Source organism: Notolepis coatsorum (assembly GCF_963971535.1).
Source record: "Notolepis coatsorum genome assembly, chromosome: 16".
Taxonomy (NCBI): Eukaryota; Metazoa; Chordata; class Actinopteri; order Aulopiformes; family Paralepididae; genus Notolepis; species Notolepis coatsorum.
The window spans coordinates 57722589-57794677 of NC_140180.1; the positions used below are offsets into that span (position 1 = coordinate 57722589).

A 72089-nucleotide genomic window follows, 5' to 3' on the forward strand; every position below is an offset into this window, starting at 1 on the left:
CGCTGCGCTACCCAGCCGCCTATTTCTATTCTATTCTAAAGGGTTAACCTTCTGTAGTGTGGCAGTGAAAGGGTTAACCTTCTGTGGTGTGGTAGTGAAAGGGTTATTTTTGTTAACCCTTTCCCTACCACACTAGAAAGGGTTAACAAAAAAATAACAAATAAGCAAAAACATGAGAAGAAATACTGACCTATGGTAAACATGAAAAAAAAACTAAACATTGATGTAACTTGATGCAAAATAAGCAACAAAAACAACAACAACAACAACAACAACAACAACAACAACAACAGCAACAAAAGAACAGTATGAGCACATTAGCATTACACCATCTCTTTAAATTAAGTGTTGAAATGTCAGTTGGAAATGTTTGCTCTGAAACCTAAGAGAACAGAGTCTCTCGCCAGGCATGCTTATGTTGTTCCACCAAAACGCTGTTTCTTTTTTTATTCTGAGACAATGTTTCTCTGTCCCTCCATAAATATTCAACAGTGAGTAAAATTAGAAGCATGCTCTTTGTGAGCATGTGTGGGTATGGTTGTGAAAGCTAATGTGAGTGTGTGCGCATGAGGCTGTGTGTGTGTGTATGTGTGCATGCGCTTACTGCATGCGTAATGCAGTAATGCACAAGTCTGTGCGTGTGGTTGATGTCTGCTTCAAGCCCACTTATATCTATGGGAGTGTGCGTGTGCACATCTGTATGTGTGTGTTCGCAAGCCTCCATTGGAATTAATTATTTAAGGAAGTCTCCTTTACTTAGGCACGGTCGACTGGCCCCAAGGCACGTACCCTTCTGCTCCACCAACACTAGAGAGACTACCCTAGTTCACTGTCCTACTGCCTACCCTGCTCTTCCACCAACACTGGAGAGACTACCCTAGTCCTACCGCCTACCCTGCTGCCGTATGCCCCCCTACACCCAGCACTAGACTGCAGATGTCCCACCCCAGCACTAGACTGCAGATGTCCCACCCCAGAACTGGACTGCAGATGTCCCACCCCAGCACTAGACTGCAGATGTCCCCTTACCACATCCTCGTTGTCTGAAAACAGGACAGACTGCCCAGAGCAGAAGCTCTGAAGGAAGAGTGAGCAACGGCGTGGGGGTGGATTAGAGAGAGAGAGAGAGAGAGAAAGATGGATGGATGGGGCAGAGAGAGGGAAAAAGAGAGACTGGACAGAGAGCAGATGTCACAAGTGGCAGCCTTTGTGTGTTAGGGATGAGGGAATGAGGACAACATTCTATTATTTACTTGATGAAACTATGAAAGAGTATTTTCTGCAACAGTGTTTATAGAGATGCAATTACAGTATCTGCAATACAAGCCACATTCAACAACAAGGAGAAACATTACAAAAACATACTTTCACCAGCAATTCTTGAATTAAGACCTCTCTCAGAGACCAAGAGCATCACGTTTAACATCTCTGAGCAGGAGAGGAGAGGGGTCCGGAGGGCAGGAGGTAGAGCTAATGGAGAAGGTACAAAGGAGGTTATGATGAATACAAAAGGGGGAACCCAGAGGAGGAGAGGAGCAGGAGTGCACAGGAGGCTGCATGTCTTATGGCATGACTGTTGTGTATGTGGATCACAACGGTGTTCACCGGGCCTTTAAGATGGCACGGTAATGTTGCGACAGTGCTGTGAAATACCGTAAAGCATTGTGGTAACGGGAGTTGATGTGTGTGTTGTTGTGCACTGGTGGAGCAAGCAAATAAACGGTAAAACGTTACGTCGCAGTCCGGTGCGTTATTTGAATACATAATAATGACGTCAGGCTCTAGGAATTTCTGAAAGATTGATCATGAAAGACGAGCTTATGATTGAATGTGGACGAGCCACTGGCCATCTCTCTCTCCCTCACACACACACCCTTGCCAACATGTCTGCTATGCTGTCCAGGAGCTACAGTAGTTGTGAGCAGTTAGTGTCGACAGTGAAGGGTCGTGTAAAATATTCATCCATGGGCCTAGATTAATAATGTATTATCCCTCCATTTAGAGACAAATGTTGTGCCTATGCTGTGCTACACTGTGCTGTACTATGCTGTGTTGTGCTGTGCTATGCTGTTGTAGCACTTGTGTCACTAACAGTAACAGCTGTTCGCCACGGGCACAGTTCTAGGTTCAAATGAGGAGAGGAGTAATATGCACAATTAAAAGAATAATAGACCAGAGACAGAGTTATAACAATGACCGGTGTTTTAATTAAAAGCGCGCTAGCTAGACAGTAATAATACATACAGACAGTAAAGTACAAGTAGTGGTTTGAAGTATCCCTTTTTGGTTCTTTCAGTAACCTCTCCTTTCGGGAGGGTTAGTTCGATATCAAGTCCTAGGTTGATTGGATCAACACATTAGGGTTGGTTCAGACGTCTCTGAGGTTATCTCTAGCTAAAAGCTAGGTTCAAGGTTGGATATTGGATGTATCCTTTTATCATCAGTAAACTCTATATCAGTTTATCATTAGTAAACACTATATCAGTTTATCATTTGAATATGTAAATGTTTAAACATATTAATTTAAACCTTTAAGTGTGCAGGGAATGCAAATACCTTATTAGGTGAAATGCTCCTTTAAACTCTTCCTTTGAAGGTGTAACACAAAGAAAGTACCAATCAAAATATTCCAGGTTATTAGGTGAATTTACCCTTTAAACCATCTTTCTTTACAGGAGAACCATCAGTGATTCAACTATAATCAATATGTCATCAATGGGATTCAAGTATCTTATTGGGTACATTGACCCTTTAACTCGTCCTCTTTACAAGAGAACATCAGTAGTTCAGGTATCTCACTGGGCGTATTTACCCTTTAATTCTCCCTTCTTATAGGAGAAATATCAATGGTTCAAGTATCTTACTGGGTGTATTTACCCTTTAATTCTTCCTTCTTATAGGAGAAGTATCAATACCCATATATCAAATTAAATCAAATCAAATACAAAATACAATATCAAAATAACAAAAGGTGAACAGGGTCGAAGCCCTTGGAAGTCCTTGTATTCTCGTTCAATCAGTTCGTGTATCAGAAAAGGATATAGGTCAGTTCAATCCTTGGAAGTTCTTATGATTCAAGTTCAATCAGTTCATCCTACCGAACTGTTGGTGTAACAGGAGTTGAGCAACAGGGGTATTCACATCAGGCTGGCATTAGCCTTGAGCTATATCAGAGGTTCAGTGGGTTGGCTCGCCATCTTGTATCGGTCCGGCACACTGCCTCGTCCCGCGTGGGCACACGTGGTGATGGGTGGTCGGCCGGGACTCCTGGAACTGCTCCCAGGGTGGAACGGGGTGCTAGAAAAACCTGGCCTGCGTCAAGCAGGCATTCAGAAAATAAAAGCTATTTACCATCTTTTATCGCTTCATCATCCTTTCATTGCTTTCAGAATGAATAATCAATCAGGCTACTTTTAGCTATGCTAAGCTAAAGTAGGCTACCTTATGGGTGACCAGACGTCACGCATTGCGTGTGATTGTACAGCATTTCTGTCTCTTTTCACTCGTCATGCAAATTGAGACCATGTCCCGCATGATTGGTTGTCATCCTCGCTAACGCCCCCCCCCCAGCCAATGTTAAGAACCTCTATGCATCGCGTAACGTTACTAGTATCTGACCGCGAGTGACACCGCATCCTGGGCATCCAGGCGACATGACAACAAGTCTCAACGCTGTTGCGCGCGGAGGATCCGTTTCACAAGCCTGGCACAACGAACCCAGGCAAGGGATACACACGCGCTACGGATCAGATCAGTTCCACGCGCTGCTGTTACAGTATCTCCGCTGCTCAGCACGAGAGAATAGCGCTTGATCCAAGTTTGAAAATGGGAACGCAATCCCAAAGGATTTAGATTGAAAACTAATGATAAGTAAGGGATAATGTATAGCTACGAGGTCATTGTCGCAAAATAATTGACCGACACTGAGTTTAAAATACCGAGCCGCCTCGGCGAGGTGTTTTAAACGTCAGTGAAGGTCAATTATTTTGCGACAATGATCGAGTATAGCTATACATTATCCCGCTTATTACATGGCTAACTTACTAACAATATACCTAATTCATTTTACATCGACTCGCAACACTGGTTCTGGCTCCGCTCGTTGCTCCGCCCTGTCATCGCTGGCAGCTTCCCCAGCAGCCGGCAGTGTCTGATTGCACTGATGTCAGTGGGCTTGATTGCGAACAGCTGCACACAGCGGTCATTATTGCTCGGCAGAGGTCCGTTATCGGGTAATATCGGACCTCTGACGCGCGCTATTGACCAATCACAAGCAAGCATTTCGGCGAATGTGAAAACGCCATGTAATAACAATAAATAAGATGCGAGTAGCCGTTCATGTAACCGGTAACCACCCCCCGCACAAATCAGTGCAGGTGGAAGATAATTGTATTCTGTACTTTATTATTGTGCCATTACTGTTCCTGCTCTCATCACTGCAGTGCCAGTGTGAATCCCTGGACTTGTGAGTTGTTTTGGTGAGTTACTTTTGTTAGTCAAAAGTCAAAGTCAGCTTTATTGTCACCTCTCGTAATGTGCAAGATATACAGAGAAATTAAATTGCATTTCCCCCTTCCCACAGTCAGTGTATATAAAGAACAAGATCTAATATAAACATAAAGTAACATATATAGTACACTATAAACATAAAGTAACATAGTACACTATAAACATAAAGTAATATATGGACAGTATACAGGACTATAAACAATGTAGACAGTAGCTAAAAAAAAGATAATGTATGAGTGAATGTAAATAGAGGTAAACGAGAACTTAGTGTAACACTTTTAGCAGCAGTGGTACATAGTAAGTATGAATAATAAATAATGGCAGTAAAATACAATAATACAATAATGGCAGTAAAGTGGCAGTGAGATGATGGATATAGCAGTAAACTAATATGATGTACACTAAATAAATAAACTAATTAATGGCAGTAAAGTAAAGTGGCAGTGTGTGTCTCACACACACAGACTGCCACTTTACTTTGTGTGTCAGTGGGGACTGGGGGTTAGTCCAGAGTCTGTGGGGCGCAGAGTAAGAGAGAGAGGGGAGAGCTGGGTGTGTGTGTGTGCGCGTGCGTGTGTGTGTGATAAGACTGGGGGTCCAGACCTATAATCCTATAATAATAAGTGATTGTAAGTCTGGGTGGTAATTTTATTTATTTTGAGTACTTAACACATATTAGAGACAAAAGGAAATGAATAAGGGCAAAACATATTAGACTTGTGGTCATTTTAATGAGGACAGTGGCGGATGAGCCTTGAAGGAGGCGACATGGACAGTCCACCAATTCCCAGTCCCACATTGTCCCACATTTGGTTTATTGGGATCTGGTCACCCTACTTATCACAGCACGTGGGAATGTCCGTCTGTCCCATGCTAAGTTAGGCTAAAGTGTGCTAGCATATGGGACATTCCTCACGTTCCATATTAAACTCTCAAAACAGTCAAAATGTATATAGACCATGTTCTTATCATACAGCATATCAATACAATAGACCTATCTCAAACCCTGCCCCTTTTCTTGATCCTCCAATCACAGCTGTCGCTTACCCGAGGAAGTCCGAGGTAAGCGACAGCTGTGATTGGAGGATCAAGAAAAGAGGGCAGGGTTTGAGATAGGTCCATTATAAGTACTTCTGAAATGGTTTCTTTCTAGTTTTTATTTAACCAAATTGGGCTTGGAGCTTCGCTAGCATGACTCAGAATGAGGCTACATTAATTAGCTTAACGTTATTAGCTTGTAGCATGGAGCTAACCATTTTGCACATTCGACAAATGAACAGCACAATATTGATGAAACTCACCAAAACCGCAGGCTACTTTAACTGCAACGCTTCTTCGGTTTTGCAACTGGGGGAATCTTTTATAACTGTTTGATAACTGTTTTTATCATGCTATTTCGTCTCGTTATCCAGCAACATTTAGCTGCGGCTATCTCCGTCAATCTGGAATCTAATCCGGCGTAGTGCAAGACTCACCTGCCGTAAAGCAAGGCGTGGCTGTCGTGACATCTATCTACGTCATGAAGTAATTTAAAGGGCAGTGCTGTAATTCAAAGGATTTGGTCAAGGTTGCTAATCTCATACGAATATACATATGACCCAATAATATTAACTACTTATGTTCTTACATAATAGCATTAACTATTTATGTTCTTATTCAATGGCATTAACTATTTATGTCCCTATGACTAAATAGTTATTAATCTGAAACCTGGGTTACACTGTACTGTGTTGTGCTTTGCTGTGCTGCGTCGTGTTGTGCTGCGCTGCACTGTTGGGTTGGGTAGTGCTATGCTGTGCTGCTCTTGTCTCCCTGCTGGCCTGGAATCTAATCCCTCCAGAGCCGCATGTCTCCCTGTTTTGTTTATATATGGTATAATATATATATATATTACATATAAACTGTTTAATTCACAAGCATATTCTGGCAAGGATTGTGGAAGTCTGGGGTATGAATTTAATAAAAATAAACACCAATATTACACAACATTTCAAAGAGAATGTAACTTTTTACTCCACTACATTTATCTGAACCCTGCAGTTAATAGTTACTTTAAAAGAAAAGGGTTTGAGGTGACTTCATGAACATTATGCACTTTCAAACTGTAATAAGATGACCCTTTGAGCATCGCAATAGAAGAACCTTTTACTTTATAGGACATCCAATATAAAATATGTTTATACTTTTGTATAATTTTAAATACATTAACACTTTGATTGCCTAAGGCTAAATTAATGATATACCATAGGTTGCCAGCTCTATTTGTCTATGTAGAAGTTCCCCTTCTTTGCAGGGCTATAACTTTTTAAATTCTATTGCTAAATTGCCATTATTAGGGCCCATTCAATGTCCTATATGTATTGTTCAGGGTGTATGAACGTTAAACTTTTTCATTCACATATTCATACTAAAATATGATCTAAAGTATAAGTATGTTTTCATCTCTTTCTGCAGCTTTCTCCAGAACGTGATTTATAGCCCCAAATGCATTATATTGATGATCAAATACAGTTTGATAGCAATCGGCGCGATATAAAAAAATCCAACTGGACGGACTTCTGGAAGTTACTAGACGTAATCTGATGTTGACCGGATGGCCGAGGGGGCGTTTATAATTCCGTGGGCAGCGTTATACCATTCATCTAATGTGGGTCAAATGTTCATCATAGCAGTTAGTATCGTACACATTGAAAAATAATGCTGAATCTTACCGTATCTTCCTCGCGCCGTTGGGCGATGAGCGTGGAACAGACATTTTCCTATTATGGGATATAGAAATATCCGGTCCATTTCCAGGTTGTATAATAATATATACGTCCAAATCATGTTGTTTTTTTTAGTTATTTGCAGCGATCGATGTTCACTGTGTGAAGACTGAGTCTCTCTAACACTAGCGAGTGCCCGGACCCCATATGGAGTGAGTCCTACCGGGTTAAAGGTAACATCCGTTTTTTCGATCTGCCGATCGGCCACCAGATGGCGGTCTTGAACCGCTAGAGGATTGAGAGGAGATCACACTTGTGTCTCAGGGCCCCGGAAAGGAAATATGATTCCGATCACAGATTTTTGAAATATTGATATCAAAGACGAGTTACGGCGTCTTCGGCTACTTGAGCATGGCGGGGAAGGACGCCTAAAAGCGTCTTCCGGCAGTTAAAGTGTTAAGGACTTCATTTTGCCCCTAGTATACAGTATCTAGTTTTTTACCCTTTAAAGGTCCTGTGTCTTATAAATGGCCTTTTCCAGTGTTTAGCATTGTTTCCTAGCAATGGGGGTTTATATCAATGGGGTCTCTAATTCTCATTTTGACTCATCAGTCTAGTCTCGAGTTCACGAGATCCTCCCTCACTCAACTAAGCCATTCTGATTTGACTGTTTTGCTGACGTGAGTAAGGCACTGGTTGTAGTCACTGGCCACAATCAACAATTCGCTCAACAACAGAGCGAGTGGAATTACTTCCTCAAACGGGTTGACGTGCGCGGGTGCCGACAGAGACAGCAGAGAACGAGCGAGCGAGAGAGGGAGAGAGATAGAGGGAGAGAGAGGGAGAGAGAGAGAGAGGGACATGAGCATTTACACACAACCTTGAGCCCCGCGCGCGGGAGTGTGTGTAAATGTGTGTGCGCGCGGGGATGGAGCTTCTCCACTCGCATATCACTGTCAAAATGTATTGCGATCCGTGCAATAATATTCACAGGGGTATATATTGTCATTTGAAACAAGTTACCAATGCATTGTCCCGTGGGATTATGCCCCCCCACGGCGAAATTAATTAGTATCCCCCTCCTCTATCTCTCTCAGTCTGCCAGTGCAGACTGTCGCTCAAAGCGCTTATGGGCGGAGCCCAGCCCAAAACAGCTTGAAATCTTGAAGTGGAAAAATGCTGCTTTAGAGTACTTGATTAGAAATACAAAACAATGAATTAAAAAAAAAAAAAAATTACAGATGTGTTCCATAGACTCACAGGAATTGTGTAAAGTTGTCCAAATAGTGAAAGGAATAGCAATGCATGTCCCCTTTAAAAAGTACAGTGGAACCTAATCTATCCAAACCTCAATGTGCTGAACTAACTGCTTCACCGAACCGGCCAGATGTTATGTATTTCCCCAGCTGCTTCACCTGACCAGTCGACTATCGGCAAATTGTGGCCAATCAAAGTCGACTATCCAAATCCTTAGTCGGACACAGCCCTATTATATACAGTGGTACAAGTATGATATTTGTCTACACTATGGTAATAACTAATAAACCATACTAGCCAGTGGTCTTTTTCAACTTTTAAAACAACCTTTTATTCCAGAATCTCCAGCTTGGGGCAGTGGGTTCCACCCCCCCTCTCTATATACGTGTGTGTGTGTGTGTGTGTGTGTGTGTGTGTGTGTGTGTGTGTGTGTGTGTGTGTGTGTGTGTGTGTGTGTGTAGGTGTGTGTGTGTGTGTGTGTGTGTGTGTGTGTGTGTGTGTGTGTGTAAGTGACACTAGCTTAGGGATTTATCTTTTACACAACTGCTGTGCTCTAGTCTGCTTCATCCTCATCAACATGACTCATATCAGGAGCCTCGCGACATTAGCGACCCCTCTGGTGTTTCCTCAACAGCTGGAGTCAGCTTCACTGGCACTATTCCCATCATGCCCTCCTCCTCCGGACACACACACACACACAGAAATATGAATTAGCAGTGAGTTGTTGAGTTGCTAGGAGCCACTGGGGCCCATTTTAAGTGCCACTTGGACTCCATTCTGACTGTTGGAGAATAATGTATGTTTTGCTTTTGCCACCCAGACCAAGGCCCCCCCCCCCCCCGATATCTTCCGCCTCTTTGCGCCCTTCCTCCCATCTCATCACCCTCTATTGAACCTGTTTGCAGAGGACTTTTTCAGCAATGCACTGCAATTCTGTGTAGTCTGCATGTTCTCCACATGTTAGAGGGTTTCCTCCCACACCATGAAAGACATGCATTCTAGATACAGACTGCTGCCATTGCCCTTGAATTGCCCTTCTATCTATGTAGTATCTAGATACAGACTGATGCCATTGCCCTTGATTCTAATTCCAACATATCCCAGAACACCGTATTCAAAATAGATTTTTCTAAATCAAAATACCAATTTGTTTGCCTCAACACCATCCACCTACAGCTGGCCTCAGCTGGCCTTCCATCAGGGGACCTGTCTAAACACAATTTAATACATGTTCAAAAAGTGAGTAACAAATCATTTAAGGGGCACTTCACCAAAAAAAACAATGCTGATTTATTTTTTCACATAATCTCACACTAACCTTTAAAGTTTAGTAAAAATATTTGTATACCTTATTGTATATGACCATGTTCCACTCATTTGTTGTTCTGGATGTTGTATTTGACCAATGAAACACCACAGATGAAATCATGAACATTTAGTTCTTAATGTAGACAGACATATAAAGCCATCATGATGGCAAAAACACTTCCTTCACGTGAAAAACACCAATGCCATTGTAAACATAGGTCCCATGGTCCTTGTCCAAAAGAAGGCAATGATGCTTGGGACCCATGTTTACAATGGGTAACTACTAGTCCAGCTATTTATGTTTCTAATTCTATACATTAAAAACAAAACATTCATCATTTCATCAGCCTAATACATTCCTTGACAGTGGACAAGAGGCTAAACTTGATCATACATTTGATGATTTTAAACATACATACATAATTATTCTATCCAGCACTGTACAGGTGCCATTAATCATAACAAATGCAAACACATATCTTCTTAAGTCTTTTAACACATTTAATCTACATCGTGCAATTCAAATAGATTCTATACATTAAAGTACATTTGCAATACGTTGTGAATTCATGTGAGATGTATTAATGGTGTCATTTAAACAAATTTATGTGACCACAAAATATGAACAACCATGTCCATGTCTGTCCAGAAACCACAGTCAATATCCTCTTGGATAGCAATGCACAATGGACATGTCTTTTACAGAGTACTGTATACACCATGACAAGAGATGAGAGCAAAACTAGGTATCACTTTACTTAAGACATGAAGCAATATAGGAACTGGTACCTTACAACTTGACTCTGAATTATTAATTGTGTGTACTGTAACTGTGTGATGCAAGGTGTTGCTGAAAATGTGCATGGGAACCTACCCTAGGTAAATACATGTAAAGAAATATATATTTAAAAAAAATAATAATTATGAGATGTGCTTTGAAAACAATAGTGGTTGCTGTCTAATCTTCTGGCCAAATGAAAGGGCCAAACTAATTTACTCTCAATAACTGTCAAACTAAGTGAATGTGTGAAAAACTCTTTCGAGTTTTTGGACGTGTGTGAGATTATGTGCTAAATAAATCAGCATTGTTTTTTTGGTGAAGTGCCCCTTTAAGTAAAGTGCAACCCAGAACTATGACAGACTGAACCCTGGCACCGTGAACAAACGCATATGAATGAATATGGCTTAAATAGTTACACCTTCCGAGAGCATCCAAAAGAAAAGAAAATCATCCAATATTACATGAAAACTTCAGAGATATACACTCGTTATGAAGGACCGTCAGAGAGAGCACAGTGATCAAGTGGTCTTTAGCTGCAATCCACTGAAATATAAGCTATGTTTTCTAAAAGTTTCTTAGTGCAACACTGTCTTTGTTTCACTCAATCATATTTATAACGTGCCTTTGTGGATCTGAGTGAACTTATTCCAGAAGTTGTCAGTTGTCATGAGAGTGGTGATACAGTACATATCATATCATACATAATTGTCAAATTAATTGTAGTATCTTGGTATAATTAACATAATCAAATGAGACCATTGCAGAGACGATTTTCAGCCTACTTCACGTGCTAAAAAATACATTTCCCATAAACCCCATTGCTTCCTGTTGTGAAGATGTTGCTATTTGATTCTATCTTAGACGTTATACTTAACTGACTCACACTAGAACCATTTTGTCACCACCAGCAAGACCATGTTTAAAAACGGACACGTTACTGTAATACTGTATTATTATTGTGAAGAAAGACTATGACAGACAGAGACAAGAAAAACAGAAACAGGAAGAATGTACGAGAAGAGAATTGGCAGAGCAAAACAATGGCGAAATAGTGAGTCTGAAATGTAGTCTCTCACAAGTATTGATAATATATTACTTTGTTTTCAGATATACAGCATCCTAATTGATTATTTTTTTTCCCAAATGTGCTGACATACCCACTTAAGGCTGTGATCAGATTGGACGCCTTTTTCTTGCACTCAAACACAAGGCTGTTCATATGGTCGTGGTAAGACCTGGTCGTACAAACAAGGTTTGTCAGAAACTGCCAAAATAAAAGATTTAAAGTTTCTCCCCCATTATCGATTTGATTTGTTTTGCCGTCGATTTATCTTCAGATACCTCAGATTTGTTATCCCTCCCCTCGGTTGATTTGAATGTTCCATCAACATTGACAATGGTGCTCTCCATGGCTAAAGTTTTAACTTTTACAACAACTGAGAGCACCCGAAAAATCACTTCAAAAACGTGTCCAAAGTGATCACAGCCTAACTGTGGTTGTAGCCTGTTTGGCTTATTTGTAGCATATTCACTACACTACATAATAATAATAATAATAATAATAATAATAATAATAATAATAATAATAATAATAATAATAATAATAATAATAATAATAATAATAATAATAATAATAATAATAATAATAATAATAATAATAATAATAATAATAATAATAATAATAATAATAATAATAATAATAATAATAATAAAATGTGTGGAGCAAAAAATTTGATAAAAAGTCAACAGAAGGCTCTACTAAAAAGGTGAGTTTTGAGGCCTTTCTTAAAAACATCCACAGTCTGTGGTGCTCTCAGGTAGTCAGGGAGAGCATTCCATAGATTGGGAGCGGAAGAGCAAAAAGCCAGATCTCCCATAGTGCAGAGACTACACACTATTCCATTATTCAATTCGCATACACATGAATTTTGAGCAGACATCTTTATACAACATGTAATGTACTCTATCCGTAATATAAAATTTCTGATGAGGATCACTTTATGATCATGATATACTGTACCTTTACACCTAGTCTACATCAGGTGCATCATGTGATTGGTGACATGTCAGTGCCCCTCCGCTTGTGTCCATACTGGCGCTGTTTAAGCTGTGCATTCCAAAAGCTTTAAACTGCAAAGTAAGGTATTGGTAACTGTATTGGCTATATGGGATTTGCAACTACTGTGATGCTTAAAAGAGCCAGAGCAGGACAGAGTGGCGTGTGATGGAGAAGAGGCACATCCCTGCATGGACCTGGTGGAGACAACGGCTCTGAATAAAACATGTTTTAGTTCAGAGACGGGCAAGTAAAAAATAAAAATGTGAAAATGCCGTTAAAGGAACACGCCAACTTTTTGGGAAATTTGCTTATTTGCCATCTACCCTGGAGTTAGACAAGCAGATACATACCCCTTTCTTTTTCGTGGAGAAAAAAATCTTTTTATTAGGCATTTTCGTTTTCTAAGCACATACGGTAATATACTCAGAACTATATTTTGCCGAACCACTGCTGCCTGGGCGCAGTGATTTCTTAATTTTTTTTTATTATTATGTTTTTGGTAGATCTTTTAGTGTTTTTTTGCTACCGGGCAGTCCGGTAGAGAGAGATAGAGGAAGAATGGGAGATAGACGGGGGAAGACATTCGGCAAAGGTCGCCTGGTCCGGGAGTTGAACCCAGGACAGCCGTGTTGCATCGCAGCGCTGTACGTGGTGCGCCACCCTGGCGCAGTGATTTCATCACCACAAAAGCCCCATTTTTCAATAAGCAACAGGGTAGGCTATATATCTGCTTAGAAAACGAAAATGTCTAATTATTATATATTTTTTGTTGTAAATACACAAGTCACAATATGTTTACAGGAGAGTTGTATTTTGAGTGTATTTCGTGACTGTTGGGAACTAGGCTACACTGGCACACCTACTTCCAGTGAATGACGCTAAGCTAGGCTAACGGTGCGGCTGTTCCCTAAGCCTAATGCATGCACAGAGAAGAAAAGGGTATGTATCTGCTTGTCTAACTCCAGAGTAGATGGCAAATAAGCTAATTTCCCAAAAAGTTGGCGTGTTCCTTTAAAGTAGACTAGGCTTTTAGACTAGTCTACTATGTAGACTATGTAGACTACTATGTAGAATATGTAGACTAGACAATGGCAAGTCACCGTGTGGCAGGAGGGAAGATAGAGAGGGGAGGTGGGAGATGTTAGAAGTATAGATAGTCACAAGTGATAGTCACAAGCGAATGTGCTAATAGCTGAAAGAGAGAGAGAGAGAGAGAGAGAGAGAGAGAGAGAGAGAGAGAGAGAGAGAGAGAGAGAGAGAGAGAGAGAGAGAGAGAGAGAGAGAGAGAGAGAGAGAGAGAGAGCAGCATAGAGGGAGACAGAGAAACAGAATGGGGGGTTGGGGGGAGGGTTGATCCAAGTAATGTTGAGACAGAGTTTCATTTGAAGAAGTTGATGACAGGCTGGAGGAACAGTCCCAGTGTCCCCAGAATGCACACTGTCACAAAGACCCACAGGAAGATCCTGTCAATCACCATGGCGACGTACTTCCAGTCGTCCTCCACCTGAGAAGAGAGGAGAGAGGAGGAGAGGAATAGGAGTGGAAGGGAGAAGAGAATAGAAGAGAAGAGAAGAGAAGAGAAGAGAAGAGAAGAGAAGAGAAGAGAAGAGAAGAGAAGAGAGAGAGAGAAGAGAAGAGAAGACATGGCAATTGTTTCTGTTTCTGAAAGACATAGTGTAAACACTTCATTGACCTTTGCGAGACAGTACCCCCTAATAGGAAAAAAATATTTTAATAGATATCACTATGAAACTTTCCCAGTTTGTTATGTACATAACAACTAAGAAAAAATGTATTGCCAGTTTTCGGAGATTTTATGTTTATATGCAAAATTGGCGTACCTAATTAAATATGCGCTAATTTGCATAATGCCGTCAGGATAGACATCCAACATTAGATGATGCCAGATTCAAACATGTTGTTTCATTATGTTGACACATAACACAATGCACTTTTTACAGAAGGGATTGTGGCTTTTTATCATCCCATAAATCAGGAAATGCGGTCCTACACAGCAATACAAAAAACTACTTGCCAGGTTTTTTGGTATAAATGTACTATAAATCAGGCTATGAATAATAAATCAACAAGCCACTTTGTAAAAAGATGCAGGGTATAGATAGGAAGAAATTTGGAAAGTATGGTGTGTGTAGGTTATGGGACATTTCATCTCTTGCGTGTAAGAAAACAAATTTTAGGGGAAAACGCCCTCAAAGTTCTGTATTGTAATTGTGATCTATGGACATAAACAACTAATTGTGTGTTTTTGATATTTTATTGCCACTAGTAGTTTGACATGTTAACTCATTCCCGCCATCGACGAGTATACTCGCTATTGGCCGCCAATTGCTGGACGCCAACAACGAGTATACTCGTTATTATGATCGTTATTTATTTTATTCGCTATTTCCATTCACAATCCATCCAGGAAGGCTGTGCAGGCTGTCCTGAATGGGTCTGAGATCGCAAACGTCCAATACCGCGCCTGCCGCCTCGCGGCCGGTATTGCACATCCTTGGAAACTCTCTAGCTTGGGCTGTACGTCGATCTAAAAAGTCCGGTCCGGGTTTTCCTAGTCGGGCATGGCGAGCGGTTATAACACATGGATTGAGGATAATCAAGCACTCCCATTGCATGTTCTTTGGTGGATTATGTTGGCAACACGATCGACATCAATACTTGGAATGGCGATCAGATAATTGGAATATTCTTTTTGCAGTACATGATCCTAGTCAAGGTAAGGGCTATATGGTATCAATCTTGCGTTGATCAAAGAATCCCTTCCCCGCAATCCTAACGTATGTGTGTAATGTGTGTGTGTAGCGTATTCCGTTGGTGACGATTGAAGCATAGAACCCCCCCCCCCCCCACCCTTTCATGCATGCATGATGAAACATAATACCGATAATATAGCATTGATTTCAGATTGATTGTTGATCCAGGCGAGGAACGCCGCGGTTTCTAGTGAAATGCACTAAACGCTGCATAGCGGCGTTTCCTGGGATTACACAGAATTACTCTAAAACTATACTCATATTCACCACGGTATAAAACTGGGATGTATGGATGACATTATTATTTCTTTTTCACAAATTGAACAATAGATACTCGATGTCAAATGGGCAATCGTTTTATATCCATAGCTATGATATTTAATATAGTTTTAGCCCTGCAAACACCGGCATGTTTCCCTATTCTTTAAAGCGCTGGCATTCTTGCCACACGGCCCACAGCGACCTCTGGCGCTGAAAGTGTTAAGGAAGCAAAATATAACAAAATCTCAATATCGTAGAAAAAAAGCAAAAAGGCGATTTCGGGGGTACTGTCTCGCCTTAATGACATCTGAGCAGATCACAAGCAGATTTCTACAGTACTATAGACTATCACCCATTCCTAACATACAGCAATGTGAGCAAATAGCCTCCAGTATTTCCAATGAAGTTCCAGATTGACAGTGAAGAGGTCAAAGGTCGTCGCTCTGGCCTAAAACAATCTGTCACACTGGTACTATTATTATTTTCTTGTATCCACTTTTTCTCCTTATTTTTCTCCCATCCCAATTTCGCCTCGCCAATTCTCCCTTCAATTCTCCCCTCCCCTGTCTCGAACGTTGCTAGACTATGCCTCCCACTGGTCGGCTGCAGTGAGGACCAAGCCTTGCATCACGTGTCCCCTCCGGTACACAAGGAGGCAGCTGTGGCAGCTGTGGCGAGGAGTAACGCGTGGGAGGCTCACGCTGCCCCCGTTACTTCCTGATTCTGCTGTACAGGCGCACCAACCGACCTGTAGGAGTCGCCGTCCACAACGTCCAATCCCCACCCACCAGCTTTCCCACCCCTAACACTGCCAATTGTGTTAGTATGAACGACCAGCCAAGCTGGTAGCAACGCCGAGAGCTGGGCTCGAACCCAGCATATCCTGCGTTAGTGGCGAGCGCCTTGCCCACTGCGCCACTTAGCCGCCCAACGCTGGTACTATTTCTGAAACATTTCTTTGGTGTATCCTGCCTCCAAACTGTGGCTATTGGTGGAAAACTACATTTGGTTTATATTGATACCAGCTCTTCTGTCCAAGCTGCAGTTTAGTCTAGTGGTCATATACAGTAGCAACTCGCTGGTTATAATTAATTGTACAAATTAAAGAATAGGTACAATGAACTACGTGTTATTAGTCAACATTATCAGTATGACATACAGGAATAAATGTCTCCAAGCTTTACTAAATACGTTGTAGGTTGCCTGCTCGCTCATTTCCCAGAAGAAAGGGGATTCGCTCGATCACTGTATGTTAGGAATGAGTGCATCACATTGTCTCCAGATGACTGTGCTTAAGTCCACAGCCAGGCTGCATGGCTATGGGACATTATGCTAAGTAGAGATGTGTTCAGAATAAACAGAAAGAAACAGAGCATCTAGGTCAGAGGTAAAAAAGAAGGTAAAGAGGAACAGAGGGAGAGAAAGAGAGAGAGAGATAGAGAGGGGAGAGAGAGAGAGAGAGAGAGAGAGAGAGAGAGAGAGAGAGAGAGAGAGAGAGAGAGAAAGGAGAACGAGAAAGGCCCCTTACAGTGTTTAGTTTATGTTATCGGGCAAACACACACATGCACACGCGCACACGCACACACACGCACACACACACACACACACACACACACACAAGGGCAATTGCAATGTGTGTCTGTGTGTATATACTCCTGGAGCAGTCAGCTGGTTGGAGAGCAAACCAACCGTAACACTTAGATACCTAACAGTCTTCTAAGGAAGGGGAACATCATTGAAACAAGCAGGCCTTACAATGAAAAGATTGAGCAGCAGTAACAAACACATCAGGCCGATGCAGGGTGTGAGAGAGGCTTTACCCCCCCCAGTTTAGCATCCAAGTAAACGGCTTTAACAGCATTTAGAACTGAGCCAGGTAGAAATACACACAGCCAGTGAATTTAACGACACTGCAGAAGAGACTATAGAGTAGACTAGAGCCTGTGTGTGTGTGTGTGTGTGTGTGTGTGTGTGTGTGTGTGTGTGTGTGTGTGTGTGTGTGTGTGTGTGTGTGTGTGTGTGTGTTCTGTATATATCTGTGTTCAATATCTGTGTGTGGGTCCTGCTACCGGCATGTGTTGTTTGTGTATGTGTGTGGTTTGCAATGTGTTTTGTTGTCTGTTGTGTATGTGTGTGTGTGTGTATGTGTGTGTGCGCACGTGCATGTGTGTGTGTGTGTGTGTGTGTGTGTGTGTGTGTGTGTGTGGTTTGTGTATGTGTGTAGTTTGCGGTGGCATTTAACAACTGCTTGGCCAAGCACATTCAGTAATATCATTTCTCTGAGATGCAATAACTGTTCCTATCAAACCACCATGACGCCACAGGAAGGTCTCCACTATCTGCAGTTCTCACAGGAGGATATAATCCTAGCCCATGGAATAGTGAGTTGTTATGATGAGCCGGGCAGAGAAAGACACGTAAGACCCAGTAATATGCAGTAGTCTTGCACCTAAGCAACCTAAGCATATGGAAAATAAACATTTAACTGTGAGCTAATGATGCTAATGATGGAGCATCGCCGTCGGTTGTGTGATAGTAAAGGGCTAACCTTCTGTATTGTCACAGTGAAAGGGTTAACCGGCTATCGTGTGGCAGTGAAAGGGTTAAAATACATTGCACCTATACACATACATAAAAAACACAACATTGGGGCTTTTAACTAAGATATTTGAAAGAGAAAATAGGTGTTGCATCTATGAAACAAATGGAGCGAAGCGATCAAGACTGTGTGATGATCTACCTCTTTGGCTTTGTTGCGTGTCCTCATGTTCTCAGCGATGTACTTGACACTCTCTATGGCCTGCTTGATCTCTGGCGACACCAGGGAGAAGGCCACCACGGCGCTGAACGGAGGCCTGGGCAGCTTGGGAATCTCCGACTCCTGGGGCCCGTGGCTCTGGGGGGTCTGGGGAGGAGGGGGCACCACAGGGGGAGGGACAGGGATCGGGACCTCCTTCCCTCTGTAGGGGAACCTCCTGTTCATATCGCGCTTGGTCTCCCTGTTCACATCTCCAGACTCCACGCAGTTCAGGGAGCCCTCGGCCGAGGCCACACCTCCTCCCCCTGCTCCTCCCTCCTGCTGTGGACAGGCCACGCCCCCGGCAATCCCCCCGACACTAACTCCTCCTCCTCCTCCTCCTACTACAACTCCTCCTCCTACTACAACTCCTCCTCCACCTCCTCTTAGGCTGTTCTTTCTCTTCTTACTCCCTCTGTTGCTCCCCCCTATTCCTCCTCCGGTTCCTCCCCCCGTGCTCCCTGAGGAGGACGAGGAGGAGGAGGAGCAGCCCTGGTCGATGGGCCGCCTCATCAGCATCACTCTGGGGAGCACGCCCAGGAACACGGACCTCACCCAGTCCGGCATGGTGTGGGTCATGGGCGTGCGGTAGTGGACGTTCAGCACGAACACGGTGATGACGATGCTGAGCGTGACGAAGATCATGGTGAAGAGGAGGTACTCGCCGATGAGCGGGATGACCAGCGACGTGGAGGGGATGGTCTCGGTGATGACCAGCAGGAACACGGTGAGGGAGAGCAGGACGGAGATACAGAGCGTGACCTTCTCACCGCAGTCGGACGGGAGGTAGAAGACCAGCACGGTAAGGAAGGAGATTAGGAGGCAGGGGATGATGAGGTTGATGGTGTAGAAGAGGGGCAGCCGGCGGATGTAGAAGGAGTAGGTGATGTCGGGGTAGATCTCCTCGCAGCAGTTGTACTTGATGTCGTGCTTGTAGCCCGGGGCGTCGATGATCTCCCACTCACCGCTCTCCCAGAAGTCTTTCAGGTTGACCTGGGGGAGAGGCAATAACGTTTAAGCCAACGTTTCTCCTGTTTCAGCCGTTGGAGCACCCGCTGTAGACATGGTAGACACAGTAAATGATTCTTGGCATTTTGCTGTTAAGCTGCTTAGACTACCTGATGGGTGGGATGTAATTTTTCACATCAGGACACAGTGTCAGGTATATTTTACGATCACTTAAAATAATGCTAAGTTGTCCTGTGGCAAAGACTACTCATATAAGCTATCTACTTTTTCTCCTCCTATTTTTTTCTGTATTTTTACCTCACCCAGATCCCTCACCTCACCTCACCCAGATCCCTTCCTCGCTGTGCAGGCGCCCTGACTGACCTGTAGGAGTCACTGTTTACAACGACCAGGATACCACCCACCGGCTTCCCACCCGCTGACACTGCCAATTGTGTCAGTATGACGACCGGCCAAGCCAGAGGCACCGCTGACAGCCGGATTCGATACCAGTGTCTCTGCGCTGGTAGACAGACGCTTAGTCCGCTGCGCTACCCGGCCGCCAGCTCATTTATTTTTTAAACAAATTTCCCCACTGACCTTTTTCCCTATAAGCACAAGGTCAATCTTGGCCTTGTCGTAGGTCCAGGAGCCAAACTTCATGGAACAGTTCTGGTAGTCGAAGGGGAAATAGGTGATGTCCATGGGGCAAGAGGACTTGAAGATGGCCGGAGGGATCCATGTGATGGTGCCATCAAACTTCAGAAGAGCCTTAGTTTTGTCTTCCACCAGGAAATCACCTACAGCACTAAGAAGTGGGCATTTAAAGCATGATATGATATGTATGGTGTTTTATTATGACTGAGTCCGTAAAGGCCAGTACAGGGTGAACCTATAGAAGATACGACACCAGGGCCCTCATTTATCAATAATGCGTACTAGAAAGTGTTCTATTTTTGTTCCTAAACATGGAATTTAGAATGTCTCTATGCACAGAAAAATCTGGATTTATCAACCGTGCGTACACAGGTCGTACGCACACCTGCAAGTACTCCGTGTTGATAAATGCCACTTGTTCTACGCTCCGCGCTCGTGCACGATTTTAAGTATTTGCATATAGAACCGCCCGTCATTAACCATATGCGGTAATGAAACATCCCCATGAAATGTAGCCGAGCGAACACGTGTTATGGGAGAAATACGCGACATGCTGACAGACTTGTACACGGTGATGTCGGATATGATATCTATTAACTTCCTAAAGACCATTGCTGCCTGGGCAGCGCAAAACACTTATAAAGACCGTTAACCACTGTTTGCCGTTGGTGTCATTAATAACCATGCTGGAATATTAATGCCTTTTTTCGTTTCGTTCTTTTAAAGTTTGATTAATACTCAGGGATTAAAGTTCTGCGTCAATTTGATTCCAAATTGCGACGGAATTTCCGTACATTTTCTACCTGCATGGTTTAATATGATTTGTAGAGGCATACAATCTATTTTGATGTCGGTATTAGGTAGTCTATATAAATTATATATAATAGCATAGCCTACATTATGCAACAGTAATTTGCACATAACGCATGGCACAGACGTCACACGGAGCCCTGCGAAGCCTGCATACAGTAAACTAACTTGATCGTTAATATAACTGTTGTCCTTGTATCTTTACGCTTATGAAAACATTTAATAATATTTATATGGATTTTATTTGGAAACATGACACAAAATAATAGTATTTAGCTTTTTATTTTAAACAATATTTAATCGTGTTTGGAGGTGGGTGTTCTGCGTCTGCCCCCCCCCCGTGCCAAACAAGCAGGCCAACTGCGCTCTAAAGGGCTCTTGTTCGCGCGTGAGCCCGTTATAATTGCACTCCTGTTGGGTCGTTCGTTGGGTTGGTCAGAGTCATTAACACATTGGGCGCCAGAAACGATTTCCAGCGTTATTGCCCGCCATGCGTTGTCTGCCAAGATCGCTGTACAGCGTTTTTGAGATCAATATTTCATTTTTTCGCCATGGCATTCATAATTCATCCAGCCAACCCCTGATGCCCTAGCGGGACCCTAGATGTGACTGCAATGGCTCAATACCGCCGCCTGGTGGATGGTCGGGCGAGTTACACTCTCGCAAAAACCGGAAGTGCCATCGGTGCATCGCGGAAATTCCTCCGGCAGTCACATCTCGCTACGGGACTCCTGACAGACAGTACATATGGATCGCTTTCTAAACTTAATAATCGATATGATTTCGGCGTTTATTGAGCCATACAAACCGGAAATGGACCTAGGCGATCGGCGTCGAATAATTGGGATATTTCACCGCCAGTCTCAAGGGGAATATAACGTTATTTTCAGCCCGATTGTTTATTCATTTCACTGCAAACCATCTGATCAATATATCACCCATACTACATAAAGCCGTTACTGATGATCAAGGAATTATAAACGACCCCCCCCCCCCCCCCTTTCCTCCACGCATGATGAAGCATAATGTATATCGATCATATAAATTAGAATTTTTTAATATAGCGTGTATGGGAAAGAAACGGCAATCGATAATCTATCATATGCGTTTGGGCCTATAACTAGCGTTTTTGGAATTACAGCAGAAAAGATTAAAAACATACTTATATTCTCGAAGGTATTAACACAACAATGTATGAATGAAAAAGTATAACGTTCCCACATCCTGAACGATAGATAATCGATGTTGAATGGGCCATAGTAATGTCAATATAGCAATACAATTTTAAAAGTTATAGCCCTGCAAAGAAGGTAAACATCTCCATAGGCTTTTAACGGCGGCAAAGAGGGGTATGAGATGGGCACAACCACCGGCGGTCAATGTGTTAACTATGGCTTCAGTGGATAACCCAAACCACCTGCATTTAAGCGATATTTTTATTATAGATACCCCAGTAATAACATTACAATTTAATTCAATACAATGCGTGCCTTCCTCCCGGTCACCAGCAACGACATGTATCAGCCAAATGCACATTGCAACATTGACTGAGTGGAATCCCTTTCTATTCACATAATTTGTGATGGAGCTTTGACAGCTACATGGGTGGTACAGTAACAGTCTATTGCTCGATCCATTTCCAACCATCACGATGGGCCAAAGACCCGAGGGTGGAGAGGACTTGAATGTGCATGGGGATGGCATATGCGTTTTGTTCCACACTTAATTTGGGTCCCAATTTGCTGTACAAATCAAGGAGAATGTGTCTCGGGTAGCGGACTGCAAATACACTGTCCTATCTCTGAAAACAGTTCCCCGCGGAGCGCAGTCAGTGCAGCACCCCGTAGTATTCCGATAACGCTATATATAAACCATGCTGCATTCATTCGGAAAGAAAGACCTATTCCAAATGCCATTTATAGGGTTTGACAATAATTACACTACTGTCGCTATTTTACAATTAACTATAATGAATTACGGGTCATACCGAACACGTCAGTCAAACTAACGCACGAAAGCTTATTTCCGCGTTGCAGTCTTCATATTCTACCGCTGGGCGCCAGGTACGCACGGTCTGAGCTGTGCATAGATATACGCACAAAGTCAAGCACACGTTCAAATTGATAAGTCCCACACTTTGCTTAGAAATTATGGTACGCACGGGTTACGCACATATCTGTGCGTACGCACCATTGATAAATGAGGGCCCAGGACAGGGAAAGATAGGTATGAAACTGTATCAAATAGCTACTGTACAGTAATTGCCTCAGTGATTTACCAACACACACACACACACACACTCTCTCTCTCTCTCTTACTATCACACACACACACACACACACACATGCACAATCGCATACATGTAGCCTTCACTCCCAGACATATCTATCTACACACACTACCCCTCTCTCTCTCTCTCTCTCTCTCTCTCTCTCTCTCTACACATCAACTTGTACACACATATGCACACACACAGCTGTCTCATAAGTAAGTCATTATCCAGATATCTCTGTACATTATATCTATAATTCATATTGTGTACGTCAATGCTCCACTTGTTTAGTCAACTCTCCTGTATAAATACTTTGTTAGCTCACAATTCTTTAGAGATCTAGAGTAGAGCCATTGCTGTACTTTACATGTCATTCTGTCAGTAAACTCTATCCTTAATGAAAGACTATGTTGTCCGCCTCCATGAATAATATCTGGTAAAATTATTCCACATCACTCAGTATAGCTAGGGTTAGGTTAGGGTTGTGGTCTCAGCGGGTAGGGCGTGGCACCTACACTGCTAGGGTTAAAGGTTCTCTCCCCACTAGAGCCACTTTGAAATTAAAGCATCCACCACATGTCCGGATGGGGCTAGAGGATCAGCACCATGTGTACATTACAACACTTACTTGTTGTACAAGACAATGTCAGGCCTCCAAATCTTGTTGGAGGGAACTCGTATGAACTCTATCCCATCATATTCGATGGGGGCCCATTTTAGCTTGTAGTCATTCCAGATCTGAAACGTAAAGAAGTGGATATTAGTTTGGATTCTTTTTAATTTTTTAATGTCATTTGTGCCTATTAATAATAGTAACAGATCAGGACAACCCATCATCTACACTCATTGCACACACATCCACATGCACACACTCACTTTTAAACAAACACTCAAACTTAACACTCACTTTAGACACTTTAACACTACATTATATTTATCTATTATTAAAGAGATTTGCACTACATTCATACCTCATTTGCAATTGCACCTTACCTCAAAGTTTTGTACCTCATTTTCTGCATTGTACTTCACTGTTTAGTCATTTTACTCACTGTACTTAGACTGTACCTAGGTTGTACTTTAGATCGTATATTGTACTGTATATTGTATATATGTATATTGTATATTCCTCTTTACTTACTTTTTACTTACTTACTTTTTTTACTGTATGAAGCACACTCTCAGGGGCTCATACAGAACAAAGCATTTCACCGTAAAGTATGTGTATTTTATTGTGATATTTAATAAACAAACTTGAACTTGAGGATCTGATTAGCTTTGACTCACGTGTCTCAACCATAGATTGGTCTCCATGATCTGATTCACCTCATCCTGACAAGGAGAAAGTAGGGATGTTAGAGGAAGAGGAAGTGGATCTGCTACAAGTTGTTGTCATCACAGTGTCATCATATTATCATCAAACCTTTATTTAATACGTAAGATCATTCAGGTAGCCCTCATTTCCAATTATGATGAGTAAACTAACAAACACTGGTATTCGTTAATCTTTAAGGCCCTTATTGGTAAGCTACCTCCTTATACTACATCATTATTGGAATGGAATTTTGGTACCTATGGAACATGTTCTAGTGACTGGCTGGTCCTTAACACTTTCAGTGCCCAGCAGGGGGCGCACATTTAGTGCTTGAATGCCCACCATCCACTGCAATGTTAGCATTAATATCGCCTAATCTATGTTTTAAATTATGGCTATGTGTCTAATCTGCCCGTCGCATTATCAATGACCCATTTCCAGTCAACATTGTCGAAGCGGATTGTTTTTTTATCGGTTCATTTCCGTTGTATAGCATTTTGAAAAGCCCTCGTAAAAATAAGAGATTCCATGATAATCGCCCTGTACTGTAATATTCTAGAACGGTCATTTTTCGGCCTATTTATGAATCGTTTTCAAATAAACGCTAGATTATCGATAGTATATGTGTACGTGTGCACGCTGGTGCCGCGCGCTGAAAATCGATTCTCTCAGTTCCTGATCGCTCTTACAGTCAAACAGCCATATCACATTATAGGGGAAAAGCTTATATCTCTGTGAAAACGGGTCTGATTATCCTAAGACTGGTAAAATAGATTCCTTACCTGAGATCAGATGGTATCCAAATGGATTATTCCAATTCCTGATAGCCATTCCAAAAATCGATCATTTTATTGATCCCACGCGTATACTGTAAAACACAGTAACCACGCTGTGCTGAGGGTCCAGCATGAAGCTGATCGGCTCTGGTTACATGCGTGAGAAGTAAAATGTGGAGTCCGGGTTTTTTTTTCTCATGCATTTTCATTGAGTCCAATCCAAAAGGGTGAATTACTATCTGGGAGACGATAGGGGCGCTTTTTTCACATCTGAGCGCCTAGGGTGGCTGATTTACCAACGGTAGACTCGATTGATGAAATATGAATTCAGATCGCTAATAAAAAAAATAAACGAATATTCTCGTTATGGGCATTCAACCCGCGGGGGGTAAACCCGAAATATCTCGGTTTGGGCATTCAAAATGTTAAGGTCCCTCGAGTTTGCTCGGAACAGGGTAAATCAGCATTTTTCTATAAACAGTCCTTAAAGCTTGAGATTATCCCCTCTGTTGCAGAGTTTAAACCCTTGATCTCCAACCATTGTCAATCAAGTTGTACATGTTTTAATTTATTGTTATCCTTACTTGTCTAATTGTTAGGATTGTATATGCTGTGTGATTTTATATGCCTTATTTTTTCCTTAACTCTGTATGTTTTGCTTAACCCTCTTAAGCCCTAGCCATATTTTCAGAAAATTCGCCTAAAAGTACATACCGAGGACTTCCGGTTTGCGACGTTCTGGTGAGCAGCCACATGAAAGAGCTCCCGGTCGGTGAATATCAAGAAAAGGAAGTAAAACAATTCAAAGCGAAATAAAAAGTGAATGATTCTGATTAGCATGACGCAGTGGGCAGCTAGCATACAGACTGACATCCAAGTTAAAATGCAGATCGCCCAGGACATGCGGGCTAGCACACGGGCTATCGAGTTAGCTAACCAAGCTAACACACTGGCTATCCGGGCTATCCAAGCTAGCACGCAGGCCTGGCTGGAGGAGCTGCAAGCTAACATGGAAGTTAACACGAGGAATACGACGCAGCAAGTGATACAAGCTAATGTGGCGTTGGACCGCAGCGAGGCCTGGCTGGAGAAGGAGCTGCAAGCTACCATGGAAGTTAACACGATGAATACGACGCAGCAAGGGATACAAGCTAACGTGGTGTTGGACCGCAGCAAGGCCTGGCTGGAGAAGGAGCTGCAAACTAACATGGAAGTTAACACGATGAATATGACGCAGCAAGTGATACAAGCTGGTTCGGGAGAGGTGAAACGGGCGGCCCCCAGGGGAGGGACGGGGAGACGCTGGATACAACCGGATCAACCAGGACTCGGGCACCGAGGTCGGCCGGACCATCCGCGCACGAGATGCAGGCGCGGAGGTCGTATGCGAACACGGAGGCCACACACACCAACCGAGATCCGAGCACCGAGATCAACCGGACCAGCCAGAACTTGAATAACGAGGTTTCACACACCAAGCAGGACTCGAGCACTGAGGTCATACACCCCGACCAAGATTCAATACCACATATGCATATAATGTGATAGTGAATGGAGGTTATGATTCGAGATCGAGACACACTGCAGATAACACACAGACCACTGGGAATACAGACAGGGTAAACACATTAGATGGGGGAATTGGGACTTGATTCGGGACATAATACAAATACCACATACTAGATGACAGGGAACATGGGGAATCACATTCGGAGACCGGACCGGGAGCTCTGGAAATGTACTAACATATGAAAGATAAAAATTCAAATAAAATGTTGGACAATAATAGGGACATTGGAGAATCCCCATTGGGGATATCTACGTCGTTATAGGAGGGGCCCTCTCCAGGAGAGCCTTACCCCTCCAACCCGCCAACGGGGGTTAAACAGGGTTAAAAGAATTACCTGGGAAGTACCAATTGTCTTTAGTCTTCTTTTATATTATTTTCTTCTGAGTTATGTTAGAATAGCAGTTGCTTTAAATGTGCACATGGACAAATATGAAGGACAAGAATTCAAAATGTTGGACATGAAGAGAGGCTTGGAGAATCTCCTTTGGGGGTTATCTCAGTCTCTGGGGGGAGGGCTGATCCCCCCCAAACCGCCAACCGGGGAGAGAGTGCTAACCATATAACCATTTATGTTCACTTAATTTTTTCTTATTGTGGTTTAAGTTACATTTTTCATAAATATATGCGGTGATGTCGGTGACATGGGATGTACAGAGGTGGGCAGGCTGGGTTCAAGGAGGGGGGGGTGTCGGGGGGAGGGGCCATCGTTCCGGCGGTTCGACCCGGGGAAGGGGGGCCTTGCGTGTTGTGGGATTGGTGTGGGGGGGTGGGGTTTCCTGGGGCCCTCGGCCGCCGTGGCCGGGCGGTCTGGTCACCGGGCCGGGGGGGCACCGGGCTTGGGGTCGCGGGGGGTCGGGGATCATTGAGGCGTGGTGCCTTGGCCTTCTGTGGGCCTGGGATTGGGGTTCTCGTGGACCGGGGGCCTGGCGGTCGGGCGGGGGCGGGTGGGAGCTCTGGGTGCTCGGCTCCGCGCATGGTGGATTAGGATATGGGGGTGTTCTGTTTCTCGGGGAGGAGGGCGGGGTTTCTCTCAGGGGGATCAGAGCGGCTGGGCTTTGCCCGGCAGGGTCCTGTGTGTTGGGGGGTCAGTGGGCGTGGGGTGGGGCTCTCGGTGGCATGGGAAATAGCGTGCTTGGCTCGGTGGGGGGGGGGGGGGGGGGGGGGGGGGGGGGGGTCCCCTATCCTTTCCTCTACTGGGCTGGCCCAATTGATTCAAGGGGCCGTGTCACTGGGGGCCCGGCGGCGCGCGCATAGGCCTGGGATATGGGGGGCTCCTATGGGCTTAACTCAGGGGGGGGATGTCGGGGGAGGGGGACCATCGTTGTTGTTGATGTCATTGTAGGTATTGTGTAAGTGTTGTTTGTCTATAAATGTTAATAAAAAAAAAGAAAAGAAAAAGTACATACCGAAGTAAATGGAAGATTTGCTAACAATGGGTCTCATTCTCCAACGGATTTACGACAAGAAATTTGCTCTCAGGCTGATTTGGGACATATTAGGGCCGGTAGAGAGAGATTCCCCAAACGTGCCTAAGATTGGATTCGGCCGTGGCTGAGAGCAGGATTTACGAGTGCTGAGGAGCACACTTAACTTGACAGACTGTGTGCTCCGTGTTCTTAATGGTTTTATTTGGGAGGAATCATAGTGATTCCTTCATGTCAACCCTACAGGCCTCCTTGTGTAACGACCCCAGGCCCAACCCTTGGTGGGCCTGTTATGATAAAGACATTGGACATTCCCTACCTCCTGTCAGTGGTCTCATGGCGCACTCTAGTGGGCACCATCAGATGGTGCAGGCGGCCATCTTGACTGGTCTGATATATGTAAATAATGTAATCAATTGTTTGTTTAATGTGATTTCATTATGTGTGTTGACGTTCCCTTCCCTGGTGTGATGTTTCCCCTGTCTGGTTGTGTTGGTAATTATGCTTATCTGTCTAGTGGTTAAATGTTTGTTTTTGGACTGGCTTGGCCAGCTGTTGCCAATCATGATTAGTCTAAGTATTTAAGTGTGTGTCATTCTCTCCTCGTCGTGGCATCATTTCCTCCAGTACCTCGGTGTTCCCCTGCTCGTCATGTCTCCTGTCTTCTCCCTTGCCTTGCTGTGTTTGTCTTGAGAGTTGTAAGTAGATTAGTATTCCGTTTTTGTTCATCTTTGTTTTCTCGTGTCGTCAGTTTCGTTTTGTATTAGCGCCAGCTCGGCTGTGCCATTTATGTTTCTTTTTTGTAACGTGTCGTCATCTAAGTAAAGTCTATATATACACGTTACCCTGCCGTCTCTGCCTCCTCCATTCCTGTCCGCAAACTGAGTTCTTATCGCCTTCCCTCACTACCCCACCACTCGTAACACCTTGGAATGAATTAATTAATCATAATTTCAATAAATATGACAATATTTGTACGATAAAAAATTACGCATTTGATGTTGGAAAAATAAATAATATGTATTCATCTGATCACAGGGCAGCTGGATTAACCATATCTGAACCAGCTATTTTGGACAAATGTATAATTACTTTAATTACTCAGATATTCCAACACAATTATGCAATTATTGTGAAATTATTGAAAATAATAATTATTGAATGCCTTCTGTGGAATTTGTATTTCTTATTTGTTACATATCTGTTTTATTGATTAATTATACATTTGAAAGAATGCAGGTTATAGCCAACATGCAATATATCCCATTGATTGGTACAATGGGACAGACATTTGTTTTATATAGCTATAACCTGCATTCTTTCAAATATATCATTAATCAATAAAACATATTGGAATACACTATGTAGCCTACGTGTCTAATAAATTAACAGTAGGCTTATATTATTGTAATTACTTGTTTAATTAGGATTTAGTAGATAATATATATGCTCTGCCCTATACGTACAGTACACATATTAAGACCGCCAGAGTCGGGCAGCGGACTGTGGAACTGTACTACTATAGGCAGCACAGTATCTATGTGATTTCCTAATAAAACAAGTCATTAGAATAATATAAGCCTACTGCGTTCAATCATTACTCATACAGTACTGTGAGCGTGTGGGTGTGGGTGTGTGCAGGGCTTGACATTAACACCCTTTTCTATGAAATAAAAACATTGTAGTCTACAAAAGGCATCTGCAAGAATTAAGTCAATCCAGGTGATACTACATAATACTACAACTCCCACGAGGACTGGGTGCGCACAGTGTGCTCATTCCATTGGCCCATCCACTTCGCCCTATCGCGCGCGTCGTGTTGCTTCTGTGTGTGGCTGAACGAATGCTGTTAACTAATAGCTCAACTGGTTAGTGCGACCGACTCATCCATAGTTTACTTTACAGACAGTTAGCTAACGTTACAATGTGGTGGAATATTGTGAAAAGACCGGGTGAACCAAACCATCGACAAACAGAAAAGAGAATGAGACCAAGACCGACTATTTGTGGATGTGCGAGTAAGTATTAACAAACTAACATGTATTATGTAACGTGTATTATTAAACTAATATTACGGTGTTTGTTAGCTAGCTAGCCACATTCATTTAAGCATAAGGGCTCGAGACTAACACCGTCCTGGCCACCCTCTCAGTCAAGATAGCACTCGCAAATATATGCTGCACATTATCACTGTGCGGTCTCTGATTTAGCTCTCAGCACCATGGACAGCTGCCCACAGATCTCTCTCTCTGTCTCTCTGTCTCTCTCTCTCTCTCTCTCTCTCTCTCTCTCTCTCTCTCTCACACACACACACACTGAATAGAGGACTAGACATCAAAGCAAATATTGGTAACAATATATCACAGTGCTCTATAATTTAATTAATTAAGTTTGTACTTAGTTTTTGTAATTACATACTCATTGTTACAGTGTACTTACCGCATTACACTTCCTTAACATTAACAATAACCCTAACTATATTCCTAATCCTAACCCTGACCTTATTCCTAGGTATTGAGTCAATTCAATGCAGTAAGTACATTGCAACAATGACTAAGTACAATACTTGTTATACTGTCATTACACAAATAGCTACACAGGAACAGATAATGTAAAGTGTGACTGTCTGGGTGGGTGGGATGTTCGGGTGGGGACAGATGTTATTGGATTAGATGTTATTTTATCACACACCACACTACTGACACTTTTTGGGTGGGGGCACGAGTGTGGGGATTTTTGGCTGGTGAAAATGCTGAGTGGCTAGTGACTTTGGAAAACCACTAGCCACAGTGGCTAGTGAGCCAAAAAGTTAATGTCAAGCCCTGGGTGTGTGTGTGTGTGTGTGGGTGTGTGTGTGTGTGCGTGCGCTGCGGCAGGTGGCCACGAGCTGTAGTAGCCTGTATATGATGACAATACATTAATATAATCTCATTTTGATCTGTCGCAAAGCGCTTCCGCCACCATTTTTACACGGCTGCATCGCATCAGTTGCATTTAATGAGCTGGACAGGTGTGTCTAAACTCTCGACTTTTTGCGACTTCATTTGCACACGGCACAGAGCCTGGCTTATAAGGAGCTCTCGGGGGTGTGTCTGACCTAGACTTGAATGCGCGTTCATAGTGACATTCCTCATCGCCGGCATACCAGCTGTGATCGTTTGAGCCACTTAAGACATCTTCCCCACACGTTAGAGAATCAGAGTGAACTTGTCGTCGATTCTGTCTCAGTCGGTTCCAAGATGGTTGCCCTAAGAGAAGTCTTTGGAAAATATTGGAGAATGAGACCCATTGACCAAAAGTGAAAAATTTACACTGAGCTGACCTGAGGCACCTTCTTGAGATCAAGTGGACAAATAATGTAAGCAAATGAACAAAGGGCAGATGATTTACAGGTTTTTTTGTAGATGTAGTACTGAATTTTGCCATCCGGACACATGCTATTTGAAATATGAATATAGAATGTCAGGCCTATAAATGACCTTATTATGTCCAAGTCATACATCTATGGATCGGCCGAAATCTCCTCTTTCCAATGGCAGAGTTAAATCTGGATTTACCGGATTGCGAAATTTTTCTTTTTCTAGACGTTCACAGAAAGGTAAAGAAACAATATACGTTGTATTTTAGGGCAATAACGTTGAGGTTTGTTGAGATATAAACACGATTTTCACGTCAATATATTTTTTTCACATCAAGCGGCTGTGGCTTTATCTGCAGCTGGTGTGAGCTGGGTAGTGTAGTTTTATGGAATATTGAGGTCCATTGAAAGCCCTGGGTCTCCTCTTTCTTAGGACTACAACAATTCCATGACGGCTCCGTGTCCTCGTGTCAAAATCATCCGGTTTCCGATGCAATGCGCGGATATTTTTATAAGCTCATATTTCGCTAATAACATAACATCATTGCTAAACAAACGTAGTGCTGAAAATATACACTTTGACTGCTGTTTTGATAGGGTTAGGGTCTTTACTCTTGGCTACATTTGAAAAAGAAACGCAACATAATTTAATATTTTAATATTTTATGTGAATTAAATCGGGCTTAAGAGGTTAACTCTGTGTACACTCGAAGGTTTGAAATTAAATTTAATTAAATAGACAGTAATAATAATACATAAATAAATAAATACATAAATAAATAAAGAAAGAAAGAAAGAAAGAAAGAAAGAAAGAAAGAAAGAAAGAAAGAAAGAAAGAAAGAAAGAAAGAAAGAAAGAAAGAAAGAAAGAAAGAAAGAAAGAAAGAAAGAAAGAAAGAAAGAAAGAAAGAAAGAAAGAAAATAAATAAATAAATTAAGTAAGTAATTAATTAATAAATAAGACACAATTAAAAGTAGTAACACAAGATAAATCACCTAAAATACAAAATAAAACAATGAAGCTAAAAACAAAGAAAATCTGTTAAAACAGTTACAGACTGATAAACAGTGGTTAGTCATCGTGGTTTTGAACTGTGCATAGGTTGTAAGAATATTGATCTAATGTGCGTTGGCATGAGTCAGGAGCATCAACAGAAAAAGCAGACTTTCCAAGCTCAGAACAAGCTCAGAGTGAATCAGATAGTGTCCAAAGTTCTAATCCAGCAACATTGTGAGGTGGCAGCTTACCAACGAGGGCTGTATATATAAACTAAGTACTAAATGAGAAGACCAACCAGCCTCATTATTACAAGAGAAGTGGTGAGTATCATACCTGTCACTAATAAAGAATCTGAGGGCAGAGTGACAGACTAGAGTCAAGCGGTTTAAGAGTGGAAGTGGAGTGTGTCCATAAATTACATCACCATCATCCAAAACTGATAAGGAAACTGCTTCAACAATCCTTTTCCTACTAATCAAAGAGAAGCTGGTTCTGTTTGTGTACAAGAAGCCAGTTTTCTGTTGAAGCTTGCTGGCGACGTTATCTATAATGGTATTTAAATGTAAATGTCCAATATATTTATACTCAGTGACTTTCTCAATGCTAGAACCATTCACAGTGGATATACTGTATGCAAACCACTAAACTCAATATGTCTGGTTCTTGACAACCATTTAAAGATGAGACAAATCATTGATATAAATGGTGAAGAGGACGGTACCCAAAACTGAACTTTGTCGCACACCTTTTGTTATTGACAAAAATTCAGATTGGGCATTTCCCAATCACCTCAAACACAAATAATTATGAAACCAATTACATGGCTTTCTATCCAAACCAACACTAGATACTTTAATAAACCTCTTGATTCTTGATACTTTCTGTAAGAGCAAGGGATAGAAATGGTGCTGTGATCAGCTCTAAATCCGGATTGGTGCCGAGTGACTTGCAAGAAGAATATTTAAATTATATCATATCATATCATATGAAATATAATTATGAATTTGTACTGTGTGTTGTGTGGTCTTACCACTTTGACCAGCTGGGACATAGAGACCTCAAACTCCACTGTGACAGGATCTGAAACATTCTCCACTGGTCTGATGAACTGGTTGTACCTTCGGAATAACCTCCGGAACAACCTGTCTTCCCCTTTGGATGAGCAACAGCCTAATGATAGACAGAGAGAGAGAGAGAGAGAGAGAGAGAGAGAGAGAGAGAGAGAGAGAGAGAGAGAGAGAGAGATTATACATGGTGGGATCATCATTCTACAAAGTGGGCATGTTGCCTTACCACTTTCCACAGTTTGAGAACTGAACTCAGGCCCCGTTTAGACGAGCGTTTTGTGAACAGAAACCGCAAAAGTCATCTTGCGGTTTCACTTTTAATTTTACGTTTAGACGAGCGTTTTGGGATGGAATTCTGCGTGCAGACGACGCTGTAACGACTCGAGACGACGGAGCCCCACTGTCACACGATTGGCGCATATGTCACATGACGTGCTGTGAAGACCCGCCCTACTCTGCCTCTGATTCGCAGACTGTGGATGGGGAATGTGATTGCACCAAAGCAGAGTCACTCACAGACAGTGGGTCCACTCACGCCGCGGGACAGATTCTTGTGTATTTAACCCTTTCACTGCCACACGACAGCCGGTTGTGTGATAGTAAAGGGTTAACCTTATGTCGTGTGGCAGTGAAAGGGTTAAAAGTACTGCCAATGTAGCCTTCAGGTGATCTCCGTTGATATAAGTCAGACATACTTGCTTTGTTTACGTCTCGGCTACTGGCGCATACCTGCTACCTGTGACGTAAGCAGTACGCGCGACCAGAGCCGTGACAACCCTTTCGTCATCGTTTTATCAGATTTATACGTTTTAACAGTTTAGACGAGAGCGCAAAGCTTTTGCGTTTCTAGGAATTCCACCCTGGAAGGTAGTCTCACTTTTTTGCGGTTTCACCCCGTAAAAACGCCGTTTCCGTATAAACGAAAGGCACATCCGAAAAAATATTTTTGCGGATTCACCTGCTAGCATTTCCGTCTAAACGGGGCCTCAGTGACTCAGTTTGTATGTTTGTCCAAAACAAGATATTAATATTAAGCCTTAAACACCCCCCAAAACACACGCACACAGAAACACACACACACTTTTTAATCAGTCTCTTTGCTCCGGGTGGACAGACAGGGCTGCAAGGGGAATTAAGCACAGCTTTGTGCACATCATTCAGTTAGTTACTGTATGTGTTTACGAGAGGAAAGCCAGTGAGAGCCTGAAAGCTTTTTTCCAAATCTCCAAGTGCCACTGCCAGTAGACACTTTGAGGATCGAATGCTTTTCTCTTTGTTGGTGTGTGTGTGTGTGTGTGTGTGTGTGTGTGTGTGTGTGTGTGTGTGTGTGTGTGTGTGTGTGTGTGTGTGTGTGTGTATTCTCAATATGTTCAATATGGAGTGTACCTTGAGAAGCCGGCTTGAAGGTCATTGCATGTTTATCTGCCAAAAGGTGCACATAGACACAGAGAGTGCACATAGACAAGGCCATGCCTGTCCAAGCAGAAAATCTTGCTCCACACACACACACACACACACACACACACACACGCACGCACGCACGCACGCACGCACGCACGCACGCACGCACGCACGCACGCACGCACGCACGCACGCCAGCCAGCCAGCCAGCCAGCCAGCCAGCCAGCCAGCCAGCCAGCCAGCCAGCCAGCCAGCCAGCCAGCCAGCATCACTGCCACTTCAAAATCGGCTTGCCAAGAGTTTCAGAAGACACTAGGCTCCTCCTAATATGCCACTGCCCAACAAGCACTCATACAAACACACCATCAATGCCACCTCAAAATTGCCTCACCAGTGACTTTAGAAAAGGCCACTATTTGAGCCTCCCTATACAGTCTTAGGACTGAGATTAGACTTTATAACAGCAATGTCAAATCTGTCTTGATGTATGGCTCAGAATGCTGGTGTGTGGTAAAAGGAGACATGGACAAGATGAATGGTTTTCCACAACGGGTACCTGAGAAAAGTCTTCTGCATCTTATGGCCAAACAAAGTATCAAATAAGGAGCTGTGCCACAAAACTGGCTGCAATAGTGTGGTACTTGAAATAAAATGCCGGCATCTCAGATGGCTATAGGCCACACATTCAGAATGGACCGGGAAAAGATACCAACTGTAGCATTAAGATGGACACCACCTGGAAAGATAAAGCCTGGACGGCCACAGAACGCCTGGCGTAGAACTGAGAGAAATTAATCTTACATGGGGCAGAAAGGCACAGAGGGTAGCTAAAGACCAGGCTGAATGGTGTCGAATTGTCTAAGCCTTATTTCCCAATTGGGAAGAAGAGGACTAATTAAGTAAGGAAGCATATTGCTTTATTTAGCCTCAACCAAAGTTGGCATTTTGTTCATGTGGTCCACCATTATACAAAATATACTGTCACGAGTTTGTGCAACTCCAGCCGCTCAGATGCTGTGGTCTGGTCAGTAGCTACAACACTCAGATGCTGTGGTCTGGTCAGTAGCTACAACACTCAGATGCTCTGATCTGGTCAGTAGCTACAACACTCAGATGCTCTGGTCTGGTCAGTAGCTACAACACTCAGATGCTCTGGTCTTGTCAGTAGCTACAACACTGAGTGATTCAGCAATGACGAGTCAGTCACCCAGCCAGCTATTCAGTCAGTCAGTCACCCAGACTCATATTGGCCAGTCTGACATAAATTGTCATAGTAGGTGTATATTACCCTAGGAAGGAACAGAACAGACTTGTGAGTCTGTAAGTAAAGAGGAGAGATTGAGTATCACAGATGAGGTTACTCAGAACATGACTACACTTTATTATGGCAACATACTGTGACGAACCCGGTGGTGTTCAGGTTTGCCATGGTTGAAGTACAAACAAATTCAAATGTCCACACAAGAGCAATATCAATCAATACAAGTATTTTTTTTATCCACTTTTTCTCCCCATTTTCTATTTTTCTCCCATCCCAATTTTGTATTATCCAATTCTTCCCCCCCTGTCTTGAACGTTGCTAAACTATGCCTCCCACTGGTCGGCTGTAGTGAGGACAGAAGCCTTGCATCACGTGTCCCCTGCGGTACACGAGGAGGCAGCCTGTCGCATCTTTTCACCGCAGCAGCTCGAACTCTCAGTGGCGAGGAGTAACGTGTGGGAGGCTCACGCTGCCCCCGCTACTTCCTGCTTCCGCCGCACCGGCATCACCAAACCGACCTGTAGGAGTCGCTGTCCACAACGTCCAATCCCCACCCACCGGCTTTCCCACCCTCTAACACTTGCCAATTGTGTTAGTATGAACGACCGGCCAGCCGGTAGCAACGCAGAGAGCTGGGCTCGAACCCAGCGTATCCTGCGTTAGTGGCGAGCGCCTTGCCCACTGCGCCAATCAGCCGCCCCCAATACAAGTATTTATTGAATTAAAGGCAGAATCCAGTGGGAAAAACAAAAGAATGGTCGTGATACAGTCCAAGGGTCAAAAACACAAAACAGGCTCGCCGACAGAAAAAGGGATTGTTCAATACTCAGCCGGTAGCAACGCAGAGAGCTGGGCTCGAACCCAGCGTCTCCTGCGTTAGTGGCGAGCGCCTTGCCCACTGCGCCAATCAGCCGCCCCCAATACAAGTATTTATTGAATTAAAGGCAGAATCCAGTGGGAAAAACAAAAGAATGGTCGTGATACAGTCCAAGGGTCAAAAACACAAAACAGGCTCGCCGACAGAAAAAGGGATTGTTCAATACTCAGCCGGTAGCAACGCAGAGAGCTGGGCTCGAACCCAGCGTCTCCTGCGTTAGTGGCGCGCGCCTTTCCCACTGCGCCAATCAACCGCCCCCAATACAAGTATTTATTGAATTAAAGGCAGAATCCAGTGGGAAAAACAAAAGAATGGTCGTGATACAGTCCAAGGGTCAAAAACACAAAACAGGCTCGCCGACAGAAAAAGGGATTGTTCAATACTCAGGGTAGTCGTCCGGTCCAGGGTCAGTACACAAGGGGGTTTCTCAGCCAGTCCAGGGTCCAGTACACAACGAACACCTACTCGCCTTCACCTCTCCTTTCACTACCTCTCACCTTCACAACTCCAAATACAACAATCTCTCTCTCTCAATAACAACAACTCCAACCTCACCTCCGCTCAACTTACTCCTCTCTAACCTAGTGGTTATGTAGTGTGTGGGACTGGGTGTGTGCATGTGAGATGTGGGTGGACTAATGATGCGCAGGTGTGTTCTATCAGTACTAATCAGCTACCTAATTGACTCTACTCCTTCCGTGGCAGAAGTATCTCCCATCCTTCACATATCCATGGGAGGGGGAAGGAGATCTGTCACAATACGTTCTGAAAATGATGTAAAATAGAGAATACAGATAATAAAAATAGCATAATGTAAACAGCTAACAAAACAATTAAATACATTTTTATTTCAAACAGAGTTACGTAAGCAAAACAAATGGAGTTAAGCAAGATAAAGGCATATAAAATCATAACAATAAGACAAGTAAGGATAACAATCAATTAAAACATGTACAACTTGATTGACAATGGTTGGAGATCAAGGTTTTAAACTCCGCAACAGAGGGGAAAATCTCAAGCTTTAAGGACGGTTGGAGTTCATTCCATGAGCTAGAGGGGCATCATAGCGAAATGCAGATTTAACCTGTTCTGAGCAAACTTGAGGGACATTAAGGACCAACCAGTCACTAGAACGGGTTCCATAGGTTCCAAAATTATGTAGTATAATTTTAATAATAATGTAGTATAAGGAGGTAGCTTACCAATAAGGGCCTTAAAAATTAACAAAATACCAGTGTTTGTTACACCTCTCCATCAGCGAGGATGCACCTTCCAACCAACCTTCTCATAAAGGACACAGTGATGAGTGTCGTATCTATCATTAGTGATGATAATACAGACTGCCCTGTGACTCCAAAACATAGCCCACATTCTGTCCTTCAGACATGGCTGAAACCAAGTCTAACAGATGATAGTGAGGGCAGCAGTTAGTCACAGGTAAATATCCTGTTACTTCCCTAAGACAGAAATCCAATAATTCATACATTATGTGCTGCTCCTACATTATATCATTCTACCCGCCCTCCATCTTTTCCCTGCTTACTGAAGGCAAAAACACTGAGCTCCCTCGACAACAGCCTTCCCCGCCAAACTATTCTCACAAGTAGAAGAGTGGGGGAAACAAGAAAGAAACCCTTCAGGTCCAATGCTGAACCTCCATGGGTAGAGAAGTTATGTCGGAGTGCCTAATGAACTTTCACAGAAGTTTCCAGAGGTCACTTGCAGGGGAGTGTTAAAGCTTAATGAAAAGGCCTCTCTCCTGAGAACGCCTCTGTAATTTCAGCCCTATGCTGCTCCCTGTTCCACCGAACCTCATTTAAGCTTCTAATTGGGAGAGGGGAAATGAGGGCAATTATAATCTGACAGTTAATTGGACCTTTTGTTCACCCTAAAAAAAAATAATAAGAGCAGCACATTTTTTCTGCCCTGATACGATCACCCGCCCAAATCCTTTTTCTTTTGCCTTCTGCTTATTGTAGATCTGAAGTGTCCTTAATTTAAAAGACGTTGGATGTAACTTTTGTACTTTCACCTCTGCTAACGCCATGTACTACTTTTAAAGTTTTCACTGTACTTAGAATTAATTGTATATGTTTTATATACTATGGCAGTTCATGTGTACATGTGTATGGGAGAGTAGGGAGGTATTAGGAGTGATAAAACAGCAATGAATGATTAAACTGAATCTGAACCAAAACATGTGCCTAGCCTATATCCTAAGAACCTCACCATAGAGTCACAGTGATTCTCTTACATTCTTTGTCAATGGAGCCCTTACAAGAAACTCTCTCTACAGTACATGACTGTTCAAAGATTTGTCAAAATCATGGGAATAACGTGAATTCTGCTTGACGGTGGAATTCCTCCTCAAAGCTGCATAACAACAAAACAATCCCCCAAAATCCCCAAAGTACAGTAGTAAAAGAATGGAGCCAATATATCTAGTAGAACTGGAGTGATCCACTGTCCTGCTACATCACTGTGATGTACTGCCCTGCTACATCACTGTGATCCACTGTCCTGCTACATCACTGTGATCCACTGTCCTGCTACATCACTGTGATGTACTGTCCTGCTACATCACTGTGATGTACTGTCCTACTACATCACTGTGATGTACTGTCCTGCTACATCACTGTGATGTACTGTCCTGCTACATCACTGTGATGTACTGTCCTGCTACATCACTGTCCTGCTACATCACTGTCCTGCTACTGTTTAATCACTGTGATCCACTGTCCTGCTACATCACTGTGATCCACTGTCCTGCTACTGTTGCATCACTGTCCTGCACAGTACAGGACACAAAATGATTTAACTGCCTCTCGTTTGAGGTTTGAGCAGCGTGGTTTAATTTCATGTACTGTAGCAAGCAGCAATAGGCTCTTTCCTTCCTTTGCTCTGGATATGCTAGCAAAGTGACAAGCTTTCATGCTATAAACGACTAACTTCAAAAAAGCCAAATCAAGCAACAATGCATTAGCCCCTTCAATAGCCAGATTGATTTTGAAATAGCAAGTGAGTGCATTTCTCCCATGCTGAGGGGCCTTTGATCAGCCATGTGTTTGATGTGACCTGGAGGCAAAGTGTCAGACTGTCTCAATGAACTAATTACCCTCCAGTAATAAGCTGCTGACGTAGAGTGTACAGTGTGTGTAGTGTGTGTGTGCTCCATGGCAGAATTGAAGTGTGTTTGTGTGTGTGTGTGCGTGTGCGTGTGTGTGTGTGTGTGTGCTCCATGGTAGAATTGAAGTGTGTTTGTGTGTGTGTGTGTGTGTGCGTGTGTGTGTGTGTGTGCTCCATGGCAGAATTGAAGTGTGTTTGTGTGTTTTTGTGCATGTGTGTCTGTGTGGAAAAGAGATAGACAGAGTAAGAGCAAAAGAGCAAGAGAGAGGAAGAGAGTGAGATAGTGTGTCTTTATTCTCTACGGTCTAAGATAGCATGCTGAATTATTCACATGGGTATTCAGTATGTTTACTGCGTGTGTGTGGCCTTCAAATTAGGCATATGGTGCCTGTAGGTATGTGCATGTGTGTGTGCGTGTGTGTGTGTGTGTGTGTGTGACGTGTGTGTGTTACAGTGTTTACTCAAGTCAAGTCAAGTGTTCCTTTATTAATCCCCTCGGGGAAATCCAGGGTACTGAATTTACATGTATTTACAACATGCATTCCTGTATGTGAGCATGTGCATAAGTGGTCCTTTTCCTACCTACACGTATATCTTTGATAAAAGGTCAAATGTGTAAGAATTATTCATTCATCACTGCCCAATTAATTCAGCATTGTCAATTCCTGGAGCCCATATCAAAGGGGCACAGGTCTTTCTGTTGAAATTGGCAATGCTTTTTGGGCCATGTAATACCCAAACATGTGTATAGTTTCATAGGACAAATATGTATAGGCATGTTAGGCTTTCTTTTGGCAATGGGATTGGGTTTCTTCATTGAGCACTTACCTGTATCATTAGAGCACAAGTAATGTGATGTATTTATATTAAAATATGATAGCTACAACTGTGTGTGTTTGCCATATTAGCAAGCATTACTTGCAATGCATATTGTCATTGATTTTGTGTGTGAAATGTGGATGTCATATGTAATCCATAAGGCCATCATGATTATCAGTATGCTTTAACCATGAAAGTGAACTGAACTGAACTGAACTACAACCAATGTGGCTTCTGCTTATGTTTTCACTAAGAAAAAAAAAACATTCACCTCACATTACGGTGCTCTGAGACTGACATTACTATGGAATGCCTTGTAAATTATGTTGGATATGTTGGAGGATGGATGATGGAAATGGTAAACTATTGTTACAGTAACTACCATGAAATAACAATGGAAAATTGCTGGTGTTTAAATGCTGCAGACGTGCAGACCAGCCAGGTGGTGAAGAACGCCTCTTTCACCAGATCCTATGGGTCTTTTACAGAGGCACAACCGAGAGCATCCTGACTGGATCTGAACCAGTATTAGGCATGAGGGACTGTGGTAAGCTGACCATATAGCCTTGCAGGTGTGCTGGAAGCTGTCGCAGCCTTCCTCCTCCTTGTATTCCACTTTCGTCTGCTGCTGTTCTCTGTGTGTCCATGGCGCCGTCGTGGGTGAAGTACTCCGGCTCAAAGGACCAATAATCGAGATATAATGTTTGTAATGTTTTGAGCTGGAGCGACTTTATCCAGAATGGCAACACAGAGAAGTCTTTTGTATTTTATAGTCAAGGTAAGGTTTCTTTAGTACAGGTGATTTCCATCCAATTTATAAAGGATGAATGAACATTGAGCATCCAAACAAGAATGTTTATGTCCAGTAAATCTAGGAGAGAAGGAGTGAGTGTTCTTTTCTTCACGAACACACTCTCGTGTGACAGCATTGGAACATGTACCGGCAAGACACCACATACATTTAACCACACTAGGACCCCTGGGCTGTCCAAAGAAGTGCCTGACTGGAATAATAAAACCCAGCATAACAAATAATGGGGAATTTACCACAGTGAGATATCATGTCGCAAATGAAGGTCACTCGTTCAGTCACTGATAGGACGCTGTCACATGCTGTCACTGCCTGGCTTCTCTCTCTCTCTCTCTCTCTCTCTCTCTCTCTCTCTCATTACCAGGTATGGAGTTCAGGTGTGCTGGAGTCATGGGAGCAGCTGATTGACGTCTGTGGGCAGATTACATCAACTATAGTTACCCAGTCAGTCATAGTTTATTGTGCGCTCGTGAGTGATCTATTCTGTTGTTCTCTAGCCGTGCCTAACCCTGTGTTGTCCTCCTTTCCTGCAGTCCGATACCTGGCTCCTCACCCTGACCTCGTGCTTGGATAACGTGTTCTGACCTCATCCTGCCTGGCCATTCTCCTTGCCTTTTCCCGGAACATATGAGGACCTGAACCCGTGTATGACCCTTGGTCTGTTGGACTGCCTTGCCCCTGCCTTGCCCCTGCCTATTCCCCCTTATTATCTGAGTACCCATTACGTTATCGACCCCCACCCGTCTGACTACCCTGCCCCACACACTCACCCTGGACTGTACGAGATCCCCCCCCCCCCCCCCCCCCCCGTGTCACATGATTCCTGCCCGGATACCTGACTACCCCTTTTCTAAATAAATACACCCGTGCTGGGTTTTAACGAGACCTGTCTGCCTTTCAGTGTTATTGGGTTCAATACACTCGGCCTTGACAGACGCTAGATGACAGTTAGTCAGTGTACAGGTGCAGGTCAGGTATAGGTGCTCTAGTGATGACGGAAAGCAACTCTGACTCAAAATCATCACCTCAAAGGACAGTGAATGACATTTGAGACATTTGAGCACTTGATCGTAACACACAATAGCACTAAAAGCATTAAAAGGGCACTTTGCCGATTTTCAACCTTAATCCTATCGTTGTGAGGATGACGTGTGATAATCGGACATGTAACTCACCAACGTGTTCTGTGTCTCGAGAGTTCAGCCACATTTGGCACCCCGAGAAATTCCTCCGGGTGACATCACAGAGAGGAGAGCAGACTAGGGATGGGTACCTTTCACATTTGAACCGATACGGTACCGGTACCTGTGAATCGATACCGGTACCCAACGGTACCTTTTTTCGGTACTTTAGTCTCAAATTTTTTTATTTACCTACCTCAGTCGTAAAAAAACAAATCCAAACTTCAAATAACTACAATTTCGACGTTTTCGGCTTGCCATTGCTCCGAGTGCTTTGTTGTTGAATCAAGTCAAATCCTAGGTAAGCATATATTGTGCGTGTGAACGTTGACATGAAAAGAAAAAAGGTAAAAAAATTAATTAAATTGTATCTCACTTGAATCGATACTCGGTAGTACCGACGTGTTTCGGTTCGGTACCTTAAAAGTACCGAATTCGGTATCCATCCCTAGAGCAGACGTCTAACAAACTGCAGACACTATTTCCTCAACCCGTTCTTCAACTTTCCTTGAATTGGGCCTTTTAAAGTTGAAAATAGTTGAGGAAGTCAGAGCGGGACTTCTGTTTGAGCCAGACTGTAGTAAAATAAGAATTGAAGAGTCTTCAGACACTTATTATAACTGTCAGTGGCAAAAACAAGCTCTTTTAGTGGACGTACTTTGACGTGCATGTTTGTCCCATAGTGATTACATTGCAGCCCGTTTTGCGGCTTCCGGCCCTACCAATGGTCATTCATTTTTATAACCGGTGGGGATATGATTTATGTAATAGACTTAATTCTTAGGCGGTTGGGTGGCGTAGCAGCAATTGCGCTCGTCACCAATGCAAGAGACTCCGGTATCGAATCCCAGTCTCAGCATTGCCTTCGGCTTGGCCCAGCCGTCGTACTGGCTCAATTTGCAGAGTCAGCGGGTGGAAGTCGATGAGTGGGGATTGGAGGCTGTGGGCACACATAGCCCTCAGACTCTTCTCTCCTCCCCCTAAGCCCCCTCACCTACCTCCCTCCCTCTCCCCCTTTCTTCTCTCTCTCTCCCTCTGGTTCTCGCTCTCCCTCTGGTTCTCACTCTTCCTTTCTCTTTTTCCCTCTCTCCCTTTCCTTCTCTCTCCCTTATTTATTGTTGTCCTTGCTTGTATATACTATTGCTACTGTCATTTTGTATTTTATTTACTTGTATGCATGTACATAACCTTGTTTTTGTTACAGCCTCCCACCCCACCTTCCCACAAAAGGCCTTTGCTTTTTGGACAGGCTGCTTTTGTATATAAGAATTTGTTCTTAATTGCTTGCCTGGATAAATAAAGGTTAAATAAAATAAATAAAAATATTGCACTTATTTTTATTACAGCATCATTCAGCTACTGTGCCAGCATCATTCCTACTGTGCCAGCATCATTCATACTCTCCCAGCATCATTCCTACTCTCCGAGCATCATTCCTACTCTCCGAGCATCATTCCTACTCTCCCAGCATCATTCCTACTCTCCCAGCATCATTCCTACTCTCCCAGCATCATTCCTACTCTCCCAGCATCATTTTGTCACACCTTGCTACCTGTTTACTGTGTAAATATGTCTATGTCTATGTTTGTGTATACATGCAAGCTTGAACATTTTGTTGTACAATTTGACAATAAAGATAATTCATAAATTATTTTAAATGTCTAAACCAGGCTAGTACAGTGTTGTTTTATCTGGCATAAAGAGCCAAACAATATGCAAATACCTGTTGAGAAACTATTCTTTAGCACAGTGGTTCTCAACCTTTTTACACAAAGTACCACCTGAGAACGTAGCTGGCTCTCCAAGTACCACCATATGACCAACGTTAAAATACAGTCTATTCAGCTATGCACAGTTCACGCAGGAGGCAAATGTATTCCTAATACCATTATTTATTGTTAACTTTTGTCAGACACAGCCACAATGTACAAAGGGGTAGCCACTAGAACTAGCAAACTCTTCCACACAACTCATACAATGCAAGGGGCATTGAGAACATAATAACTAACATTCTCACATAGCAAGTGAGAAAATTAAGAACAACTGTATTTCAGCAAATGTCTCACACACACACACACACACACACACACACACAGCATGTTGTTGTCCATTGACAACTCACATAAGCAGGGCCGGACTGGGGAAATAATTCAGGCTGGGAAATATAGTGTGAAATATAGCCCCAGTCAGGCCCCTTTCTAAGTGGGGGTCCCCCACCAGGAATTATTTTGTTACAAAGACTTAATTTCCTGCATTCTGGTGCAGGAATTTTTGAATTTTTACCCTTTAAATGCCAGTGTTTGTGATGGGCATCACAAATTATTGTTAAAAAAACACACAAAAAGTAAAATATTTTCAATATATCAAATGCAAAGTAAATTTTTCTGGGTGGGATTATTACAGGCTAGGCATGTGTCAATGATTAGCAACAACACAGATTTTGATGGATTTTTTGTTTTTTGTAATGTTCGATTTAACAACAACTCTTTTCAGAAAAGTGGGAGTATTTCATTTTTTTATCTGACATTACAAAAAAATCTAAAAATAAAAATAGTTATGATCAGGGCTGAAGTTAAATAAAAGATGTATGACTGTTTAGACTGCATTAATCTCTATCACAGTGATCTCCTGGTTGTTCCCCACCTAGGTTATCTAACTATCGCGCCGCCGCAACTAGAAACACTGGCCTGCTTCTAAGTTCAGTGACCTGACTGTAAAAAAAAAAATTAATATATATATATAATTCTTTTTTTTTAAGTACCACCAGCAGTACCACCAAGTACCACAGGTTTAGCGAAATAGGATGATGCCTGGCAGAAAGACAGCATGAGGAAAAGAAAAAGAAGAGGAGGGGTGGAGAGAAGGAGGTGGAGGAGGAAATCACCCCCCACTCCTCTATCTCTCCTCCTAGGCTCCATCCCTCTCTCTTTCTCTCTCTCTCTCTCTCACTGTCGCTCCATTCTCGACCATGACTCAGTCTGTTGAGAGCTGGAGACAGGGATGTCCCAGGGGAATAGGGAAAGAGGACTGTGTGTGTGTGTGTGTGTGTGTGTGTGTGTGTGTGTGTGTGTGTGTGTGTGTGTGTGTGTGTGTGTGTGTGTGTGTGTGTGTGTGTGTGTGTGTGTGTGTGTGTGTGTAGGGAAAGAGGACTGTGTGTGTGTGTGTGTGTGTGTGTGTGTGTGTGTGTGTGTGTGTGTGTGTGTGTGTGTGTGTGTGTGTGTGTGTGGGGAGTGTGGAGTTTTAAGCCAATCTGTGGGGGGTGGACTAAGGATTCCATTCCCCCTGCAGTGTTTGTGCTTGTGTGTGTGTGTGTGTGTGTGTGTGTGTGTGTGTGTGTGTGTGTGTGTGTGTGTGTGTGTGTGTGTGTGTGTGTGTGTGTGTGTGTGTGTGTGTGTGTGTGTGCATGCGTGTGTGTGTAGATAAGCTAAAGTTTATGTGCAAAAATCACATGACAATCGTGTTAAGATGATCTTCAAGCCACACACACACATGCACGCACACAGACCCACATGAAGAACCATGTTCAAGACTGCAAGACTGTAATGCAACTGCATTGCTAGCGGGGGGTTAACCAGTGATCCACTCTAAAGTCTCCCAACTCTGGGAGACTATTTGGGCTTAGAAGAGGGAGTGGGCCAGATGAGGATGGATCACGCACGCCAAGTAGCTGACACAACTACAACTATTGCACAAGCAGAATGGCAGTCAAAGAAATGACACACTGCAGCGATTGAACAGTAAACCACCCTCCAGTTATGAACATTGAGGAGAATATTACCAAGTAGACTATAGAGACTCATAATATTGTGTACTAGTCATAGTAGACCTCATGGCAACCTCTTTCACGTCCTCAACTTGACTGACTGTCAACCATTCCACCATGTCTGAGCTGAATCAAATGCGGTTTGTGGTATTTCCTCATACACACAGACACAAGAGATTATAATACCTCCTTGCTCTGTGCATTCAAGAGTCAAGAGTTTTATTTGTCACGGCATACAAGCATACAGTGAAATGCGGGGGGTCATGCCCACAGCGATGTGCAACACAAGTAATAAGACAGGAATGAGAATAGGACATTTGTGCAATAATACAATGTGCAATAATACAATGCAATAATACAAGTAATAATAATAACAGGTATGTACATAAAGTTTACAAGAGCATGGTGAGACATGCTAAGGTCCTGGGATAGTGCAATACACAGTTAGCTACGGATGAGGCACTGGGTTTTATGTACACTACTGTACAATGCTATACTATACAATCTACAGTTATACCATTTGTCCTTATGCTAGTTTGCTATATCCTTCTGTTTACTATACAAGAACCACTCCCGTTATTATTTTTTAAAGTGACCTTTTCATTGTGTAAGGTGACCGTTGAGCGTGGGCGTGTGCAGCATGTGTGTGTGTGCGTTCATGCTAAAGTGACTGCTTAGTGTGTGAGCGTATACAGTGTGTGTGTGCTCATGTGTGCTTGTGTGTGGAGAGTTCAGTGTTCAAGACTCTGATGGCCTGGGGGAAGAAGCTGAGCCGAAGTCTCTCTGTCGTAGTTGCTGGTGTTCGCAGGCGTTTGCCTGACCGCAGCAGCTTGAACAGGCTGTTGTTGGGGTGATGAGGATCTTTCCTTATTCTGCAGGCTCTGGATTTGCACCTCTTGTTATATAAGGCCTGCAGGGGAGGTAGTGCAATACCTGTGGTAGGGCCTTCTTGTCCTGTGCCGTGCTGTTTCCATACCAGGCAGTGATGTTTCCAGTCAAGATGCTCTCAGCTCCGGAGTAGAAGGACTGGAGTATCTTTCCCTGTCTCAAGTGGTAGAGGCGCTGCTTTGCCTTCTTTACGACTAAGTCTATGTGTGTTGTCCATGTCAGGTCCTCTGAGATGTGGACCCCCAGGTACTTGAAGCTGCTCACCCTGTCCACGATAGCCCCGTTTATCCTCAGTGGTGTGTGTGTGCCCTGCTGTGTTCTCCTAAAATCCACGATCAGCTCCTTGGTTTTACCAATGTTCAGGAGCAGGCTGTTGTCCTGGCACCAGCGTTCCAGTACCTCAACCTCCTCCCGGTAGGCCTTCTCGTCGTTGTCAGCCACACCACCACTGTGTCGTCCGCAAACTTCACTATGGGGTTGGAGCTGAACTTGGCCACACAATCATGTGTGTATAGTGAATACAGCAGGGGGCTCAGAACACAGCCCTGGGGGGACCCGATACTCAGGGTGATGGTGTTGGAGGTCTGACCCCCCCACCCTGACCGCCTGGGGCCTTTCACTCAGAAATTCCAGTATCCAGGCGCTCAGACCCAGCTCGATCAGCTTGTCCACCAGTCTGGTGGGGACTATGGTGTTGAACGCTGAGCTATAGTCAATGAACAACAGTCTCACATAGCCCCCCTTCTGGCAGTCTAGGTGAGAGAGGGTGCTGTGCAGTACTTGGGAGCAGGGGTGCAGTGGTAATATGACAGTAGGCCAAACGCTCCATGCATTTTTTTTTTTTTTGGCACATATTTTTTTTTTTTTTTTTTGCCTTGAAATAGAGAAGCTGAAAAAGGTAGCAGGATGTTGCCTATATTGTCAACAGATATGGTTGAAAAACAAACAATGTTTTAAATGTATTGATACAATTTCTTTAATTGAATCAACTTAAACTAGAAAAGTAAATACAAACTAAATTAACAATGTAAATTACATTGTTAATTTAGTTTGTATTTACTTTTAGTTTCAATCACATTGAATTAAAACATGATTATTTCTTGACTCTGTAAACAAAACACGCATTTGTCATGTCTCATGATTCATGAACCAGTGCCACGATTATTTATTTCAAGATAAACAAACAGGCAAATAGCCTATAGCTTAGTCAATCTGGACAAATACATTAGGCCCTATATTAAAGAAGAAAAGAAAATCTGTTTTAAATGCGGTTACTTGCCTTGTTGTACTGGAGTGGCAAGAGGACTGCTGGACTCAGTGGAGTCGGAGGCGCCGGCGTCGGAGGAGGTCGAGGTAAAGCGAAACTGAGTACGAGCTGCTGAAGCTGCATCTTTCTTCTCTTGGGCGGCGGTGGCATCCTTGGGTTGCAGGTAGGAACATGATACTATTGTTGTTGTCAAAATGATCCGTTTATACCGTGTACTCGCGGACGTGGTTGGAGACACCTAGTCTACCTGTGCTTTTTGTTATGTAAAACGGTGGCCGCCGCCCGCCGGCCGGGCCGGGTACTTAGTTACAACGAATGGGAACAGCGGATTTTTGTGTGCGCGACTGCGCGTACAGTGACGAAGGCCAAACGTTGTTTGACCGCGTATGCCCAGCACTGCACCCCTGCTTGGGAGACCGCATCGACCGCATCGTCAGTTGACCTGTTTGGCCTGTATGCAAATTGCATAGGGTCCATATCACTGGGGAGGGAGGCACAAATGTAATCCTTAACCAGCCTCTCAAAACACTTCATGACCACAGAGGTGAGTGCCACCGGTCTGTAGTCATTAACACTTTAACTGCCACACACGAGATATCTCTGGGTTTATTAATATGTGGTTGAAAGCCACTCACGAGATTTTTTTTTTTTTTTTGCGATCTGAAATCATATTGCATCACGCGAGCCTACCCGAGTATACCCGAGCACCGCCGGCGATCATATGTGGAAAAAAGCGCCCCCTATCGTCTCCCAGATGACATAAGGGATTTTGGAATGGACTCAATGAAAATGGATGGGGAAAAAAATCCGGTACTCCACATTTTCCAGTCCACTGATCCAGCCGGGGTTATCACAGTTCATTCTGGAGCCTCTGAGACCCACGGAATCATGTACTGCACTGTACACACGGTGGATCTATACACTTATCGATTTTTTCGAATGGTGATCAGGAATTGGAATATACCAGTTGGATACCATCTGATGTCAGGTAAGGAATCTATGTTATCAGTGTTAGGATAATCAGACTAATTTTGATGAAGTTATAAGCTGTTTTGTGAAATGGGCTCTTTCGGTTTCACTGTAAAAGTCCAAGAGGAAATCAACGCGGCGATTATCCGTGCGCGGCCCGAATGTGCTTGCGTGCACGTATAATATTGATCATCTAGCGTTTATTTGAAAACTATTCATAAATAGGCCGACGAATATCAACGTTGTGGAATATTCCAGTAAAAGACGATTTTCATAGAATGGTCCAGAATGAACTGTTTTTTATCTCAAAACGGGTGCTTTTCTAAATGCTCTAAAACGGAAATGAAGCGATAAAAAACCAATCTGCCTTGACAGCACTGACTGGAAAATAGTCTTTGATAAGCGACGGGCAGATTAGACACATAGCCATAATTTAAAACATAGATTAGGCGATATTAACGTTAACATTGAAGTGGATGGTGGCATCAAGGGGGTAAAAAGGAAAACCCGGCGTGGCACTCAAAGTGTTAAGACCTGTTGGGGAGGATTTCTTTGGTACCGGTATTATAGTAGACACCTTGAAACAGGCAGGGACCACGGACTCAGCCAGGGATAGATTAAATATGGTGGTGTGAACACAGGGGCTAGCTGTTTAGCACAGGACTTAAGTATACGTCCTTTTATCCCATCTGGGCCAGCTGCCTTCCTGGTGTTCACCCGCATAAATGCTCTTCTCACACTGTGTTCCGTCAATGAGAGAATGCCTCCACGACAGCCGGCGCGTCAGTGACGTCGTTAGCCGGTGAGCTAGCGTCGCCACTGTCTGCACCAAACCGTGCGTAAAAGGAGTTGAGCTGGTCCGCGAGAGAGGCGTCGGCACTACCCATTGAGGGGGCGTTGACTTTGTAGTCAGTTATCGTCCGCAGTCCTCGCCATAAGCCTCTTGTGTCGTTCTGGGCCATTTGAGCCTCCATCTTGTCAGCATACGTCCTCTTAGCAAGTTTAACAGCCTTGCGCAGAGTATAGACTGTAGCATTATACTCCTCCATGTTTCCTGTCGCTCTGCCCAGGTTATAAGCAGTGGTGCGAGTTTTCAGAGCTGCTCGGATAGTACTGTCAACTAGGGATGCTCGATATTGGCTTTTTTACCGATACCGATATAGCGATATTGTCCAACTCTTAATTTCCGATACCGATATCAACCGATACCGATATATGCAGGGTTCCCCCCCCCCCCCCCCCCCAAAAACTGAATAATTTCAGGTAATTAACATTACATATCTCTTGTCGTGTAATTAACACAACATTATGCATACTTTGACAATAAATAAAATAATAATTTGTTCTTACTTGCTTGCCTGGGTAAATAAAGGTTAAAAAATAAAAGAAATTAAAATAAAAAATGTTGGCTGATCTTTTTGAATTGGATGGCCGATAATATCGGACATCCCTACTCTCAAGTGTCAACCCACGGTTTCTGGTTCGGGAAGACTCGGACCGTCTTTGTGGGTACAATACTATCAGCTAGTGTTGTTATAAAACTAACAACCACCTCAGCAAACTCGCTGACGTCACTGGTGCTTCCCTGGAACATTTCCCAGTCTGCGCCATCGAGTGCATCCTGTAGCGTGGCCTCTGATTCGTCGGACCACTTTTTTACCTCACGTGACACGACGGCGTCACGTAATCTCTGCCTATAGGCAGGGATAAGCAATATGCCGTCGTGGTCTGATGTGCTCGATTCTCCAGCTAAAGGAGGGGCCGGTACTGCCCTGTAACCGGCTTTGAATGGGGTGTAACAGTGGTAGAGCGTATTTCCTCCTCTTATGGAGCAAGCGATGTGCTGAAAAAAGCTTGGCATCACTTTCTTAAAGTTCGCTTGATTGAAGTCGCCAGCTACTATCATGGCTGCGTCCGGATGCTTAATCTGTTGTTTAGTTAGGTGTCCTTGTAGATCCGCCAGTGCCCTGGCGGTGTTGGCTTGTGGAGGAATGTACACCGCCATCATGATAATGGCGGTGAATTCTCTGGGGAGGTGAAACGGGCGACATTGGATCGACAAATGCCCTAGGTCCGGAGAGCAGTGGTGCAGTCGTAATATGGGCACCATTGGATTCATTGACCCTGAAAATGTGGGGTTAGAAGTTCAAATCAATGTTAATCTAGCTCATTTAGAAGCCGAAATATTACAAAACCTACATTTTCGGTGGCCATTTTGAAAATTCACCTGGGCAAATGGAAACATGGATTTTCTGAATCCTTATACAATATCCTTTCCAAAAATGTATAGTATTGCAAATCCCCAAGAAAATCCGACGAAAGTATATAGTGAACCTGACTACAGTAATCTTCGACCCACTCATGCATCGAAGGGTTAATGTAAAATGTAGAAGCTTTGTAACTACCACCATTGGATTCCTTGATCCTGAAAATTTTGGTTTAGAAGTTCAAATCAATGTTCTAGCTCATTTAGAAGCAGATATTACAAAACCTACATTTTACGGTGGCCATTTTGGAAATTCCAATATGGCCGCCTTATAGACATCTGGGCAAATGTAAACATGGATTTTCTGATTCCTTATACAATTCCCTTTCCAAAAATGTATAGTTTTGCTAATCCCCAAAAAAGTCCAACGAAAGTTTAAATCACTTTATAATGAACCTGACTATAACGGCTAAAACACAATGAAATAAAATAATAATAATAAATAATATATCCTTCTTAGCAGACTTCTTAGCTTAACATCCCAGGGAACTAATGGGATAACTGGGGATGTTGTTTGCTCCTGACAAGAGTCTGGGGTGATGGTAGACAAAGCAACTCTGAGGTCATGCTCAATGTCCAATCTGTTCCTCCGCTTTGTCTTCAGCTGGACCAGAGCTGAGAAGCCACTTTCACAAAGATAGGTAGTGCAAAAAAAAAAAAAAAAAAATCTTTTATATTATTATTATTTTTATTTTTTTGCACACATCCGCGACCCACTCAAAATGGCCCCGCAATGGAGAAACACTGCTCTAGTGGACATCATTGGTTGTATGCACTATGCACTTGTATTGGAACACACATATTGTTGAATTGTTGTTTGCAACTTGGCACAGCATTTGTTATTATGCTGCTGCCTTCTTTGCCCGGTCTCTCATGAAAAATAGATTGTCAATCTTAACACTATCAGTGCCGGCCGTGTTTTCCTTTTTACCCCCTTGAATGCCATCATCCACTTCAATGTTAGCGTTAAAAACGCATAATCTATGTTTTAAATTATGGCTATGTGTCTAATCTGCCCGTCGCTTATCAATGACTTGTTTGCAGTCAACATTGTCGAAATGGATTGTTTTTTTAATCAGTTCATATCCTTTTTATAGCATTTCGAAAAGCTATCGTTCTCTCGAAAATTTCCGGAAAATTGAAAGATGCCCACATAAACGGCATTTATTGGAATATTCTCGAATACACTAGACACGTTGTCATTTGTCGGCCTATTTATGAATCGTTTTTCAAATAAGCGCTAGATTATCGATAGTATATGTGTACTTATGCACGCTATAGAAGCGGGCTGAAAAATCTATTCTCTCATTTCCTCAACATCACTCACACACACACATACACACATACGGGACACGCTGTTATCTCAGTGAATACAGCTCTGCTTATCCTAAAACTGGTAACATAGACTCCTTACCTTAGATCAGATGTTCTCCAAAAAGGTTATTCCAATTCCTGATCGCCATTCCAAATATCAATCGCGTTTATTGATTGATTATTGGCTGCTGTAAATATATATTCCACGCTGCTTTCCAACTCGCGATCACTTCCCTCATCATCAGATCCCTCGCCAGCATAATGGAGCCAGTTGGCTCCCCCCACAGGGATCCAGCAGTATAATCGAATGACCTGCAGTTACACAGGGTTAGACGATAGGGGGCGGTATTTTCCCATCTGAGCTCCTAGAGGGTCTGCTGTACCAACGGGAGACTCGGTTGATGAAATATGAATTCAGATCGCTAATCAAACGACAATTAGCGTCGTCGGCACTCAACGGGGGGCATGATAAGACGACAATACACGTCGCTGGCACTCAAAGTGTTAATGGTTCCAAGCTTTTAAACAAACATAATTACATCCTAGAAATAAATCATTTCCATGGCTTGGGTCATGCTCACATCATTGAAACAGACTTGCATCCAAGACTCAGCAGGCTTGACTGGCATCGATTACATGTAGTCCCAAAAACAGTAAAAAAAAAAAAAAAAAAAAAATTGAAGAATATTTAACTATTAATTTATTTGGCATTGTCTAGGAACAGGACTAGTCAGTTTTGCTATGGTTTTCAGGAAATACTTGAGGATATCTAATGAATGTACACCATCGAACAAAGCAGATCATATACAATACTCTGCATCTGTCCACACAGCTGGAGCCAATTAAAATATGCAACAAAGTAGGGCACACGGTCAAGCATACATCATAATCTGGCCATGTTCTATATGTTGCAGTGGTCAGACAGCTTTCAGAGTTGTTTTCATGACAAGAGGTAAGGCATGATGCAGGGAATGTCAGAATGATGCAGGGAGGGTAGGAATGATGATGGGAAAGTAGGAATGATGCTGGGAAAGTAGGAATGATGCTGGGAAAGTTGGAATGATGCTGGGAAAGTAGGAATGATGCTGGGAAAATAGGAATGATGCTGGCACAGTAGGGGTGATACAGGAACAGCAGGCATGATGCTGGGACAGTAGGAATGATGTAGAACAGTAGAAATGATACATGGACAGTAGGAATTATACAGGAATAGTATGAATGTTGCTGGAAGAGTTGGAATGATGCTGAGACAGTAGGAATGATGTGGGGACAGTAGGAATTATACAGGAAGAGCATGAATGATGCTGGGATAGTAGGGGTGATACAGGAACAGCAGGAATGATGCTGGGACAGTAGGAATGATGTTTGGGTTTTTTCAACAATTATTGTACAATAAAAGATGGGAAGATTAACAAATGGACATTAGATTAAAGGAAGTCACATTCAATTCGACAAATGTATTTTCTAACCTAATATTCATTGGCAATGCAAATGCTGTGCCTTCAAATTAAATCAAATAGATTTAATATTGGCATATAATTAATTATGAATATGTATTTCTACCTCCTCATACTGTATGTGAGGAAAGCATGTGTACTTTCTCTCTTTCTTTATTTTCATTTTTAACTAAACTAAGTTTTTTTTCTTTTTTTCTTTTTTTGATCTTTTTCCCCCTCCTTTTTCCTCAGATTTTCTCCCATCCCAATGTTAGTCGTTATGCCAATTCCCAATCCCCTTCCTGGTCGCTGCGCACTTACCCCCCACAGTCGGTCTGGGAGGCGTCTCTACAAATAGTAGCTCCAGTTCTGCAGACCCCTCTCTGATTGGTTGAGCTCCATTTCTACAGACCTCTCTCTGATTGGCAGAGCGCGCGCATGCGCATGAGCCGCGACAAGCTCCTCTAGCCAGGAGTCGAAACTCCGTTAAGCTCCAGAGAGAGAGGCTGAAAACCCACAGTTGTTGCCCGCCGGATGGGAGCCGAATCTCGGATCCGAGTTTTCTGATGAATAGCCCCAAAACATGGAGGTCGCAAACGCAATTTATACGCATGGAAGTATTGATTACGCCATAACGAATCATTAAAAAAATATACCGTTAACTGGAATATGTTGTGTGTGCCTTTACACATATGTTGGATAGGATTATGTACATGGTTTGTCATTAAAAACCAATAATAATTGCTCGCCGGCTTCGCTGACCAGAAACAAGTAAACAGAGTAGGGCATATCGGTATATGTACATAAGTTATTGTACATTGTAACGTTATGTTATTTCGCGGCCTGCCCATTTGATGTTCCCAAATCATATTCAGAAAGTATCACAGAGACTTCTATTGACCAAGGAATTAGTTATTATTAGTAAGACACAACATTTCCGTTAGGGATGCACGATATTGATTTTTTGACACCGATATCGATACCGATAACTTTATGCTCCTCAAGCCGATAACCGATACCGATAACCGATATTTATTGTATTATTAAAATAATATTTTGATCAAATATATATATATTTTTTAACATGAAACAAAACATATCACAATACAATAATAATACGTCAAATGTATATACTCTCTTTTCTGGACTCTTTTCGTATCACAAACAGTACTGTATTTGCAAATCTGGTATGTCATGTATAGATGTAGGCAGCACTGTCTATCTGTATGTCATGCATGTCATTATGTTATGATGAATTGTAAATGGGGGACCCTGTCCCTGATGTAAACAAGACGAAAGTCTTTCTCTGGTCTGCATCCCCTTAACAATTGTATGTATTGAGCTGTACTGTATTGTACCCATTCTGCAATCGGTTAATAAACTTTTAACCAGACAACAGAAACAAAAGCCAAGACAACAGTTTTGACTGATAAAGTGACCATATTTATTTTTCCAAATGAAAATTCACAATCCGTCAACAACTTATAATACATCCAACCTAAGACGCTCAAAGCTTTTTTTTTCTTCTTTTTTCAAAGCTGTCCGCCTTGAAAGAAAGGCTTTGAGTGGACACATAGCAGGTCGCCTGTGGCATCACCACCGCTGGTGTACGACGGCGCGAGCACGCTTAGTTGTACCTATTGACGAGTCGTTTGCTAAATTAAATAAGTTTGACAGAAATGACCCAAGGGCTCAAGCCGCTAGCTTTTAAGCAGTCCTTGGTGGTGCAAATTAACCTGGCTACTACGGAGCAATAAGTGACTGCGTATTCAACCAAAGGTTGCATCACAGCCATGAAAGGGGCTAGCTTTGCTTAGCTCCCCGCGTCGTTGCAGGCTTTTAAGTTAACACAACACACCATCGCAGCGGTGTTGATGCCGCAGGTGACCTGCTAGGTTGGATGTATCACAAGCCGCTGCACTTTTCCCTCCTCGTGGAACTTCTCCATTGCATTTATTACAAATAGCAAGCGAACTTTTCCTCTCTGAAACAATCCCCACTAGCGTCGCCATCTTTGTTTACAACGCGCTGCTTTCAAGAAACGTACTACGTGGCTACGTCACAGCCAAGAAAGGGAGCGCTAGATTTGTGTAAAACACCCTGTTCCTAAACCACACACTATCAGTGGTACCACAGTACTGGCAAAACGGGAGGAGCGGACAGTCAAAACAAACGCACTTCATCCAAATTCACCCACACCACATTTTTTTTACCAAAAAATATATTATATTATCGGAGCTATTAATAACGTTATCGGGTTTATCGGGATGACGTCATAATTGCTGATATCGTGCATCCCTAATTTCCGTAGCAATTGACCACCAGACTCTTTCTCTTAAGGCATTAACTGGGTTAATTAATATAAATGTTATATTGTAACTGTCTAGTTACACATTGGTTCCGAAACATGTATGTTCCAGCCAGGCTGCAATTAAAACTTTGAATCTGAGAGAGCTCTGGTCAGCGAAGCCGGCGAGCAATTATTATTGGTTTTTAATGACAAACCAAGTACATAATCCTATCCAACATATGTGTAAAGGCACACACAACATATTCCAGTTAACAGTATATTTTTTTAATGATTCGTTATGGCGTAATCAATACTTCCATGCGCATGGCCGCCTAGTTATAGTTGAAAGTGGGGGTGCAAGATTTTGTTTTTCTTTAATTTTTTTTTTAATATTATTTTTTTTTTCTTTTTTTTTGACAGGCAAGGTGTGGTTTGGAGGGGGTCCGGCACGACCCCCTCCATGGCAGATTTTTTTTTTAATTTAATGAACCTGTACGTGCAATTTCCTGCAATATAGAGCCACCACTAGACCCCTGGCCCTTCTATCCTCTTTGTTTTACTGTGTCCTACCAGTTTTTATTACTTTCATTGCTTTATTATGTTTTTAATCCTATATCTTGCACCATACTGTTTGTTTTTGTTGCTTTCATTGCTTTGCTATGTTTTTTTTCTTTCTTTTAATCTTATACCTTGCCTCACACTAATTTGTTTTTATCAACTTGCTTGTGAAGCACTTTGGTGTCAGCTGCCGCTGCCTGGAAATGTGCTATACAAATAAAACTGACTTGACTTGACTTGACTTCAATCTTGACCAATAAAGCTGCTCTTTTCACTATAAAACTCAGTTTATATTGCAGTATGATAGCCAATTACTATAATAATAATATATTAATATATATATATACTGTATATACACTGTATATTGATTTTTCGCTCATTCATTTTTATTAAATCAATCTCCTTTCAAATAGGCCAAGTTTTAATAAGAAAGAGAAAAAAGATATATTTCCATTACCTGTAAATCTTGTGTCTCTTTCTCTCCTTATCTGCCTCCTCCCTGAGTCTGCAGTGCACAATCATGACATCGATCTCAAAAAAAAAAATAAAAAAAAATGGAGGCCCCTCGTCACTATAGGCCCACGGGCCGCGGCCGTCGTTAATCCGGCCCTGCTCGTCTGCCATATAGATAGCGTTAACGTTTGCAAATAAAGTCAACGTCATCCAGCTCACACCACATATCTAGATAACGTTAGCTAGCGGCTAGCACTAAAGCTAACGCCAACCAGAGAGGGAAACGTTATTATTATTTATTCGAGGAAACCGTATGACCAGATCGCAATTTGGGACCGTGAAACACTTTTATTGTATTGCGTGGTAGAACCGTAGAAGTTCTACTACCACTCAATAGTAACTTATGTCTAACATAATCCTTTTATTTGAACAACTTACTGGAAAAGCCTGCCTGCCTGCCTGCCACCAATATTATGACACACTCTGTGCGCTTTGATATTTACACTCAGCCTACCTGCAGCCAGACTGCAGCGCTGTGAGCCAAGGTCTACGCGCTGGAGATGGGAGGCACTGGATCAAACCATAATGGGGCAGGGGGGGGGGGGTTCGCAATCTTTGGAAACTTAAAAACTTGTTATTAAGTGTCATTGCGTATTATTAATTTGATTGAAATTACGTAGATAATATTTATATATTGGGGGGGGGGATATATCAATGATCAAAAAGTGAGGGAGCAAAGAGACAAGCTTGCTCCCCCAAGTTCAATACTGGTAGAGCACCCGCTTCGCCTGCTCAATTACGTAGGCGCCTATGTCCATGCGTATAAATTGCGTTCGCGACCTCCATGTTTTGGGGCTATTCATCAGAAAACTCGGATCCGAGATTCGGCTCCCATCCGGCGGGCAACAACTGTGGGTTTTCAGCCTCTCTCTCTGGAGCTTAACGGAGTTTCGACTCCTGACTAGAGGAGCTTGTCGCGGCTCATGCGCATGCGCGCGCTCGGCCAATCAGAGAGAGGTCTGCAGAAATGGAGCTCAACCAATCAGAGAGGGGTCTGCAGAACTGGAGCTACTATTTGTAGAGACGCGTCTGGGAGAGTGGAGGCTATCACGTGCTTCCTCCGACACACGTCTAGCCAATCAACCGCTTCTTTTCACCTGGCAGCGCGGACTCTCACTGAGAGGGTGTAACGTGTGGAAGGATCACACTACCCCCCTTAGATCCTATCCGTGCTGAGCAGGCGCCCCGACCGAACTGTAGGAGTCGCTGTTTACAACGACCCGGACCCACCCCGCCAGCTTTCCCACCCTCTAATACAGCCAATTGTATTAGTGTGAACGCCGGAACTGTGAGCTGGATTCGAACAGGCGAATCCAGCGTCTCCGGCGTTGGTGACGAACGCAATCTCCGCTAAGCTGTAGTGTAAAGCACCCTGTGCATTCGTGCTGTGAAGGGTGCTATATAAATAAAGGTCATTCATTCAGAAAAGAAAATGCACTTGACTTTAATGCACATTTTGTTGTATGCAAAGAGAAAATGTTTAAATTGTACAATCTTTCAGCAGTCAGTCTGGAATTAATGTATGCATTCAAAAGTGCTGAATAAATGTTTTATGGGCCCATAATAGTGATTATTAATATTATTTAAGTTAAGTTTTGCCATAATCATGTCTTTTGCCATAATTAGGTAGCTGGAAAAAAAATACATTATATATATATTTATATTAATCATTTTCTGCCTTTCGGCATTCGGTTTTCGGCCAACTGTTTCCTATTTTCGGTATCGGTTTCGGCTAAGAATTTCCCATTCGGTGCATCCCTAATATCTATAAATCAAATTCCTGGAATTGATGTCAGTGAAGGCTGCTCTTAGTGCAGTAACGGAGGAGAGGTGGGGAGCGTGATGTGCATCTCGGGTTGTGGTTCTGAAATAGGTCAATGAGATATGATCAATTTGACATGCATAACTCATGATGATGAGCTTTCTCTAGGCTTTTGAAAATGTAGGGGAGACCTTGCTCATCATGGAACAGCAGAGATAGAAGATAGCCTTTTTTCTCTCCAAATATAATGACTAATTGTCACACGCTGTCACTGCCTGCCCCCCCCCCCCCCCCCCCCTCTCTCTCTCTCTCTCTCTCTCTCTCTCTCTCTCTCTCTCTCTCTCTCTCTCTCTCTCTCGTTACCAGGTATGGAGTTCAGGTGTGCTGGAGTCATGGGAGCAGCTAATTGACGTCTGTGGGCTGATTACGTCAACTATATAACCCCGCCTCAAATGTCATGATGCTGCCAGATCGTAACTTTGTGTTTTCCCAGTCAGTCGTAGTTTATTGTGCGCTTGTGCGTGATTTATTCCGTGTTCTTTAACCGTGCCTAACCCTGTGTTGTCCTCCTTTCCCGCAGTCCGATACCTGTCTCCTCACCCTGATCTCGTGCTTGGATAACGTGTTCTGACCTCCGCCTGCCTGACCATTCTCCTTGCCTTTTCCCGGAATGTATGAGGATCTGAACCCGTGTATGACCCATTGCCTCTTGGACTGCCTTGCCCCTGCCTATTTAGCATTCGATTTTACATCCAGTTGACGTCACAAATTCTAAGGTTCTCTCTCTCTTACCAAAAGATATCTCCTGCAGTGGCCAAAACATATGGGTGTGTTTACATAGTCCACTAAAGTCTTTGTTTATGCCGGAGAAATGTGGGATCATGAAGTAAAAGTGGCAGCATGGTTCTGGGAAATGCAACAAAAGCGTCTTGCCATTTCAAATAGCTCAAGGTATTTAGCCTTTTTCTGCATCATGCTTTAACCCTCGTTTAAGTCACGCAATACTGTGTACTGATGTGTGCCACGGTCTACCCCTTGCTGCTCATTTCATCTAACTGCATCCTTGCCTTAGGATGTGAACCATTTTAAGAACTCATTCACATTATGTTCTTCAGTGGACGGTTCATTGAGTATTTTGTGAACGTGCGCCACTCTCTCCCGAAGCTAGAAATCAGAGAATCCCAAAATGTTTGATGTCACCCGAATGTTAAATCTGTCGCTGCCCCACAGACTTTGAATGAGGCGTTGACTTTTTAAGTTCTCACACCTATGTAAATGAGGTGTAGTATATTCTGTATTTCAAAACATCTGAACCAGAACCTTGTGTGGGTGTAGCAGCTCACACACACATCTTAAGGACCCACCATATTCACTGCCTATGGGGTTTGATGTGACATCACAAATCCCAGGCTTATTGTTCAGATTTTTTGATTGTGTAATGCATGTTCATATTGAGTATAGGCTTCATGAGAAGCCAGGTGTAGCACGAGAATAACATTATGTGAATTCTGAAAATTGATGGCATTCCCCTTTAAAGGGTTGAATAATCCCTATCCCTATTTTCTACGAGTCCTTTCCAAGCAATCCATGCTGTTCTACATACTGGATTCAACCACAAAACCAATGTAAAGTCAATTGGGCCAAGCTCCAGGCTTTACAAGCACTGAAATAAACACTGAAACTTACTTTGGGCATGTAGGTTTGTAAAGATTCAGAACTTCTCTTTAACACTTTGAGTTCCAACAACGAGATAACTCGTTTGTTCATGCCAATCGTTCAGTGCCAACGACAAGAGATCTAGTTTTTTTTTTATTAGCGATTTGAATTCATATTTTATCAATCTAGCCTCACGTTACCACTGCAAACTCTCTCTGAGCTCCATTGGGAAAATACCGCCCCCTATCGTCTCTCCCTGTGGTACTGCACCCCTTTGGAATGGATTGAATGAAACGCATGGGGGGGGGGAATCCTGCTTCCACATTTTACTTCTCAGGCAAGTCACCCGAAACGATCGGATTCATTGTGGAGCCTCAGAACAGCGTGGAATCTGTGTTTCAACCACCCAGCGTTGGATCAATAAACGCAATCGATATTTGGAATGGCGATCAGGAATTGGAATAATCTTTTTGGAGAACATCTGATCTGAGGCAAGGAATCTATTTTACCAGTCTTAGGATAATCAGAGCTTTTTTCACAGAGATATCAACGTGTGCCCTATGTGTGTGTGTGCGTGTGTGCCCGCTTCTATAGCGTGCATAAGTACACATATACTATCGATAATCTAGCGTTTATTTGAAAACGATTCATAAATAGGCCGAAAAATTACAACGTTTTTTGTGTATTCCAGAATATTCCAGTAAAGGGCATCTATCACAGAATCTTTATATTTTCCTGAAACTTTAAAAAAACTAGAGTTTTTCAAAATGGTATAAAACAGAAATTAACCCATTAAAAAACAATCCGTTTCGACAATGTTGACTGCAAACAAGTCATTGATAAGCGACGGCCAGATTATACACATAGCCATAATTTAAGATGTAGTTTATGCGTTCGCAAATATGAGAGCTCTATCATTGAAGTGGACACTGGCACGCAACAGGGCACCCGACCTGGGGCACCCGACCTCCGGCACGGAAAGTGTTAAAGGACTTTGAATGGCTGCAACTACTAATTCTGTAGTATGAATTTCTCAATTTAGGTACAGTGTGTCCTCGCCTCCCCCCTTCCAGTCCTTTCTGTTTGACAAAAAATACCCCCACCCAACCCAATCCCGTGGATTGCTGGATCAGCGGTTGCTCTATTATAGGGACAAATCAGCCAGTCCTGGATGGCAGGAGGCCACCTTATGTAGCACACTAATCGGACCCCTGCAGTGTGTGTCTCGTCTGCGTGTGGGTTTCTACCACTTATCAGGATACACAGCTCTGTTTGCTAAGGGATTGAGGAGAGAAGCAGTAGTCCTCGACTAAAGACATTCTTGTATGGTATTTTCGGTTTGTTGATTTAATCGACGAAATCTGTAAAATATTTCCGTTTCCCACATGAAACTCCCTCTTTAAATCTCACACTTACCAGAGGTGTGCTTATAATTCAGGAAATAACTCATTCAGTATAAGTATAAAAAACATAAAGTACTGGGGCGACTAGGTGGTGCAGCGGTCTAAGCGCTCGTCACCAACGCGAGAGACACCGGTATCGAATCCGGCTGTCAGCGTTGCCTCCGGCTTGGGCCGGTCGTCATACTGACTCAATTGGCAGTCAGCGGGAGGGAAGTCGATGGGTGGTAATCTGGTCGTTGTAAACAGCGACTCCTACAGGTCGGTCAGGGCGCCTGCACAGCAAGGACAGGAGATGTCTAGGGTAGTGTGAGCCTCCCACACATTACACCTCGCCAATGAGAGTCCGCGCTGGCAGGTGAAAAGATGTGGCTGGCTGACTCCGCATGTATCGGAGGGGACATGCGATAGATTCTTCAACCCTCCCTACGACCGACCAGTGGGGGGCACATGCAAGCAACGATCAAGACAGGGGAGGGGGGAATTGGCATGACTAAATTGGGATGGAAGAAAAACAGAAAAAGGAGAAAAAAGTGGATACAAAAAATTTAAAACATAAAGTATTGTATAAAGAGTATTCAATTGACAAAGTCTTATATATTATAGACGGGAAGAGGTCATGGTGCAGAAAGGACCCTTGAAGTTTTCCCTGAAATGCAGAACTGTTCCATTTCCATTAATTCTTCCTCAAATAAAGAGTTACGTTGGAATGAAACAAGGATTCCGGAGGACACTGAGGAAATTCTCTCTCATCGTCAGAACATAATCCGGACCATCCAGACCAAATGAAACCCTCCACTCACAGTGCCGTTCCTCTGCCTCTCTTTACGAAGTTCACTGTTTCAGAGAGAGAGAGAGAGAGAGAGAGAGAGAGAGAGAGAGAGAGAGAGAGAGAGAGAGAGAGAGAGAGAGAGAGAGAGAGAGAGAGAGAGAGAGAGAGAGAGAAGCCAGGCAGTGACAGCATGTGACAGCGTCCTATCAGTGACTGAACGAGTGACCTTCATTTGCGACATGATATCTCACTGTGGTAAATTCCCCATTATTTGTTATGCTGGGTTTTATTATTCCAGTCAGGCACTTCTTTGGACAGCCCAGGGGTCCTAGTGTGGTTAAATGTATGTGGTGTCTTGCCGGTACATGTTCCAATGCTGTCACACAAGAGAGTGTGTTCGTGAAGAAAAGAACACTTTGTATCCCCTTGACTCTGTTGGGTGAAGAGGGAGTATGTGTGAAGTCGATGTCTCTCACATTGGTGGCTGGAGTACAACAATAAGGCACTTACAGTAGCTGTGTTCCCCTGGGTGGGCTGTGGGGACCAAGGTCTGTGGCAGAGTCACAGCAGTGGAATACAGAGGTTCTTCTTATGTGCCCTTTGGCACTTACAAGAGTGTTTCCCACATGTTCTTAGGTAATTTATTTATTGTTTTCCATTTCATGTATGGTACATAACATAACGGTTCCATAGCCTGAAGTCTTATAGTCATACCGGTCCAAAGTTTATAAAAATCCCTGTGTTTTACAAAGGTTTTTGTAATGTGTGTACCGCAATAATTCAGCGTGATTATCCAAAATGGCCGTCCCCTTCCATTCATTCAGAAGTGCGAGTCAAAACAAAGAACTTGTTGGTCTTCTTCTGCCCCCTTCTCGTTGCAATAAGCACTCGTCTGGGATCGCTTTCGGAGCAGATGCTCCTTGGCTACAACGGTGGTCAATCATTTTCGCCATCAGCAGTGACTTGTCAGTTCAGGACCGTTTACAACCGGACGTGGTCACTCGTTGGAACGACTTGTCAAATGACGCTCGCCGGATATTTCGTCTTGTAACTCGAGACCCAAAGCACACAATAGGTTGAGTGTGGTGACGACCGAAAGGCGGAAAATTCAACTTTCCAACAATGTATTGAATGATCGGGAACACAGCCCGGAGCCGCCAGACGAGAGCAAAGTGCTGTGCGCGCACAGGCCGTATGAGGGCCGTTGAACGTTAAGAGGTTCACCACGGTAACTCCCATTCATATATTATCTGACCACTTCTTCATATCCTTCTCACTAACTCTTATGCTTAACCCCAAACCATCCACCCCAAACCACACTGTCTCAGTCAGATGCAACCTGCGCTCCCTATCCCCCTCCACCCTCTCCTCCAACATCCTATCTGCTCTACCTTTGAGTGAGATTTTCTCTGCTCTCCCCACAGATACAGCAACCTCCACCCTCCTCTCAACCTCCTTCGACAAGCTCTGTCCCCTCGCCGAGAGGCCTGCCTGCCGTTCCCCACCCAGTCCATGGCTGTCGGATGCAGTGAGAGAAGAAAGACAGGTCCTGAGAGCAGCCGAGAGGAAGTATAGAAAGTCACGCCTCACTGGTGACATCACCACCTATCACAACCTCTTGTTAGCTTTCTCCAAAACCATTACTACTGCCAAAGCTTCTTTCTTTCACCATAAGATCGAGGCCTCGGCTAAGAACCTTTGCACGCCACCATGTCCTCCCTCCTCACTCCTCACTCCCCCTACACCCACTCCTCTCTCTCTGCCGAAGACTTTGTGATTTTCTTTGAGAAAAAAGTGGAGCATCCGCAGCTGCTTCTCCCAACCCCTGCCCGTTCCAAATGCTGAATCGAGAAACTCATCCTTTACTCTGTCATCTTTCTCTCCCATTACAGATACCAAGGCCTTGACACTGGTACAGTAACGTCGAACCGACCCACTACTACATGCCAGCTGGACCCGATACCCTCCCCACTCCTCCAGACCATAGCACCAGACATCCTCCCATTCCTAACAGCAACCATCAACTCCTCCCTCAACTCTGGGGTGGTTCCCACTTCCCTAAAACAAGCCAGAGTCACACCGCTCGTAAAAAAAACAACCATGATCCCCACCATCATAGACAACTATCGTCCTGTCTCTCTTCTCTCCTTCCTTTTTTTAGCTCTTTTTTTTTTTTTTTTTTTTTCCCATCCCAATGTTAGTCGTATGCCAATTCCCAGTCCCTTCCTGGTCGCTGCGCTTTACCCCCCACAGTCAGATCATTTGGGAGAGTGGAGGCTACCACGTGCTTCCTCCGACACACGTCCAGCCAATCACCGCTTCTTTTCACCTGGCAGCGCGGATTCTCATTGAGAGGGCGTAGCGTGTGGGAGGACCACACTATCCCCCTCACGTCCAATCCGCGCTTAGCAGGCGCCCCGACCGAACTGTAGGAGTCGTTGTTTACAACGACCCGGACCCACCCCGCCAGCTTCTCCCACCCTCTGATACAGCCAATTGTATCAGTGCAGACGGCCAGCCAAGCTGGTGACAACCCCGGAGCTGTGAGCTGGATTCGAACAGGCGAACCAAGCTCACAGCTCCGGGGCTGGTGACGAACGCAATCTCCGCTCGACCACCTAACCGCCTCTTCTCTTCTCTCCTTCCTATCTAAATCACTTGAACGTGCTGTATCCAACCAACTTACTAATTATCTCTTACAAAATGACCTCCTAGACCCTAATCAGTCAGGCTTCTGGTCACTCCACAGAGATGGCCCTCATAGCGGTCATAGAGGCTCTTGACTTAGCAAAAGCAAAGGGCCTCCTGGACCTGTCTGCAGCCTTCGACACAGTCAACCACCAGATCCTCCTTGCATCCCTCGCCGGAATTGGAGTGGCTGGCTCTGTGCTGGCATGGCTGACATCCTACCTCGACGACCGCTCCTACGAGTCCTACCAAGTATCACGGAGAGGAACCCTGTTGGCCCCCCGCCCCCTTCGGACGGGTGTCCCCCAGGGCTTGGTCCTTGGACCCCTCCTCTTCTCCCTCTACACCAAATATCTGGGTAACATTATCACGTCTCATGCAGGGCACGAAATTAACTTTTTGACTCACCGGCCAGTGGCGGGTAGATGGGAAAAATCTACCCGCCAAGCATATTTCTTACCAGCCAAAAAAAACGCATTTTTGTGTCACATATATATAAAAAGAAAATCTGTACATTTCAAGTAGATAGGGTATTATGTTGAAGAATACACTTAAATAAGAGGCCAGAGTAAAATTTTAAGCAAATTATTTTAATATATTCATTGATGATTGATTAATCAATACATGTAAATTCAATCTTAAGCTTAAATTGTAACCTACTGTTAAACATCATCAGACTCCTCACTCTACCCTCTTTGCAGGATATAACAGAACATAATTAGGGATGCCCCGATCACGTTTTTTGCCACCGATACCGATCACTGTTCGTCTATGAGCCATATCTGCCGATACCGATCATTTTTGGTTTAAAAAAAAATATATATATATATTTTTTTTATAGAATATATATATTATATAATCATACTTGTAGTTGTATTATCTGCGAGACATCGCCACCACGCAACAAGTCAAAATGCTCGCTATCTGCAAACAGCTCCACTGTCTGTGTGTATACTCGAGTAGCCTCCAGCTCCAGCAAGGATTCTCCGGCGCTGCAGCTGGACCCTATACTCTGCTTTGGTCAAATCACATTCAGCATGCCCTCATGCGATGGAAGCCAGGGGCTCGAATATGCATCGAATCAATGTTATAAGACATCGATATCAGGAGCTATCTGTAGCTACTGCTAGCCGGCTAGATAACGTTAAGACAACGCCTCAGTGAACTATTTAGTTGACTCTGACATTTCGTAGTGAGCTAACGTGAGCTAACGTGAGCTACCTAGCCAACGGAGGTATCATGCACTACTAGACTATTGCTGGAGCATTTGTTGATATCAGGAGCTAACAGTAGCTAGCCGGCTAGATAACGTTAGACAATGCCTCATGTATTAAACTAAAAGTGAATAGTTGACTGGGTCATTTTGTAACAGTAGCTAACGTTAGCTCACGGAGGTCCCACTAGACTAGAGCAGTCAGCAGACTGCCCGATGCAATAGGAGCCTCTGTGTTGACACGGGTTTGGGAGGGGCAGGAGGAGGAGGAGGAGCAGTGCGCTGCAGGTCTGTGTGCTTGAGACAGAAGTCAGCGAGTGAGAACTCCGCTAAGAATTGGATCATGTTTTTCGATCGGTTTTCACATGACTATTTGGTTGCCCGCCACATGGCGGACAGACCTCTCAGTCTCACTCGCCAAACCTAAAATCTGCCCGCCATTGGCGGGTGGCGGGCTCTAATTTCGTGCCCTGGTCTCATGCCTCCTCATATCATTGGTATGCCGATGATACTCGACTCTTCTTCTCCTTTCCTCACTCAGATATCCACGTCTCTGAGCGAATCTCTGCCTGTCTGTCCGATATCTCTGCCTGGATGACGACAAACCACATCAAACTGAACCTAAGCAAAACAGAATTGCTTCACCTGCCGGCCAAATCCTCCCCGCTGACCAACCTTTCCATCACAGTGGTAAATCTGATCTTTTTTGGTCAAGTCCCTCTATTGTCCCTTTAGCAATAACACTGAATTCTTCATTAACACTTTGAGCGCCAGCCGTGTTTTCCTTTTTACCCCCTTGAATGCCACCATCCACGGCCAATGTTAACGTTAATATCGCCTAATCTACGTTTAAAATTATGGCTATGTGTCTAATCTGCCAGTCGCTTATCAAAGAATCATTTTCCAGTCAACATTGTCAAGGCAGATTGTATTTTTATCGCTTCATTTCCGTTTGATAGCATTTTGAAAATCACCCGTTTTCCGGGGAAAAACAACCCATGCCTATGATAATCGCCTTGTTACGGACTCTGTCCCTATATCATTATGTATGTATCCTTGTGATATTATATTGTATTGTATAGGGTATTATATATATTATGTGTTATGTATGTAGGCAGGTTGTATTGTTGTTCTTTTGTCTCCCTCCTGTGTAACCTATCTATCTCTCAGGGTCAATCACCATCTCACTCCAAACAGCAGTAGCAGCAGCTGAGGCTCGTCAGGCAATTAACCTCCACATCCCTTCATATATCCCTGTGTGTGCAGTGTTAGCTAGAGCTCTGTCGGTGTATGTTGGTAATTATATCTGATGGTGTTGTGGTAGCGCTCTCATTGTTTGGTGTATGAGCTAGTTAAAGCTCTGTTGATCTCATTGTTTGTGTGTGAGCTAGTTAAAGCTATGTTGAGCTCATGTTTGGTGCATGAGCTAGTTAAAGCTCTGTTGAGCTCATGTTTGGTGCATGAGCTAGTTAAAGCTCTGTTGAGCTCATGTTATGGTGCATGAGCTAGTTAAAGCTCTGTTGAGCTCATGTTTGTGTGAGAGCTGGTCAAGGCTCTGGTTTTCTAGCCATTCCCTATAGTATTGTACCTTTTGTGATCCTGCCTGTTGTACATTTCTGTTTTACCCATAACCTGTTTGTGTATTTGTTTATTCCTCGTCACCCAGCTTATGGTGATTGTTTTTCTTATATATTAATCTTTTTGTTTCGCACACAGGGACATTGAGGACAGGAAGATACCCTGGGTCTACATTTTGCATCACGTAGGTGACCTACTGTTAAAGACACCAGCTTTAGAAGTGAGCACCACCACCTGTACTTTGGGGCGTCCGCGCCTGTAAGGGGGGGTGGGCTTTTATTTCTTTTTGATATTTCATTTGGTGCTCACTGGTAAGTCCTCCTTGCTCTCTGTGTTGCTGATTTGGATTTTGTGAAATAAATATTATTATTTTGCAAATTGTCTTGTGTTTTGTGTCACTGCACCCTCACCTACCCTGTCTGTGGCCTTGTGTTGCGTCTCCCCACAGGGGTACGTAACATAAATGGGGGCTCGTTAAAAGGCGACAGGCAGTTGGTGTTGGTGTGCAGTGGGCACGTTGGTTAGGTTGGTTTTTAGTGGTGTTTGAGTCTGTGTATGTTTGCGCTGGTGTCTCTTTGTAGACATGGCGTCTTTTAGTGTGGAGGAGTTTCTGAGTGATCCCTCAGTGGATAATTTGGATCAGTGTAGGAAGGAGGATCTCTGTGCTATTGCCTCACATTTTCAGGTCAGCCTTGCTAAAGGTTTGGCTAAGGCTGACCTGAGAGAGGAGGTGGTACGCCTTTTGATATATAAGAAGGTGCTCGGTACGGGTGATGGTGCATCTTTTATTTCTTCACCTCATTCTGCCTCAGACGAGGAGCAGGAGGAAGAGGTACCTCAGATGACCCAGTTAAAGACGGGGTAGAGGATAAGCCTCCCCTTTCGGGTGTCACGTCTCCAGTGCCCAGACATGCTTCACCCTTCCCTAGTGGGAGTACTGAAGAGGCCAGTCTTCAGTTAAGTTTGGCACGGTTACAGTTTGAGGAAAGGGAGAGGAAGGAGGAGAGGGCCCACAGGTTAACTATTAGGAAAATGGAGATGGAGACTGAGAACCGCCGGGTGGACGCAGAGGTTAAAATGAAGCAGCTGGAGCTTGAAGCTGCTAAAATTGGGAGTCCTGCTCAACCCTCTTCCACGGCTGTGGGGGCTTATGATGTAAGTAGACTTATATCTCTAGTACCCAGGGCTCGAGACTAACGATGTCCCGTCGTCCCGGGGACGATCAAATATTGATTTGGGACGAACAGAAATCTTTGCTGGGACGCATCCGGGACGGAGAGGATTTTTTTTTCACAGGAAATGTCAATTGGCCGACTGTCAGTGCGCGCATATATTGCTGTCAAATGAAGTCTAAACGTAGCGTGATTTGCCAAATCCAATGACTATCTCCGCCTCCCAACGCAGCAATACGCTCATCCAGCATCAAGTTCCTACCCACCTCTCCTCCGGTACAGTACGCGCTGTGCACCGTACGATTGCAACGGTGCGGAACCTTTTTTTGCGGAACTTAAATCCCCACGTAATTTATCAACAACACTGCGGTCTGCTGTGAGCATTATAAAACAAACGTGTGTTTAACCGACCGTGAATTAAAGTGTCAATGCTGTTTGTCATTTTAACAGCAGATACTTTCTTAAATGCCATCCTCCCGACAGAGCAGTGTGACGGGGAGCTCTGATGGGTTCGATTGCTGGTGTTAGCATTAGCTGAAGAGCTAGTTTTAGCTTAACATTACCTTGGCTAAAGTTGGGACTATTCATAATCCAGCAATAATGGCTGCAGACCTGCAAGCAAAGTACAGCAAGTTGGCAAAGGAGTATTCCAACGTAAATCACATTTTCACCAGTAAAGTTAGTCTTTCCATCTGCAGCTACATGCTAGCTAACCTAGCTCATGTTAGCGTCATCACTGAACCACCTCGCGTACACAATTAATGACATGTTGCGGACAGCCATATCGGTGACAATGTTTAGCTTTTAGTGCCAAATGATAAGAGTCTGAGGCGGAGTCTCAAAAGAGAATGTTGAATATTTATTGTGCAAAAATCACAACAGATCGTCTCCAACGGAGCCTTGTAGCTGAGTAGGGTGGGTATATCTGCAGAGCCACTTGGTAATGAGTGCAACACCGTGTAATGTCCGTGTGGATCGTTGGAGTAGGGTATATCTGCAGTGCTGCAGCCCCATACTCAGTGTATAGATTTGTATTAGTATCAATGCAATGACATTATGTAGTTTAAAGCTAAACTTGATTTGATCTTTATTTATCTCTAACATTTTCAACCATAAACACACATTTGTAATAACAAAAAAAATAAAACGAAATAAAATAAATTTAAATATATTTTCCTATGGAAGGAATAATCAACATGGCTCCAATTGGTTGACTATAACAGCACCGTGACCAAATATAAAAAAATACCTTGTTAAACACTTTTTTTTATATTTATTTTTAATCATAATTATTCTTGTGAAATCTTTCCACCATGGGAGCCTTTTGACTAAATCAATTTATTCTCCCCTTCTCTGAAAGGTGTTTCTTATGGCAATAACAACTATAGACAACAAAACCAAAGTAAAGAAACTACATTTGATTTTTGGGACGGTTACATTCACTTTGGGACGGTTAAAATT

The 72089-nt window shown here is 43.3% G+C and overlaps 1 protein-coding gene across 1 annotated transcript; it reads right to left on the minus strand.

Annotated features, from left to right (window-relative positions):
- Positions 1-13997: 13997 nt before the first annotated feature.
- Positions 13998-49191, minus strand: LOC311242964 (neuronal acetylcholine receptor subunit alpha-3-like; the record flags this gene model as incomplete). The annotated part of the gene is made up of 8 exons (XM_084332028.1): positions 13998-14123; positions 18395-19444; positions 20000-20207; positions 23767-23876; positions 24426-24470; positions 33611-33750; positions 35034-35069; positions 49050-49191. The coding sequence occupies 8 exons, from the start codon at positions 49189-49191 to the stop codon at positions 13998-14000; spliced, it is 1857 nt and encodes a 618-aa protein (XP_084188154.1).
- Positions 49192-72089: the final 22898 nt, after the last annotated feature.